Source organism: Galleria mellonella, unplaced genomic scaffold (assembly GCF_026898425.1).
Source record: "Galleria mellonella isolate WM207_F2 unplaced genomic scaffold, CSIRO_AGI_GalMel_v1 utg270, whole genome shotgun sequence".
NCBI lineage: Eukaryota > Metazoa > Arthropoda > Insecta > Lepidoptera > Pyralidae > Galleria > Galleria mellonella.
The window spans coordinates 3083620-3155708 of NW_026442062.1; the positions used below are offsets into that span (position 1 = coordinate 3083620).

General features: G+C 33.0%; 7 protein-coding genes across 7 annotated transcripts; 4 read left to right on the forward strand and 3 right to left on the reverse strand.

Annotated features, from left to right (window-relative positions):
• Positions 1 to 485: 485 nt before the first annotated feature.
• Positions 486 to 12309, forward strand: LOC113514485 (uncharacterized). The gene is made up of 12 exons (XM_031908287.2): positions 486 to 928; positions 1562 to 1647; positions 1825 to 1906; positions 3009 to 3090; positions 4970 to 5141; positions 5811 to 6033; positions 6772 to 7024; positions 7485 to 7632; positions 9642 to 9765; positions 10725 to 10786; positions 10993 to 11053; positions 11617 to 12309. Exons 1-12 carry the CDS (start codon positions 785 to 787, stop codon positions 11725 to 11727), a joined length of 1548 nt encoding a protein of 515 aa, XP_031764147.2. The 5' UTR covers positions 486 to 784; the 3' UTR covers positions 11728 to 12309.
• Positions 12310 to 13960: 1651 nt separating this feature from the next.
• LOC113514556 (ornithine carbamoyltransferase, mitochondrial-like) lies at positions 13961 to 19415 on the forward strand. Its single transcript, XM_026898647.3, has 6 exons — positions 13961 to 14075; positions 14627 to 14775; positions 15832 to 15985; positions 17562 to 17687; positions 18264 to 18440; positions 19239 to 19415. Exons 1-6 carry the CDS (start codon positions 14004 to 14006, stop codon positions 19413 to 19415), a joined length of 855 nt encoding a protein of 284 aa, XP_026754448.3. The 5' UTR covers positions 13961 to 14003.
• Positions 19416 to 20454: 1039 nt separating this feature from the next.
• On the reverse strand, positions 20455 to 21124 carry LOC113514387 (probable 28S ribosomal protein S25, mitochondrial). The gene has a single exon (XM_026898465.3). The coding sequence runs from the start codon at positions 21013 to 21015 to the stop codon at positions 20512 to 20514; it is 504 nt and encodes a 167-aa protein (XP_026754266.1). The 5' UTR covers positions 21016 to 21124; the 3' UTR covers positions 20455 to 20511.
• Positions 21125 to 23322: 2198 nt separating this feature from the next.
• Positions 23323 to 33230, forward strand: LOC113514486 (facilitated trehalose transporter Tret1-like). Its single transcript, XM_031908189.2, has 7 exons — positions 23323 to 23898; positions 24832 to 24996; positions 29061 to 29260; positions 29566 to 29752; positions 30043 to 30428; positions 30831 to 30939; positions 31329 to 33230. Exons 1-7 carry the CDS (start codon positions 23844 to 23846, stop codon positions 31637 to 31639), a joined length of 1413 nt encoding a protein of 470 aa, XP_031764049.2. The 5' UTR covers positions 23323 to 23843; the 3' UTR covers positions 31640 to 33230.
• Positions 33231 to 35449: 2219 nt separating this feature from the next.
• On the reverse strand, positions 35450 to 51353 carry LOC113514323 (facilitated trehalose transporter Tret1-like). Its single transcript, XM_026898380.3, has 7 exons — positions 50966 to 51353; positions 40692 to 40847; positions 39505 to 39707; positions 38810 to 38996; positions 37942 to 38321; positions 37633 to 37744; positions 35450 to 36020 (listed from the first exon to the last, which is right to left on the reverse strand). Exons 1-7 carry the CDS (start codon positions 51018 to 51020, stop codon positions 35728 to 35730), a joined length of 1386 nt encoding a protein of 461 aa, XP_026754181.2. The 5' UTR covers positions 51021 to 51353; the 3' UTR covers positions 35450 to 35727.
• A 1149-nt stretch (positions 51354 to 52502) lies between these two features.
• On the forward strand, positions 52503 to 60113 carry LOC113514346 (spermatogenesis-defective protein 39 homolog). The gene is made up of 11 exons (XM_026898413.3): positions 52503 to 52766; positions 53343 to 53481; positions 53643 to 53833; positions 54653 to 54789; positions 55662 to 55689; positions 56018 to 56168; positions 56910 to 57046; positions 57565 to 57654; positions 58089 to 58244; positions 59227 to 59352; positions 59652 to 60113. The coding sequence occupies exons 1-11, from the start codon at positions 52698 to 52700 to the stop codon at positions 59670 to 59672; spliced, it is 1245 nt and encodes a 414-aa protein (XP_026754214.2). The 5' UTR covers positions 52503 to 52697; the 3' UTR covers positions 59673 to 60113.
• Positions 60114 to 62261: 2148 nt separating this feature from the next.
• LOC116412821 (uncharacterized) lies at positions 62262 to 64275 on the reverse strand. Its single transcript, XM_052895280.1, has 3 exons — positions 63639 to 64275; positions 63219 to 63256; positions 62262 to 62511 (listed from the first exon to the last, which is right to left on the reverse strand). Exons 1-3 carry the CDS (start codon positions 64259 to 64261, stop codon positions 62342 to 62344), a joined length of 831 nt encoding a protein of 276 aa, XP_052751240.1. The 5' UTR covers positions 64262 to 64275; the 3' UTR covers positions 62262 to 62341.
• Positions 64276 to 72089: the final 7814 nt, after the last annotated feature.

The following is a 72089-nucleotide window of genomic DNA, read 5'->3' on the forward strand; positions in this document are numbered from 1 at the left end:
ATGGAATTTTTATTATATATTAATGATTCTTTTCTTTTATTTACTTGTTATATTTCAAAAATATTATACATATAAATGGTAAGTAGAGTCTATCACAATATATTCATAATTACGCATTATATGTATGATGATGTGGTATATATTATCTTAGCTATATTCTGAGGCGTTATGTCTTGCTGTTTCTTGTATTTGAGTTTTCCCACGAAAATGTGATAACCGAGGTTTGTTTGTTTGTAACATTTTACTATATAGTAAAATTTTAAATTATAGGATACAGAGTTCTTAAGAATGAGTACAATGGCGCACTTTTTTTACCCAACTTAGAATGGCAAACTGACGGCCCACCTGATGGAAAGTGGTAACTGTCGCCTATAGTCATGAGCAGTACCATGGACATAGTAGAGTATACTGTTTCACCTATTATACCTCCCATGTGTTGCTATTCCTGAGAAGTCGGATGTTATTCCTGTGTACTCTGTAATTTAAATAAAAAAAATAAAAAAAAACCCTATCCCATAAAAGGGGTTTCTTCTAGTCAACCTTTCAGTGCCTGATAGAAATTGTAAATTGGTAGAGACAAAAAATAATAATAGCTAATAAAAAAATATATAGAAATATGTATACTGAACAACATATTTAAATGATACCTGATATATCTCAAAGGATTATATCTTTATGCATAACAATTTATATTTTATCTCTATGTAATGGAATCATATTAATCAAATTATTTACTTGTATCAATTCATAGGTGCAATAATGTAATTCAGGTACATATACAGAAATGTTAGCTAATTCACGTATTACACTGTACCTGGTATTCATGCCGATGATGATGGCCTTAACAGATGATCAACCATATTGCGCCGTTCGATATCAGAGACTGTGCCAAGGTAAAGGCCCTCATGTCGCGTGCCAATTCCCTGAGGTAAGTCTACATTGGAGTGTTCGAGATTTGCAGAGTAAGTAGATACATAACTTCAGGTAACATTTTGTTAGAAAATTACATACGACTAGGATAGTAGTTGATGATGTCCTTAGATAGTCTGCTGATGTCCAAATAATAATGAATGTTTCAATTTATTAGTAATTTCATATATAATGTTTCTGTGATAATTTAAAAAAAAAAAACCTTTTCAATAAGTTCTATTGGCACAGACTAGTAACGGGAATTAGCGAGGACTAGTGCAAATAAGTGAAAAGCTTCATTAATAATGACTGCGGTAGGTCGAAAAGCTTGATTATTAATGACTACGACAATAAATAATTCATGAAAATTAAATGAAAATATGACTAATGAAAAGAAATATAATATAGAATATATATAAATTTCTCATATTGTTCATTTGCACGCCGACATAGAGGCAAAATGTATACGGGAAATGTAAACCTTTTTCATCTAAAACTACCTACATTCAAGCAAAATCATTTCATTTCAAAATATAGTGTATACAAACACAAAATACTGTTAAATTTAGAAACCTTTTCCTTTTCGATATGACATTAATATTTTGAAAATAATAGAAGTTACACCTTTATACATTATTTTCATGTTTTACAGGTTGGTCCCGGGGAATTATGTCAAAATTACACTGAAATAAAATTTACTAAGGAATTGAAGAATTTTATAATACACTATATAAATAGGTAAGATAAAAAGAGAACATAAATGTTTACATCTTTATTAAACATAAAGGACTAAAGTTTTGATCTTTATTCGTATTTTGAATATTATTCTTCGGTAGTGAAGTGAGTGGGTTTATCCAGGGTGAAATTGTACTAGGTACACTTACTTATACGGGTAATAATTTGCTTTGCATGAAGACGGCGTCAGCGCATTGCAGCCGGCAATGAGAGAGTCCGCGGAGGCATACAACTACCCCAGCCTGAAGTCATGATGTACGTTGTAAGTAAGAAAAATAAAGGAGTCCCAAAATGCCCAATATTTACCTATAATGCACATTTTAAAATTTATCGTCATGAATATTTGTTGTCATTTTTTACCGCTATTTTATAGTGTTACTGTGTTCCTAGTATAGAATGCACATTTATGATGTAGCAAACGAAACCTATTTTTTTTTATATTAAAATTTATGAACCGTATTGCATCAAAGATCCGCTCTTGTGTAGGTACGAGTATCTGTCTAATTAATAAGTATAATAAATTTATAATTAGACAATGACTACGTTTTTTTATGCAACTTAGAATGGCAAACAAGCTGTACATGAGAGATATTTAAGAAAAATTTATATCGGGGGTCATAATAAAAGCAATAGAAGCCAAATCAATACTTTTTAAATTTTGGTCTGTTTATTTATCTATCTATGTGTTTGTTCCGGTATTACTCAAAAACTCTCCACTAAAATAAATGCGGTTTTTATAGCTGTGTTTTTTAAGGTATATCTTAAAATATGATGTATGTTTTATCTTGATACGATAATAATGTGGAATTGGTTATCTACTTCTAAAATTCACGCGTACAAAGTTGCGGGCAGAACTTAGTATAATATAATAATAACATACTTAGATATACTTGAAAAACATTACGATCCTATGCCTATCTGAACTAACCAACACATAAGCCGCACAAGTTTTATTCATTTCATTCAAATCTCATACAATTATTTTCTGACAGGTATATGAAATAGCTTCCTGAATCAAAACACCCAGGGTAGGTTTCTCTAAAAAAATTAGACACGAATTCAATTATTCTATCATTATGTTATTATAAAATTTTTATGTTATGTGTATTTAGTATACATATATATATATATATATATATATATATATATATATATATATATATATATATATATATATATATATTTAGTATACATATATATATCATTACTTATTCACTATTCATCCTAAAGGTTGACTGGTAGAAAATGTTACTAACATTAAATCTAACTTTTGTACCATAATTTGACAATAAAAAAACATGACCAAAGTCAAAAAAGTTATTTAAATAAATTTAGAACTTCTACTTTTGATATTTTCTTTCCAGGAATGGGATCGTGAGTTAGCTCTATTAGCGCAAAGATTAGCTGACCAGTGTGTCTTTGTGCACGATAAATGTAGAGCCACAGGTTATAATTCTATCTATACTACTATCCTATATCTTAGTCTTCAGAAATAGCAACGCATGAAGGGTATCGTGGGCGACACAGTATACTCTGTTATGTCCACGATACAGTTAACGTCTATAGACGCCAGGTATCACTTTCCTATTAAAATATTATCAGTTTGTTTGTCATTCTAAATTTTATAAAAAAATCTACAAAACAAAATTCCTTATATTATAGTTTACTATATCAGCTGTTAAATGGCCACTGCTGAACATAGGCTTCTCTCTATTGAGGGGTTTTGACAGTAGTTGCCACGCTTGGCAGGCAGGTTGACAACTAGAGTTAGACCTTGGAGATGTTTTAAGAGAAACACTGCTGTCCATACTTCGACAATTAAGTTCCTTTAGTTGCTTCTTACGACACCCACGGGAAAGGTAGGGGTAGCCTTTACTATGCCGGGACAACATGGCAAAGTTCATGGTCCTATTTATGTCTATAGGCGACAGCTACCACTTACCATCAGGTAGGCCATCAGTCTGTATGCCATTCTAAGTTGCACAAAAAATACAAAACCAAACCCTTAAATTTTAAAGATTACTAAGAGCACAGATAATATAATACTACCTATACTAGCTAAAAGTAAAAAAAAAATAAAAGGTTTTTAACTGAAAAAACTGACGATACATATGGTTCAATGATGCAAAACGGAGCCCATACACTCAACTAATTTAGAATTCTTAAGTTTTTTTTATACAACTTAGAATGGTAAACAAGCTGACGGCCTACCTGATGGGAAGTGCTAACCGTCGCCTAAAGACATGAGCAGTACCATGGACATAACAGAGTATACTGTTTCGCCCATGATACCCCCATGCGTTGCCATTCCTGAGGACTCAGGTGTTATTCCTCTGTACCCTGTAAATTCACGCCATATCCCACCTTTCAAACCGAAACACATCCATGCAAACACAACTGCTTCACGGTAAAACACGAATGGGACAGAGATACCCAAGCAATCGACTTTTGTACAAAGTTAAGTATTAAAATAATAAAAGATCTCTCTACATAAACTGTGAATTTAAAGATATTTAGATAATAAAAAATTTATTTACGAAAAATGACGCACTTTACGCACAATGAAAATGATTAATCTAACATTACAAATTCAGCAAGAGATAAAAGTAATTAATAAAAACCAGAAATACAACCAGTATGATTATATTATATTATTATATATATACCATATGCAAGTAACCAGTTGAATATGTCTTATATCGGATAAGCGATCATGTATTGATATATAAATACTATCTTTTGCCCTTGACTTTATAAGCGTGAATTTTGAAAGTAACGTAATTATATTTTTTGGCGTCCCAAGATATTTTATAAATCTGATTTTAAGTTTGACCTTCAGGAATACAATTGTAAAAATCGCATAAAATTTCATTCATTATGTGTTGCTGGAACAAAAATACAGATTAACAGACAAAAATTCTCAATAATATTATTTGGCTTGTATTGCTTTCTTAAATAATATACAAACATCTAGTAATATTTTTTTTTATTTGTATAATAATAATAATATCTTTAATCCATGATTGTAACAAACTCAGCACTGGAAATTACAGTAAAAGTAGATACGAATTCATTTGTACATTTGGATCAGTTTAAACATCTGTGTCTGAACTAGGTTATAAAACCTGTATCTCAGACAACAGCGCTCAACCCTCATTACATAGTATAATATTAGTTCAGCAAAATTTTTATTGGTACATATAGAATGTTGATTTTATATAAAGTTAATTTATCTAATTATAACAATTGGCAATAATGAAAATTGTGAAATAATGTATACTCATATAGACGACACTATCTAAAGTGCACTTACATTTTATTTAAGTCCGGTATCCCTACGCTGGACAGACAGTGGGAGAGGTCCGCTGGCGACGCTCCAGTGAATCGGATGAACTAACAGCTCAGAGGGCCATTCACAGGGTATTCGATGCGTGGTGGGGCGAACGGCGACGTGTCCAGCCGAAACAGCTTATTGCGCCATTTAGACTCACTGCCAAGTATCTAATAATTTATGTATCTATCTATAAGTCAATTTCCCTAGACAACCCTAAATAGTCGGGAGGAAGGAGGGGTGGGAGGAAGGACTACATGAAGTCGACCTTCACATAGTGTCTCCTGGAAAACAGTGGTTAATTGCCAGCGAATTCATCAGAATGGACATCATCAGTCACTAGTCGGTACATCGTTAGCGTATACTGATAATGCAGATGGGTTTACCATTCAATTTTCATTTCTAGAAAAACACTATTTAGTCAATAAGAGAGACTTTATCGACTTTATTTATTTATGAAATTACATGTCTTGTTCTTTCTTATATATGCAATAACGAGAACGTCTCTAACAATCTCTAACAATTCATTAATTTGTTATATGTCTACGGAAATAAGTCTTTAAGTTATATATTAGCCAGAGAGAATCGCCAGTTAAGTTTTTTATCTAACATAAGTCTCTAGTTATTACTCATTCATCCTCATGAACATACGGAGGTTCCGAAAGGTTTAAGACTACTTCAGTGAATAAGTATACTTACGATATATCTTATTATAGTGAGCCAGTATCTCATTCCTCAGTATTGCATCCTTCTAGTATAAACATGTCACGTTTCTGTATTTTTTTTTCTCCTAATACATGGAACTATTGGAAGCCTGGAATTGGACAATTTGCAGAGGTGCCGTGTGGGGCCATTTTAGCCAACTAGCAGTATGGACGCTTTGTGCCGTCGGCTGCGGGGCTGTACGGCATGGCGCAAACTATCCTCGTCTTCTTCTCGTTTGCGATTTCTCACACACTAACATGCTCGGGCAGAGGACTATATCGCCTGGTCCGTTGGCTTCCTGCCCAGTTCACACCGCTAGAAAATCTAAAGCCTATCCCTTGTTGTGTATAACGGTGAGTATTAATTACAAGAAAAAAACAAGATTTTTAGTAATTAAATTTCAAAAATATTATCACAATAATTAAGCCTCTGAGCATTCTATTTGAAAATAATTTATATATCTACGCATACTATCCCTGTGTGGTGATAGAGTAATAATTTTTTTTTTTTTCTAACAATGTCATAATCAAATGATGATGATGTTAAGGTAAATAGGAACTATAATACAATAATAATATGATGACATTATACCTGTAAAGTATTGCCATGTGGTCTAAGACTAAGTGAACTTAATTATCAAGGGATGGGCAGCAGTGTCTCTCTTTAAATATCACCAAAATCTAACTACGGTTGCCATCCCTTCTGACAAGCGTGGCAACTACTGGCAAAACCCCACTTATTGTACAAGGCCTATGTTCAGCAATGGACAGTTAACGGCTGATATAATAATAATAAATCATTCCAATCGTTTTATCGGAGAACGGTCTTATCTCAACTAGTCTGGAACAACATCTCAGACGGTTGGGATTCCGAGGCAGCTCACTTCCGGGAAAGATGCAAAAAGCTCTTAGACTCTGCCCGCATTGTACGCCGGTTTCTCTCCCTGGGACCCTGAACCCCGGCCGACTGTGCTTCTACCGGGGATTAGTTTGCCATCTCCTCTCCTTAAGAGGGGAGATGTGATCTTTTGGAAATAATAATAATATAAATAAAAACGTATAAATTAATAAATATACAGCGCCATTTGACAGGTCAGAAAGAAAACTCTTCAAGAATTAGAATCTATCGAAGACTCTGAATCTGATGAAGAGGTCGAGGATATAGATGAAGAAGACGATGATGATATTTCTAACGATAATATGACAAAATATTATGGAGTATTTTTGAGAAAATTTACTAGGAAACGACTAACAAATAAATATGTAAAGCCAAAGGAAATACAGTCTACAAGGGCTGTACAAACACGTACAACTAGAATTGAAGATGATCCGATGTCGGAAGGAGGTATGACAAAATCATAAAATACCCCTAAAGTCACTATTGAGTACAGTAGAAGTATTTGGAGCAGTTAGATGTAGACACTGTTGATTCTTTTATTATGAATTTAAATTTCGTTTGCGGAATATAAGTACATATTTATACTGATTCATGCACTCAAGAGGTTACCTATTCTAAGTGAGTAAATGTACTTTATGACTAAAATGTGGTACAATAAGATAAAGGAATTGTCTATGAAAATAATAAGAAATGGTAAAAAAACAAATACAGAATTATTACACTCTCGACTAAAATACCAGAGGGGATTATCAGTGGTTACTGTCGACTGTTGCATACACATACCCACATTTGTAATAGGCGGTAAAACTATCACTATCTTTCAAATTAACTTAGTTTATTAACAATGTTTCTCATCTCAATAAGTGTAACGAATTTTTAATTAGAAGTGAAATAAAAAGTATTTCAGGTATAGAAAAGGAAATGCCAACTGAAAGACGTTTAATAAACAAACTGGATAGGGTGTTGGAAATGCGAAAGAAAGCCGACACGAAGAGTCGTGTGAATGGAAAATATAATGATTGGTATACAAGACGATCCAATATTGGAAAATGGCGGTATTTTTATCCTTATTAATAATAACTATATTAAAGTATATTTAGGTAAATAGATATATCTGTGGATACAATAAACTACTATTTATTGTTTACATACATATCTGTCACGCCTGTCTCCCATTAGGGTAGGCAGAAACAATGGAACGCCAAATGCTTCGATTCAAACAAACCTCTTTCGCTTCTTCCACATTCATCAATCTTGTCATACACGCTCGTCGGTTACGGGTACTTTTAATTTGGCCCTTCTTCAGCACGTCGCCTATTTGGTCGACATACGTCCGTCTAGGGCGGCCCCTACCGACATCTCCATTCATTCTTGCTCGATAAATCTCTTTCGTAATTCTTCTTTCATCCATCCTCTCCAAATGACCAAACCAACGCAACATTCCTTTTTCGATTTTGGTCACTACATCGACTTTCAGTCCACACTTCTCTCTAATCACACTGTTTCTTACTCTATCTTTTAAAGTAATACCACACATACTTCTCAAAGCTCTCATCTGTACAGCATTTATCTTACTTTCATGCTTCTTCTGCCATACCCACGATTCGCTTCCATACATGAGTGTTGGTGTCAGTACTCCTTGAATTATAGCAAGGCGAGCTTTGCTCGATACATTTTTACTTGACATAATCGAGAGCAATGCACCGTTAACACTGTTTCCCGCTTTTACTCTCCTCTCAATATCTCTTTCACACTTCCCATCCCTCGTAAACAAAGAACCTAAATATAGAAACTCACTCACTTGCTCCACTTTTTCATCTCCTATCATAATCTGGCATGCCGTTAAACTTTCATTCCTCTCAAAAACCATTACCTTCGTCTTCTTCGCATTTATTTTCATACCTTTTCTTGCATACGCTTCATTCATTATAGTCACCATTTGTTGTAATTCATACTCCGACGATGCAAAAAGTACTTGGTCGTCGGCGTATAAAAGAGTCTTAAACAGAGACTCATTCATCCTGAATCCACAATTAGATCCTTTCAAATCGGTCAAGCAACTGTCCATAAATAGGTTGAACAGCCAAGGAGACGCTACACAGCCCTGTCTAACACCGCGTTCAATGCCAAACCAGTCTGTATAGACTCCATTTATTCTGACACAGGCATTTGAATCCTTATATAAAGATTTGAATGCCCGTATCAAATGGCTGCTCACCCCATACATTGCCAGTGTTGACCACAGTTCATTCCTCTCCACTCTATCATAAGCCTTTTCAAGGTCAATGAAGGCGCAGAAAACCTTCTGATGTTGAGCTAAGGTTTTCTCTGTTATGCACCTTAAGGAAAAGACTTGATCCGTACATCCCATACCCTTTCGAAACCCTGCTTGCACATCCCAAATTTTACTTTCCGTCTCATTCATCACTCTTTTAATCAAAATCCTAGCATACAATTTGCCTACAACACTAAGAAGGCTTATTCCGCGGAAATTTTTGCACTCCTGCTGTGACCCGCTGCCTTTATATAGTGGCACAATAACAGCTTTGCTCCAGTCACCTGGAACACAACCGGACCGCCAACATTTATTGAACAGCAGACACAGCAGGTTTACAATGATTTCTCCACCTTCTTTAAGCATTTCGGCAGATATTCTATCAAATCCCGCTGCTTTACCAAATTTCATAATCTTCATTGCATTCATTACTTCATCCATACTTATATCACTTTCACTGTCAACTTCTTCGTCCATTATTTCATTTTCAACATTCTTTCTTTCACATTATTTATTGTTTGATATTGCTAAATTGTTAAAAGATGCAAATTTAATATCAATAATTTTGTAAGCGGCACAAAATACAATATAAAAAAAATTAAAAATGCAGAAATACGTATTTTAGCCATGGTGTATTTCTGCTAATGTTTTGCTGTCAAACTGTCTAACTTTTAAAATTTCTAAGTCTTAATTCTCTTTCTGTTTTACAAAAATATATCTGTTACTATATGAGATTCTGTTTATATTTCCTTTATATAAATATTTGACTATATAGTTATATTTTTCCAGCGAAAATATCAAGATCTTTTCACAAATGGAAATAACGACACCATCAATTAATCCTAAATTACATCTACCTGATATTAATGATTCTGATATAGCGCAGTTTAAAGGAATGTTCGAGACTACGACAGTAAGTCAAAATAAAAACATATTAACCTAAGCAGAGGAAAACTTTGTATGTACAAAAGTTTTTTACATGAGTAATTGGTTCCATTTATTATATATATATTCATGCCGGTAAACAGCTATGCTTGTATGCTCCGGTTTCAGTTTTAAAGGTAAGATATGACATTGATATTACAATGTACAAAGCATAGAGGCTTAAAATCTTGGACTTCTGGGAATGAGCCAAATAGATGCAGCCGGTTTGAAATGCGGCGACGAAGCATAATATATTTTGTAATCTCCGTGGTGTAGTCTATAGGTGCCATCACCAGTTCAGGGTCATCAGGTCAGCTGTTTGTATTTTTGTATCCTCTAGGTATTGGTGAGTACCTAAGCATAGTGACTACAAAAATATTTGTAGGTCGTTAGGGGAGAAGACTGGCTTACTAGATGGACTTGTCTCCCGAACTTAGAGTAACCGAAATATAAAGTTAGTAATAATATTTTAACTGATGTTATAATAATGAATTCAGATAATACAAAGAAAAGAAACTTTAGACTGGGGTTTGATCTTAAAGCACCGATTTCAGTCAAGCGTTCGACCGACATATCTGTAACCAAGAATGCACAGCTAGTGAGTAAATTTATTAGGCGTTTGTTTGGGTATACTTCATCTAAATATGTAAACATCTTGCCAATTTTTTTCCTAGAAGCAACAATTCATGCGTTCAAGAAAGACTACTATATCAGATTTTATGACAGTATATCTATTATTACTGTATCTTTCGGTTATACTGTAAGCTTCTGTTGTCACTTTCCATTAAGAATACTTTTTTTGTTACTTATCAGCTTGTTTCCTATTTTATGTAAAGTGAGCTAGAGGGCATCACCATAACATGATTAGTACTGATAGATTTTAATTTAAACAATCCAGATACTTTAGGGTAAATTGTAATAATAAGTAAACCTGTTCTTTCTATATAGGGTCCTACAGAGTCACTTGTAATAAGACATCGATGGAAGCAGACCAGAGATCGACCACGTAGGTAAGTTTTTGAAATTATATTTTATTTAAGAGCCCACTAAATCTGATATTGAAGATAACATCGGAATCCAAAACGATAAAAGGGACTAGTTTACTAAGATTATACGAATAGATAGATAAGAAGTAGAGTATCTAATTACTTTGTGTATTTTACACAAAGTACCTATCTATTTTATATTTACAATTTTAATGCCTGCTTTTTTACAGGCCTGGAGCTAATGCCCTTTTGAATGTGCCAACTGTAATACAGTCTCGGCGACCTCCAATTGTAAGTTAGAAAGTTAATCATGTGTAGATAAAACAAATTCTATTCTCTATATAATATCCTGCGAAAAAGTGTTGAGGTAACATGAAAAAGTGTAGGTAGAATAATCTCAAATTAAAATTTTAATTAATAAAGCATAGTATAAGTTCATATTAACCCCAGGGGCGCAAGAGCTTTATAAAGTATTTTAGTTTGAATTCCTTCTCTTACTCTGATGTAGGTAATATGCTTCAATAGTCGCGATATAGAGGCCCTTTATAGTCGATAGAATATTTAATTTCCAAAGATTAATAGATACCAGCAATTACCAGATGTAATTACTAAATGTAATCTCTTATTCCTTTCCCATGCTTACTAATATTTATTCGTATTTGATTCTTTGTTTGTTACTTCTTGGTGCTCCACCAATTGTCATGAAATTTGTTATACACGTGCTTTGTGGGATGGAGAAGGGCATAAACTTCCTATTTATTTCGATCAATCACTATATTCTAGTCACACGAACAAAGTTGCGGATAAAAGCTAGTTACAAAAACATCTAGATTGAGTTAATTTTTATTTTGTAGGCACCTCTGACTCTGGATAAAGACGATATAGAACAATTATTTCGGGACACCGGATTCAATCTTAACTGGAGAAGGAAAGATGTAGAAGTCCCAAAATCTAATATGAATTAAAAAGATTTTAACAACAGTATCACAAACTGAAATGAATATTTAAAAAAATAGATACATAATCATCTTTTTTTCAAATGGTTACGTAAACTTGTTTCATGGTTTGTGGAACTGGTACCTATATTTATTAACTAATTTCATTATATCTACAAGGAATTATACAACAGGGTAAATACAATGTACTACATGAAGACCAAAGACAAAAAGAGTTACAGAAGAATACTATTTAATATCAACTCGCCTCTTTGCGTAATTTCCAATAAAAAGTTGACATTCATTTGACTTGCTGTCAACATTATTCTACAAGCAATGAAATTAATCGTCGAAACAATTTGATTTTAATTTGAAATCTATTACATGTAAATGTCGATATGAAAAATAAAACTTTGAGTACAGGACATCTGACGTACAATACCTACAAAACTTGGTAATATCGTAATGTGCTGTTGCTGTCCATGTTGCCGCTGTGGGGAGTGTCTCAGATGCATTTGTTGTATATCATTATGTGCAATGTTATGCCATTTATGCGGCTGTGATGAAATTTGCGAGGATTGTGAAGCTGATTAAATAATAAATACCTTTATAAAATGCATCATTTGTTGTTTTTTTTACTAGGAGGCAGGTGATACCTAAACATCATTCGCAGACTCATTGTACCTATCTAGTAAATTAGTAAAAAATATAGTAATATAGGCAACACTCGTACGAGACCATGGAAGTCAGAATGTATTCTTGTAATGTCCATGTTCATATCTTCAGTGTACAGTCAATTTGTTTGTCATTTTTAGTTGCTCGAGACCTGATCACAAAATCTCACTACTAGTTGACCCACGCGCGAATCTATAGAATGGTTTTTGATTCGCAAGGATACCTAGATAGCGAGAAGCTCTTTAATTACCGATTACTGGTTATCTTTTTGCTCTCAATTTTTTTTTAACAAAATTTGCATAAAAATTTATAACAAGTAGGTATATTTACTTAACACCTTTTTTAATTTCTTATATACCTCTATTAGTAGAACAAGACACAAGCTAATAATAGTTGAGACCAGGACTCCGATTCGTAAATAATTTATACCTATACTTATAACAAAATGAGGGTCTCATTTTTAAAGTTGTTTAAAAAAGTTTTTTATTCAACTAAAAAGGTAAAAATGCTAACGGCCCACCTAATGGAAAGTGCGTCAATGTAAGTGCGAAATAAGCGTCGTCTATAGACAAAAATGGAAAAAGCTGTACTCAGAAACAGCTGACGATTTGTAAAGTAGACATAATTTCAAGAATATATATCTATCCGAGTATCTCTGCACATCCTTAAGATTGACTGATAGAGAATGCCCATAGCATTAAGTCCGTCTTTTGTACCACATTTTATTCGTCAATAAAGATGAAATTAATAAGTCAGGCTTAAATAATTACGAACTTAATGGTAGTGTAATTAGCATTAACTACAGAATGGTTATTGATCCTCGCTTGACAAACTGCTTGTCAAGTTTGGACGTAACGGTGAAATTTTTATGGGATATATTAATTAGCCATGTAATTAAATTTAAAAGTAAAAATAATGAAATTGTTCCAATACGCGGCGAAATTTTCGCCATTAATTGTGAATATTAAACAATACAGTCAACAATGTCACAAGTTTGTATTAAATTTTATTTCAGTTTGCAGGGTTGGATATGCCTAATAGTGAAATTATAAAAATAACATTTTAATAGATACTTTGAATGTGTAACAAATAATGTGTACAATTCTTTAATGGATCAAGAAAATGGAATGGTAATACCGCCCGCGCTAATGGTATACGCCAGCGGAGCACCAGTGAGTGATAATAGATGATGATAGGTCATGAAAAGACAGGTCAGTTAGCCCATCGTGATGAACAGGCCTGAAATTCAGTACGATGGTTTCCACATGACATGAACCTGGTTGTGTATTTGCTAGCAATTGGACCTATAGTTTCCATGATTAACAATTTCTTCCCCCTATTAGATACAGCATTCATTAGGTGTCAAAGCGTATTCTCTGAATAATATTCATGATATTTGTTATATTTGAAAATGATGATTACCACTTTATTACATGGACCGTCAAATTGTTTGTCATTCTAAGAGAAATATCTAATTGAGAAATTTCATATCAGAATCTGATCCTCATTGTTGTATTATATTTATTATAGGCAGATGTTTATTCAAAAATTTTTCATTTTAAAGTTATAGTACTCCTTACAGCATCAGAAAACCCCGGCATTTGATCTGCTTCAAACAATGGACAGAGGAAATGGTGATGGGCATCATAAACAGTGCGATAAACCTTAAATGCTGCTTCCGAGACACGCATAATCAAAGACTGGTATAGTTTTACTTTTTTAACAAACTTTAGACAGAGGAAATACACAATTCGACCGTATTTTTGTGTATATACTTATTAAGTAATATCTTCATTAATCGTGGAATAATTTTAATGATTCCTTTTCATAGAGAGCTTTTACTTCGTTAAAAATGTAATATTTTATAACTATATACTTAATCATTATCTGACCCGGCACTTTATCATTATTTAGTATTGAGATTTTTTTTTAATTTTATTTTGGTACAGTTATTAAAAAATTATAATAAATTTTTTTATGTTAGATAAAAATAGACAACGAATGCTTAAATATATACAATAGCAGAAGTTTACTTATTTATTATACTTGCACACATTAAAATATGTCTACAGGGCGGACTTAATGCCTGATGGCATTTTCATGTTTATGTAGTTAATTGACAAAATTGTACCATACGCGTATAAACTATAAAAGTACAGGGATGAGACAAAAGAAGAAAATCTACAATAAAGTTTAATAGTTAAAACGGATACATAGAGAGATTATACTATAAAAATATAAATATTATTTCTAGAATGTGCTATCAGATTCAAAAGTGATGATATTACAAGAAATCAACGAGCCTGTACTAAATATGGCTGTGTCCAAGGCTGCCACGCTTTTGGGAGCTTACGATGTTCATATCATAGACAATTTGGTGTGGGACCAAGATTATCTTGGCAGGTGAGAATTTCTTAAAATATAAAAATGGAACTAATTCATATACTTACGTACGCACCTATTTGGTTTAGATTGTAATTTGATCGCCAAAATGTGGGCATATCAAATATCGCTGAGCCTCTAACTCTATTAGGACTTATGATGATATCAGCCGTTAACTGTCCACTGCTGAACATAGGCCTCCCCCTATTGGGGAGTTTTTCCAGTAGTTGCCATGCTTGGCAGGCGGGTTAACAACCGCAGCTAGACTTTAGTGATGTTTTAAGACAGACGCTGCTGCCCATCCCTCGACTATTAAATTCCCTTAGTCGCCTCTTACGACACATACAGAAAAGAAAGGGATGGCCTATTCTATGCCGGGCCACACGGCTTATTAAAACTTATGGTTTAGACTAAAGACAGACATTATCGATTATAAAAATAATTATTCGCGCATTATAAGCACACTCGAAAAAAATAAAGGCAAGCAAAACACTCGACGTCAGGTTTGAATGCGCAAACAATAATTTTTGAAACGCGCTGAGATAGAATTTTCCACATGCTCGCATTTAAGCAATTATATTAATTATCATTTATCTAATCTCTTGAATCTGGTAGTCACGTTTAGATCTTTATTATTATATAACTATCTGTTCTGGTAAACGTTGTATTGCTCCCTTCAGGTCTATTTTATTCCTATCAGGACAAAAACTGTCCTCATTCGATAAGTTGGAGCAAACTATATACATTTACAAAATTTCATTAAAATTTGAATAAAATTAATTAGTTTCGGAGATTAGTGTAAAAGAACATCAGGATGTTTTTTATTCAACTTGAATGGCAAATAAACAGACGGCATATCTGGTAGAAAGGGGTAACCGTCGCCTATAGACAGTATCATGGACATAATAGAGTACACTGTGTCGCCTATAATAACCCCCACGCGTTGCCATTCTAGAAGACTAAGGTGTTATACCTCTGTAGTCTGTACCCTGTAAATTCATTGCCATATCCCACCCTTCAAACCGAAACAGCCAGGATACGGGATTATTATATAATTGTAAACGTTTTCATCTACAGAGTGTTCTCGTTCATGTCAGACGCCATATTTGTAGCGACCTCTACGCACATGTGCGTCCAGCGGTTCGCCGACCAGTCATCGGTGCCTGTGACTTGTATGAAGTCAAGAACGCATGCCAGCATACAATCACTCTCCACTGTTATGTCTATTATAGTTAGTATTTCTATTATTTGGCACACTATGTACCTAGCGAAATAATAGTTCATCATTCCTCATCATATCTGTCCACTGCTGGTATATGAGGTCGCCATTCAAGACTCTTTCTTTCCCATCAGTTGTCGGTTTTTGATCTATGTGACCAGCCTATATATATATATATATATATATATATATATATATATATATATATATATATATATATATATATATATATAAATAAATAAATAAATATATACGAGGTTTGTCCGGAAAGTACGTATAAAAGTTTTTTAAAAATTTTATTTTACAATTATTCAGGTAAATCAATTTTATCCCCTTCAAAGTACTCCCCCTGTGACATAATGCACTTGTGCCAACGCCGTTTCCACTGTGAGAAGGCTCCTTGAAAGTCCTCTGGTTGTAGGTTTCTCAGCTGCCCCGTCGTAGCTTTTTTTATCTCATTTATGTCCCCCAAATGCCGCCCCCGAAGTACCAATTTGGTTTTTGGGAACAAGAAGAAGTCACACGGGGCCAAATCCGGCGAATAGGGGGGGTGTTCGGTCACCGTAATGGAATTTTTACTCAAAAACTCACGGACAACAAGAGAGGTGTGGGCAGGGGCATTGTCGTGGTGAAGAATCCAACGCCCCTCTCGCGCCAATTCTGGACGAACTCGTGCCACACGAGCTTTGAGGCGTCTGAGCACATCGACGTAGAATTTTCCATCAACTGTCTGGCCTGGAGGGACGAATTCTTGATGGACAATCCCCCGAACATCGAAAAAAACAATCAACATTGTCTTGACATTTGAGCGGGATTTTCTTGATTTTTTTGTTCGTGGTTCCCCGGATGTCTTCCACTCTTTGCTTTCACGGCCATTCTTGCCGAGTTTCGAGAGAAACTTGATTACGACGCGCTGCTCTTCAACGGAAGCGGGCTCCATGCCGACGGGGTTTCGTTAAGAGGTAACTTCACAGATGGCGTGACAAGCCAGTTCGCACCGCACGGCGGTCAGACCAGAACTGAAGCATTGTTAGGGACATAAGGAAGGGGTCCTGCGCTTACCTGGCCTCCCCACTCCTCTTTCTCGCATTCCAGAACACTTTTATACGAACTTTCCGGACAGACCTCGTATATATAATAAATTATTATTAATAATAATACGCGCGCATAATATAATATATATATCACGCAAAGGAATCCCGAGCATAGCCCTCTCTATAGCTCGCTGAGTAACTTGAAACTTTGGCGAAAGAGCAACCAGGTAGAACCAAAGAAATTGTAATAAGAAAGTAATAAAGGAGATAGTAATAAGATTAATAAGTAAATACTCTGTGACACCCATTACTCAGGCATTGTCATTTATGAAGACTATACTTTTATGCTCTTATACCCTATAATATCCTTACCATGTCCTACCCTATAAACAAATGCACTACTTCTTCACAATAGAAATACGACTAGGACAGGGATACCCAAACAGGCAGTGTCAGCACCTGCATCTGATTTGAAAATACCTACTCTTCAGATGGACGATGAAATTGCAATGGTAATTTTTAAGTAATAAATGTGGAATGTTGAATTGTTACAGGAAGAGTTTGGTACATTGAAAGGTGTAAATATAAGTTACTTGGGAGCTCCACATCCAGTACTGAATTCTTACTTACTTCTGTGCCCAATGTTGGGCGCTAACATTAGATTTAAATGTTGCTGCAAGGTTACCAGTGTTACTTACCTACTTAGTAATATTTAAAATAAGTTTGTTTGTTATTTATTGGTGCTTTAACCTGTTGAACAAAAATTTTGTATATCTAAATACGTATGAATGTATATCTACCTAGTATTTGGGATGGAGGACACGGTCTGTTTTTTATTCCGGTAAATAAACATATCGGTTACGCGGAAGAAGTCACGAATTAAAACTAGTATATTATGTGGATGTGAGTTTCCATGTCCAGCTGTCAATTTAGTATCATTATCATCAGCTGTTAATTGTTCACTGTTGAAGACAGGACTCCTCCTATTTAGGGTTATTGCCAGTAGTTGCCATGCATAGCAGGCAGTTTGACAACCGCAGTTACGCTTGGCGATATTTTAAGAGGGACGTTGCTACCTATCCCTCGGCCATTAAGCTCCTTTAATCACCTCTCACGGGAAAGGAAGGGGTGGCCCGTTCTAACTCGACACTACATGGTGAATTAAATTTAATATGAGAGTATAAAAGTTCAGTTTTATTAAAAGAAAACCTCCAAAGATATTTAATCTTGTATGGTAACAACCACCTTGTCTGCAGAAATGTCCTGTCAGTCCCCTTTTATTCAAAGCGAGTGAAGAAATATCAAGCAAGTCCTACACAGAAATGAAAGAGTGCTTGAACAAAGACGACGTGCTTAAAAATGCGTGTGTGGTTATAGCTGGGCCTACTACCAATAAACAAGACAAAATTGATGAATTTCGAATAGGCATAGAGGTTTGTTGTTAATTTTTTTTCTGGGATGATATTAAAACGGTAATTCTACATTGATGAGGTACCAGTAGCAGATGTTAGATGAGGATGAAATCAAGTCAGTCGAACCATCGTGAATCGTGATCAAGAATTAACGGAAATGGTTTTCAGGGGAAATTGCATAGAGTTCGCTACTTGCAATAAGGCCATTAATCCCCATTACTAGTAATCCTTCCTCTCTCTCTTCTTTATGTCATTATTAATGATGTTTATTGGTCTATGTAAGACATAAAAGTGACTTACAGCATAACAGACTCATATAAATTGGCTACAAGGGACTGAGTCTCTGGTGATAGGAAATACCAATAACAAACGAAATTGGCTATTCGTCAGGTAATCTATCAGCTGATTTGATTTCCTAAATGCTTGATGAACTGTGTTTTAGTATTATGTTCACCACAAAAACACAGTCGACAAATGTCTCTCTGTGCCCCATGAGGAATTATAGTTGTGAGCATGATTTTTATATTGCAACAATAATTTCCACTTGATATATTTTTATGATTCTACTGCTGGATTAGGAATATTGTAAACTGTTGAGAACTTATAAAATACTATATGTTTTTTACAACTGTAAATTTAAAATAATTTCACAGCTAGATCAGTAGCCTCTTAAAAACTTTTTATAATTAGATTTTATTTATTTATAAACAAGAAATTTTTAAGAGATTTCAAAAAGTAGTTTGCATATAAGCTTAACTACCTAGGAAATATTTAATTCCCACATTTTACCATATATACACAGTATAAATTTGTTTCTAGGATATAGAAAAACAGTCTTGTTGCCATTGGATTTTCTTCCACACATGTCCCCGTGGGAAAGAAGTAGATGATGTTCTTTTTAATCATTGGAATGCTCGGACCTTCAATGTATTTGAAAATATGCACTTCATTGCAGCAGCCCTGATGGCATATGGAATCAAGAATTACACATTTTGAATGAAAACCACTAAAAAACCATCCTTTTGTTAATAAATTCATATGTCAAACTTGTAAAACTATAAGCCAAATCTTTTAATAATATGAATAAAACTATATTACGCCGACCCCAAATAATAATTGGGATAAGGGTAGGATGATGATGATGATGTCATATGATTGTCTGTATATACACTAAATATAAATCTTCTAAATATATATATACTTTCAAATTACATAGCTTTATACCTGTTTATACTTATTATAGTTTTCTGGTATTATAATATATATAGGGTGAAATCAAAATGGTTAGCTACCTTAATTGAGAAAAGCATTTTCATAAAAAAAATTTAATTTATCATCTGTAAATAATTTTGAGCCTCTTATATTAACATGGCACATTCAGCCAAGTTAATATAGAAAAATCAAAATGTTCATACTTGGTTTTAAAGGCCATGTAAATCTTTGCCATAAATATATCTACTTTTAATATGTTTTTGGAACAGTATGTCTATCACTCATCATTAAGAATATTTTATATTACTAAGCCTGCTTTTAGAGTTGAGATTTTCAAAACATCATTATCATATCAACCTTTAACTGTCCACTGTTGAACATAAGCCTCCCCCTTGGTGGGTTTTGTCCATATTTGCCACGCTTGGCAGGCATATTGGCAACCGCAGTTAGGCTTCAGAGACGTTCTAAGAAGGGTGCTGCTGCCCACCCCTTGTACTTCCTTAATCAACTCTTATGATACTCACAGGAAAGGAAGGGGTGTTCTATGTCATGACCACACAGCAAAAACATAGTAAATTAAAATATTTTGCTTAACAGGAACACTTTGGTCCAGACAGCTAGGAAATGGGTATTTGACCTATTCCTGACCAATCATATTATTCTAAATTTTGTCAATCTATTATTATTATGTACTATATAATTTATAAATGATAATTTTTAGCTACTGCTTTAAATTGTTTCTTGGTTTGTTTAGACCATAACACTAGTAAAGATATTAAAGAAATAATAACTCTTAGATTTCAAGAAAATAAAACAAATTAGATTAACTATAAACAACAAACTTTACTATGTTAAACATATATATGACTAAATATACTAATTACGCATTTTGGTTTTTATATTTCCCTCTCATAAATTTGGGCAAAGGAACAACACCCGGGCAAGGTACTTGCCCATACACTTCACATATACAAGGTCTTTCACAACCAACACCAAAATTAGCAGGATTGTCCTTTTTCTCAGCAGCTACAGCTTCTGCTTTCAAAACGTCTCTAGATTTACCAACAGTATTTAATAAGTGTTGTAGAATTTCTTCTTTGGACTTATTGTCTATATCAATCAATATTTTTTTTCCGTCATCCAAATAACACTTTATAAATGGTGAAGGTGTAAGATTTTTTAAAGTAGCTACTTGAACATCAGGATTTTTATACTGGATTTGTGGAAGATACCAGAAGACGAAATCTTTTGCACCACTGTTGTTTTCTCCAAAAATATTGTAAGCTACCGAAAATATTTTAATTCTGTCTTTCAACACTAATTTACCGGCGTTTAAATAATTTAAAGTGCGACGAATGGGTGCTCTACCTTTCATAAAAGGCATCTTGAGATTCTTTTCTAAATTATCGTAATACAATTATAAAGTGTAAATTAGGATTTAACATAACCTAACAAAATTTATCGATGCGTGACAAAACAATGACGTTGACATACATGATCGGGGTTGCCAGAAATGGAGGCATATATAAATAGTGGTATAACACTATGGATAATCATTTCTTTAATTATTATAATTTTCATTTTGTTGTTACAATATTTTGAAATCTTAACATGTATTTCATTTTCCAGGTTTTGTGTATGCTGCTGCCAATTTTTATAACAAAGTGCTTACTTACTCTGTGGACATCGTATCTCAATCTGTACTAACGCTCCGATAGCTGGGAGGAAAGGGTAATGGAGATTAAGAATCCCATAGCTAGCAATATACCCAACCAGTTTGACCTCCTTGTGGTTCCCTCTGGAAACTATCATGATTAATTCTTAATGAATTTATCATGATGGGCTAACTGGCCTGTTTTCATCCTCATCGATCACCCTTCACTGGTGCCCCGCCAGCGTATCCCATCAGTGCGGACGGGCTTATCATTCCTTTTTCATCCAATGAAAAAAAACGGTCCGATAGTACATATTTTATAGGTTTCTTGTCGCATTGTGATTTAAAAGTACTAACTGTAGAAAAAGTTTATAGTTGCTTATTTTAGCTATTTATCTTGTCTAGAATAGAGGACTAATCTCCATATTCACAAAACTAAAATATATTACATACCTCTATTCACCCTCACATATTATCTGTTAGTGGTTCCCTGTCAACATATATGAATAGCGCAGACGGGGTTACCATTCCATTATAAAAAAAAAAAAAAGTTTATCATCCATTAAATAAAAAAAAACTTTAGGCTTTAATTTAGAAACAAGGAAATGATATATGACCGCATAACCCTACCAAATTCAGATACAAACTGCTTGCATACTTTCTACATACTGTGCCGACTATATAATCTAGTACTTAATGTAAAATTTGTCATTGACAAATAATTGACATACCAAACATTTTCTTTACACTAGCCTGCCATGAATTGACAAGAATAGCAAATGTTGGTATATGTTTCGTTGTTTGAGGCAATCATTTATAGAAATGATTTACAGTTTTTATTTTATCAATCCTTCTATCTAATTCCTTATTCTTAGGTTTTAACGCTACTGTGTTTTATCATAAAAAATATTATAATAAAAAATACAAATTATCTTAAAAGTAAAAATAGATTTATTAAAAGACTTTATATATAAAACTTACACTACCATTAATAAATGTTATTATATCTATGTATTTATAAATTTATTATTTTATTAAGATTTTTGTTTAGTAAAATTATTGTAAACATTGAGTTATTAAAAATTTTTTACATAATTATTGAATTATTATTAGTATTCAATTTTTGGTTTGCATATTCATTTATTTTAACTGCATAGTTTACAATTTTGTAACTATAATATAATAATATTTCGTTTTACATTAAAAGTCACAATGATTATAGTTCATGAAAAACAACGAACGTTCATACAAAAGCCACATATTATATATTACTTCAGATAATATAATACTATCGTGCTGTTGATTAAGAATGCAACTTGTCGAAGGTTGAGTCATTGTATTTGATTAAGTTCGATGTTTAATCGCTGTATGCACTTGGCGCGTTAGACGGTCGAAATTTTGTAAATATTTTTACTCACACATTTTTAATTCTTTGGATTATGAGGGCCGTGACAATCTATAGCTGCATTTTATTTACGTTATTTAAGACTGGAGCAACTTCATGTATATTTTTAAATAGAATGATTACCCTGTGCTGGGGGAGAAGGGATTATTAATGATGGGGATTCAACCTCCTTGCGATTCTTCTGAAAATTATTGTGCTCAGCTTCTAGCGAATTCATCATGATGAGTTTGACCTGCCTTTTCATCCTCACCTATCCTATCTCACTGGTGCCCCCCAGCCAGCAGATACCATTAGCGCAGGTGGGATGCACATTCTATTATCATCTTTTTTAAAAAGAAACCATATCTGCGTTATTGACCTTGAAGATTATATAGCTATAGATTATATTCCTCATTCCCATTATCTATCCCATTTCCAAGTAAAAGACCTATTTGCAACGACCAACTTTGAATCATTTGGAACCTTACCTTGGTGAATTCGTCTAATACCTACTCAATTATAAAATTTCATTGAAATCCATCCAGTTGTTTCTACGTTTCTAAAATAGGTATTGGGGGGGGGGGGGGATAGTAATAGGCAGTTATATAACTGGTCTTATTATTCCATCCTCTACTTATTGTTATACCGTTTGTATAGTCGGGTCCATCTATCTGTATTTAATAAAAAAAATATTCTTTACTAGCCTGGTTTTGGCAAATTTCCCTCTCCAATGACAAAAAAAGAAAGGGTTAAAATTTGAGCTGTTCAACTATAACAACGTTAAGTTTGGTGCGATCCTTTACTCCCTATCCTATGGTGCCTCTCTCAGTCCTCACCCTATCTACTTTATTTGAACCTCGGACTTTTTTTATTTTATTAAAAACCCATGATAAAGACTCGTTAGGAGCAATAGAAACTGATGCAAGAATTACTCATTGTTAGTAGGTATGTTTTGTCTAATTGGCCTTCAGTTTTATTTTACTCACTATCATAACGACAAAAGTTAATTGTTTGCAGTATGTAAGCAAGTGTGTTGTCACAGTAACTGTTTAATTGTTATTCATTACAATATTAACTATCGATAGGTGTTAACATATTCATTACTACATAAAAATATAAGTATACGTACATATCTATGAATTGAAATAATAAGAAATAGGTATATCAGAAAAATATGCTGTCTCCAAAACTAAGTCCCATCTTGCGGCAATATATAATAGTAATTGGTGGTAAGATACTTTTAATTTGTATTTTTTTTTTAATTCATTGCCTTCGGAAGACTTGTTGCCGTTTTCAAATTCAAAATACTACAATGTTGGAAAACCAAGACTTTTATTTGTTTAAAAGTGTTTATTATTTATTCTAAGATATGCAGCCGAAATATGTTCGCATATAGAAGAGCATATGCTCCAAATCAAATTAACGCAACGGGCAATGGCAATCCACTATACTATTCATAAGACTGACCGTGTTCCAAATATTAAAATTCAATATTCAAAACTATAAACTCGAAGATGTGGAAACACGAAATGAGTAACTAAAAAGAATAAGGATCGAACGCTTACCTAGAAAAGCTAATAGAAGGTGGATACAGACGGTATTAGAACGCTGGTCCAGGGATGAAATACGAGCTAGTCCACCAGTTAGCTGGTCGGATAATATTACCAAAATGGCCAGCAAAAAAGATGAATGATGTTGACATGAAATCGTATGTTATAGCACAGTGGAGAAGAAACATGTATTCAACAGTGGGTAGTTGTGGGCTGATATGATGACAATAATGATATTTTTATAATCAGCTACATTTAGTGTCATAGAAAATTTGGAGAAAATATCTACTCAGATGGGATCGTAGATAGGTATTTTCTTTTATGCCGTGATATTGACTATGACTTGACTGTATAATATTTAATATCTTATTGTTACCTAACTATTTATTTCTTTAACATATTTTCCATGTCTGGAACTTCTTGGTGTCTTACAGTCGTCGTGAAATTTGGTATATACGTAAGATCACCAATATCTAAAATGAAGAAAAACGTAAAAGTTGCAAGTAAACACTAATAAAGAATACATTATGAAATTTTATATGATTTCCATTTAACAATGTCAGCTCTAGCAATCCGCAGCCGATATTATAATGTGATTATTTTATTTTCTAGCCACATTAAGTATACTCAGCCCTGGATTCAGTTTAGGATGGGGTTCACCAGTCCTGGTGAAATTGATGAAAGTGGAAAATAGTACGGAAATGATACTATCAAAGCCTATCACCACTGAAGAGGGCTCCTGGTTGGTATCTATTGTATCATTGATTAGCATGTTTGGTAAGTTCCTGCGACTTTTATTTTTTTCTTATTTTTTTACATTATTAATAGCCTATACCTGCAACTTGGTTGCGAAAAAATAGACTATGTTAGTAGGTACTTTATCCCAAATACGTGTATGCCAAACTTCGTAATGGTTGGTTCAGCTATTAAACATCAATACTTTAACAAAATCAGTTTCACATTTATAATATACCTACTAGCCTATTAGTGATTACGTGGGTGGATTAACCAGGATAAAAAAGTATGTATTTTTTATCTTTCATCGTCATAGTAAATACAATGTGTACGGCAAATTTCATGATGATTAGTTGAGTAGTTAATGTAGCAATGAGGCAAGGAACAAATTTACATTTATTGATTTAATATTTTTGTATCTAATTATCTTATATATAAAATTATATATAAAAATCTCGTGTGCTTGTGGTCGAACTTTTCTAAATCGGCTCAACCGATGTTTACAATTTTTTTATGTGTATTTGGCAGGTATAAGAAGAATTAAAAAAATGTTTTAATGAAAGGTCTTAAAGTACATATATTTATTTTTATGCAACTTAGAATGGCGAACAAGCAGACGGCCCACCTGATGGAAAGTAGTAACCGTCGCCTATAGACATGAGCAATACTCTGAACACAATAGAGAATACTGTTTCGCCCATGATACCTCCCATGTGTTTCCATTACTGAGGACTCAGGTGTTATTCTTCTGCACCCTGTAAATTCACTGCAATATCTCACCCTACAAACCGAAACATAGCCTTAAAGTCTTAAAGTAGGTATATTTCATCCTTCTACGTGATAAGGGTGTTCCTATCCAAAAACATTTATCTGTATGGAAGAACAACGTTTGCCGGGTCAGTTAGTAATAATATAAATTTAGTGTCTTCTATATTAATGTTAATACCTATATAAACAGCAAAGTCAAAAACATCTGTTTCTATTTTTACCTATGTTAATTTGATCGGATATTACTAATGTAAGTCATTCTTGTTCGGTTTTTCTAATATTTTTTTCAAGACCTAGTTCTATAATTATACTCGTATATATGTTATTAACAAAACTTCTCTAAGAATATTTATAAATAAATATCCCTAATATAAGCGAATAGTTTGGGAATGGATGATGTAGTATAATAATATTAATCATATAATAAAATTATACTGTGCCGTCTATTCCGAAACTAAGTAGAGCTTATATCAGGAATATTTTTTTTTTATACAACAGAATGGCAAACAAGCTGACGGCCCACCTGGTGGAAAGTGGTGACCGTCGCCTATTGACATAAGCAGTATTATGGACATAACAGAGTACTGTTTCGCCCATGATAACCCCCATACATTGCCATGTCTGACGACTCAGATGTTATTTCTCTGTACCCTGTAAATTCACGCCATATCCTACCCTTCAAACCGAAACACAGCCATGTAAACACAACTGCTTTACGGTTGAAACATGAATGAAACAGATGTACCCAAGCAAACGACTTATGTACAAAGTCTCCCTCTGGTAAGTATTTCTCTTTAGGCAACTGAGAGAAATATTTACTTTTTTAATACCTACAATACGAGGTCTGTCCGGAAAGTTCGTATAAAAGTGTTCTGGAATGCGAGAAAGAGGAGTGGGGAGGCCAGGTAAGCGCAGGACCCCTTCCTTATGTCCCTAACAATGCTTCAGTTCTGGTCTGACCGCCGTGCGGTGCGAACTGGCTTGTCACGCCATCTGTGAAGTTACCTCTTAACGAAACCCCGTCGGCATGGAGCCCGCTTCCGTTGAAGAGTAGCGCGTCGTAATCAAGTTTCTCTCGAAACTCGGCAAAAATGGCCGTGAAATTTTTGCCGATCTAATTCGATAAGACATCCGGGGAACCACGAACAAAAAAATCAAGAAAATCCCGCTCAAATGTCAAGACAATGTTGATTGTTTTTTTCGATGTTCGGGGGATTGTCCATCAAGAATTCGTCCCTCCAGGCCAGACAGTTGATGGAAAAATGTGCTCAGACGCCTCAAAGCTCGTGTGGCACGAGTTCGTCCAGAATTGGCGCGAGAGGGGCGTTGGATTCTTCACCACGACAATGCCCCTGCCCACACCTCTCTTGTTGTCCGTGAGTTTTTGAGTAAAAATTCCATTACGGTGACCGAACACCCCCCTATTCGCCGGATTTGGCCCCGTGTGACTTCTTCTTGTTCCCAAAAACCAAATTGGTACTTCGGGGGCGGCATTTGGGGGACATAAATGAGATAAAAAAAGCTACGACGGGGCAGCTGAGAAACCTACAACCAGAGGACTTTCAAGGAGCCTTCTCACAGTGGAAACGGAGTTGGCACAAGTGCATTATGTCACAGGGGGAGTACTTTGAAGGGGATAAAATTGATTTACCTGAATAATTGTAAAATAAAATTTTTAAAAAACTTTTATACGTACTTTCCGGACAAACCTCGTATATACGAATACATAGGAAATACACAGATCAATATAAATTAGATATGTCTACTCACAAATAAAAATATTTATATTGGACGGAAATTCAATTAATAACCACGCAAATTGGAGCAGTGCATTTAAGGTCGTTTAAGTTTGTTTTCGTATAAGGGCCTTATAATAATTTACACTAGTTTAAACCTGCGATCTCATCTGCGTAACCAGAATATTTTGATTGACCAGGATAAAAATTGGCTTATATCCTTTTCCATTCCAAATACTACGAAATATTTACTATACGAGTATGCCAAATTTCATGACGGTAAGATATAGAACTCCTTTATAATATTAGTAAGGATTATACACATGTTGCCGTGTGATATCGGCATAGAATGAGTCAACCCTTCCTTTCTAGTGGGTGTCGTAACAGGTGACTAAGAGAACTTAATGGTTAAGGGATGAGCAGCATACCTCTTAAAACATCACTAAAAGCCTAACTGCAGTTGCCAACCTGCCAAGCGTGGCAACCCTATGTTCTGCAGTGGACAGTACAACTGATATGATGACAATGATACATATGTTATGCTAATTGAGTTATGCTAATGTATAAAAATACAATTGGAAATACGTAATTGTGCCATCTGTTTTTCTTTTTAATTATGATATTTACACTGATCAAATATTTATTTATCAAACATGTTTGGAAATGTGAGCATTATTTTGACAATCTTCTTCAAGATAAATCAAAATTTGCCGTACTGACCAAATACATGCGAGCAGCGGCCGGCAAAAGTTGTATGAAAATCCATATCTATCGTGTTTTGCGGCCAGATAAATTACTATGTAAACTCATATCTGTCCTGTAATTTAAAAATAGAATGACCTTTTCCTTTGAAACATGGCCACCAAGGAGTTAATTAATAAAAGGTTTTATATAAATTTCGAACTGGCTTGCAAATAGAAAGCTGTTTATTGAAAAAAAAATCAAAGGAACATTATGGCGCGTGAAAAATTATTATTGTTCGTTATTCGTCATTGAACTTAAAAAGTAAAATCATGTTTTTGATTTCCGCGCATTGTTTGAGAAAAGTACTATACAAGCCTTGGCCACAACTAGGCATTGATGGACTCACGTATGTGTGCCTCGGCTGCGCCTCGGCCCACTTTTGCACGTTCGTCCATCAATGCCTCAGTTGCTGGCCGCTGCAGTAATGTACTATAGAAATGAATTGTGAGGTTTTTCTAGTAATCTAACGGGGATAATACCTATCTATGTGCATACCATGACTTATGGGATAAGAAGAGTGAATTGTGAGCCAAATGTCATGGGAATGGAATGGAAAGGTATTAGGAATTTAGGTATTATGTCTCTTCCTTCATGCACTTTCATAATTCATGTCATGCAATCACAGATTGCTAAATTCGGAGACTCTTATCTCAAATGAAATACGGTTTGACTTTGGAAACAAGAAATCTTTTTTAAGATCTTTGAAGAATGATCAGTTTCACGTATTACCTATTATTATCGGGTTTGTAGTTTGGTATATCCGTTTCATATCCATTCTAAATTTTATCAGTCAAAATGATGACAAACATATTTTGACTATACATACTTTAAATTGTAGATTAAAAAAATCTGTTTCAGCTATCGTTCTTATTCCGTTAGCCAACGTAATAGGGCGGAAATATTGCATAGTATTGTCCTGTTTACCAAACATAATAGCTGGCCTCATTTTTGTCTTTTCTGACAAGTTTTGGCTTGTCTTATTTGGCCGCGGATTGTGTGGAGTATCTATAGGCCTGCTGTTCCCGATTATTTCTGTTTATTCTGCTGAAATCTCTGATGTAAGTATTTTTGAAACCCATATCTACAACAACCTCATTGGTAGTAATTTTTTACTTTGAAGGTAAATATTTAAATCACAAATCAGTAAACCTTTTCAATTACAAAAATAATTATGATCAAAGTTTATTGTTTTTTAGATTCTTATATGTTTGACGAAATGTTAGTAATATCAAGTACTACGTTTACCACATCTGCAGTACAAGACAAATATCTCTGAGTACCGTATTAAGATTTAGAGTCATGAGCATTTTTGTTTTAGCATTTTGTTTGAGGATTATACTATATGTTTTTTATTTCATTTCAGAAAGAGATACGTGGAACTTTATGCTCCTTCATACAAATAATCTGTGCTTTGGGCTGCGTGACTATGTTCATCGTTGGACCATTTATTTCCTATATTAGTTTAAACGTCTTATATACTTGTATCACTATAGTCAGCTCCATTCCGTCGCTGTTTATACCTCGAAGTCCATATTTTTTGTATTCAAAAGGTAAGGTCGCCTTTAATTTCTTCCTCTTATAAGAATCAAGTTGCTCGATACCTACCTATTCAATGACAAAAACCCTATATAGCGGATTATTATGCATATCTATGAATGAGAAATTTTTTGCGCTACATAATGGCTCTTGAAAGAGACTCTTCAACTTCTACTCTTAAAAAAAGGAGTTACAAATTTTAAAAGGTTGGCATTGCGTTTGTCTTATTACAACATTCATGGACAATATTAACTACTGTACATCAGGTGCACCAATCTATATTCTAAACTACTTACATTTCTAGGTCGAATACAAGAATCACTTCAAGTTCTAACAATGTTACGAGGTTCAGAAGAACGAGCAAAAGAAGAAATTGAACAATATTCATTGTACAAAAGAGAAAATGAAATCGAAATATCTAAAAAGATTTATAAAGAGAAAACATTTTGGAAAGCCATTTTCATATCACTAACACTAGCCATTCTATCGCAATGTTCAGGATATAATTCGGTATCTTTCTATTTACTAACTGTATTAGAATCTACGGAAACTAGTATTAGTCCAGGGATTGCTTCAGCTGTGGTAGGTGGGATACAATTGTTTGGCGCCTGCATAACAGCCTGTATCGTTGATAAGTTTGGAAGAAAGATGATATTGTTTAGTTCATTCATTGGAATTGCACTTGGAATGGTAAGAAATTTAGATTGATTTTTTTTAATTTATACATTGTAATATGCTTTTGGTATACATCAGTATACGTATTTCGGTAAGGAATTCTGCTAATGGCACCTCGGATTGTTCAAATCTGGTATATGTTGGTATAGACTATATTGGGGCGGCAAGTGAGTAATAATGAGTGAGGATGAAAGCAGGACAATTGGCCCATCTTGAATTAATTATTAGAAAAGAGCGGTTTCTCCTAATACACTCGCTGTTTGTAATAGCAGGCTAATATCCTCGTGTGGAAAGATCCATACTCAGTAGGACTACTCAGTGTTTCCTGTCTCTCTTAGACCCACCATCTAGATTGATGTATTTAGTGCATTTTTTAACATAAATTTCTGCTTACCATATTTTTATAATCTGTTTCAGTGTGGTTTGGGAACATTTTTCAAAATAAAGGAGACCCAGGAAATTCATGGAATACTAAACTTTTTGCCAATCATATCAATAATATTCGTTATATTCAGCTTTATAGCAGGTAAATTAAAAATATAAGTATTTTTTATTTTAATGTAAACAAGTGTAACGATCTATTTTATTTCTAGTTAATTCCCTTGTGATCGATGATGTTTGTTTCTGTTCAATTGTTCTGTTTCTATATATAGTTTATTATTGTAATATAGTATAATGTTGTAGATAAATTATAAATGACTTATAATTATATATACTGACTTATAGATTAGTTTATATAGCCGAAAATGTAATGGCAACCTATTGCAATAGATCCCTATTATTGTATATACCTATTATCTGACAGTCCCTTCCCTCCCGCCGCGTGAAGATCAATCTGATATTTACATTATTAATAATCGCTGCTCCACTTATAAACTTGTCCAATGCTAATGGGTCCATGAAATTCTCTTCCAGGTCCAGCTTCAATTCTGTTCACATTAGCGGCGGAGTTGTTCGACAGGCCAGCGAAAACTGTGGGAACCTCGATAGCAATTTTAGTAAATATGCTATTTATGTTTCTAGCCATCAAGTACAGCGGTATTATTACCAGTTACGTGGGCGTAGTTTGGAGTTATTGGATGTATAGTTGTATTTCTATGTTGAGTTGTTTGTTTGTTATAATTTTTATACCAGAGACGAAGGGGAAGAGTTTTGCCGAAATACAGGACAAGTTAAAAACGGGGAAGTCAAAGATGTCATTTCACGTGGTTACAATACGATCGTAGAGTACAATCTGTTTTATTAAAACTTAAGGAAAATGTTAACAAATAAATAATTGATTCGATTGATCCATTGATGACATAGTTTATTGATGTCCAACAGCATCTAGTATACATAGAATGTCGACTAATTGATCTGATATTTCGAATTGTTACTGATTTTATATAGAAAGTGTTTCTCTGATATTTTTCTACAAAACGTATTTATTTACTTTAATTTGCACCACTTAAAGTATTTTATATATAATTCTAATATTGCTGTGTGGTCCCGGTATAGAATGAATGAATGGAAGGGGTGGCCTATCCCTCCCTTTCCCGTAAGTGTTGTAAGAGGCAACTAAAGGAGGGGGAGAGATGGGCAGCAGCGTCCCTCTTAAAACTTCTATAAAGTCTAATTGCGATTGCCAATCCGCCTGGCAAGCATAGGAAGTACTAGCAAAACCCCCCAAGGGGGAGGTTTATGTTCAGCAGTGGGCACTTAAAGGCTGATATGATGAAGATATATTTCACTTATGAAGTTTGCTTGGGTACCTCTGTCCCATTCGTGTTTCAACCGTGAAGCAGTTTTATTTGCATGGCTGTGTTACGGTTTGAGATATGGCAGTGAATTTACAGGGTACAAAAAAATAACACCTGAGTCCTCAGGAATGGTAACGCATGGGGAGTATCATGGGCGAAAGAGTATACTCTGTTATGTCGATGGTACTGCTCATATCTATAGGCCACTTTCCATCAGGTGGGCCGTCAGCTTGTTTGCCATTCTATGTTGAAAAAAACAAAAGGTGCAAAGCTCGCTAAAGTAATCTCTTCCAGACAACCTTTCGGCAGAGGAGAAAGAAAAAAGACGGTAGCTATTTGACGCGAGAAATGTAACTAATAAAAAAATAGAGACGCTTATTATTAATAACACACGCAAATAATTATATTTACATTATTATTTATGGTTACATTTTCATTCAATTGTATTGAAATAGACAATATTATTTTTCGTCTCGTTGTATTGTGGTGCGGGTGACACCTAAAATTATTGCTATGAAGAGAACTGATTGATATTTAGTCACGGTATAAACTTTGTTTTGAATCTCTAAGTTACGTTTTATTTTTTTTATATTTTATGTTCTTAAGGGCCTATTACACATTAGAAAGCCCAGTGCAGGTATAGGTAGCTTGAATATTTTCGTAATTGTAGATAAATCGTTTATTACATTTTATGTGTTCAATCAAGAAAAATAAATATGTTTATAACTGTAATAATTGATGGAGCAGTAAATTGACGCGAATATTGATTGTTATCAATAAGAGCTCCAATCTATTGGTGATAAGAGTTATAATTAAGAGATTGTCACCCTTAAATTATACTGTTACCGTAGTAGTGGACGTAACAGTTCATTTGTCCATATTATAAAATTCAATGGGATTTTAGTTTAGATTGGTATTAGACCTCTAAAATTTTAGACAGTTGTGTCCAGAATTCGTTAAATAAATATAATATTCATTGACTGTATGTACTTTGTTACTGTATATCGTAATTTCTCCCCGTTGTTTCTTACTAACAGATTTATATTATTACTTATAGAATTTTTTAGTCCTACTTACATGGTTTAATAGTGGAACAGAACAGATTTTTCAATTCGCTTTGTTCTACTAGTAAAATTTGTCGTAGAACTATACGGATACAATGTAGGTAATAAGGTTATATATTTTCAATCGATTTCAAAAAGAAGAATTTTTAATTTTGTTGTGTTTATGTTTGTTACCTCATAAATTCGTCAGTTATATACCGATTTGGAAATTCATTTTCTCATTTGACCCTCTAAACAAGTGATAAGTAAATTCGTCGATGGAGTGGACATCGCTAGCGAGTCTGTCAGATAGAATGAGATAGTAACGCCGGATGTCCCATTCCAACTCACGGACTTGGTAGCGATGTCGATTTCATCGACGAATTTGCAAGCCACTTGTCTAGAGGGCCTGGAAGGATATACCTACTGACATATTTTTTTAATGGATTATTTTTCTAATGGTATACATTGGCGGGGCACCAGAGAGGGATGATAGGAGAGAATGAAAAGGCTGATCAATTAGTTCATCGTGATTAATACACCTGGAGTTCAGGACGATGATTTCCGGAAGGGACCACGTGGAGTTCTACCTGATAGGGTATATTGGTCTGGTAGTCCGCATTATTAACAATTTCTTAACCTCCCTCCTACTTACATTTTGGTTCCATAGAAATTTTATCAAAATCGGTCCAGTTGAAGTTGCTTATTGATGGATACAATCTTAACAGTTATAATCAAGCCACCTTAATACAATAATTACATTATAGACATATGTTAATACAAACTTATTTATATAGTATGTGCAAAAACAAATTGGGCAATGAATACGACATTTGCTTAAGAGTTACGATTAAATTATGACAACATAATTATCTGTATAAAAAAATATTTTTATTACTATTAAGATTATATTATAGGCTATTATAGATTACTATCTACCATAGTTCTAGTAATATAAGGCTTAAAAATTTATAGTCAGTCATACAGAAATAATATAAATATCTCTAAATAATTCCATAGCGTCATCTTATCTTAAATTAAGCTGTTTTTGTTTTTGTAATTTTTTTTTTATAATAAGTGCTAGACGAGACTAAAATAAATAGTTGACTTTATTCTGTGATTTTGACAAAACGGGTAGGTATGAGTATATGTATAAGAACAACACAGATAAAACATATAGGTTTAGTATAGTGTTTTTGATGAAAAGAAAACATCAAAATTGGTTCATAAAATGTAGGAGAATTCATATACAACTTTCTTATCTAAATTTATGTTTGAGATTTAACGTGACGCGAAATAGCTTAAATATATATATATGTAAATATGTATATATATAATTTACGAACTTACTATGTTTATTGTTTCGACTTCATCCGGTGGCCTTCTTCAGAAGGAGTACTGCGCTGAAATATGTATAAACAATGAAGGTATTATCGTCAACCAATGATTTGTCGAAAATGTCGATCCCCTAGTAGGCATTGCATTTCTTTGCGTCTTTTATTGCATATATAATGGGAAGGGTTCTGAAAAATTATTTGTATTAATGCCAGCTGCAGATTTTCATCACCGTACAATCCGCCACAAGCTAAAGTTCCATTCCAACCATTTTGATGAGTTATGATCCTCCACCGAGCATTTCTGTAAATATTTTGCTCCATGCACAACCAAGGTATGTTACCAATTCCACTCAGCAGTATTTCCGAATAAATATGACATTGAAACCTTCGAGAAAAGAGCATATTCCTGTCTAAAAGGCCGGGAATATACCTACAATTTCTCTGATGTCGCGGATGCCTTATCATCAGATAAGCATGTGGAGCGCAATCACAGACCATGTCTCACCAGCTGTCCTGTCCTTTGTTCTTCATCTTATATGAAAGAGGACCTGACTAAGACAACCAACTGTCCTGTGGAAGTTGCTAAGTTTTGGTACAAATATATTTAGGTTGCCTATTGATACGAAAGAAGAAGATCAGGTGAGCTGCATGCTCATTTACCTCCTATGTTATAAAAAATGTTTGTAATTAACATTTTTAACTTTTCTGCATAGTTTGACAATCATAGCGTGAAAAATTGTCTTGTTATATGTATCCTTATAATAAATGTGAAAGTGAGTACATTTTATCTCGATCAGTGATTATATCCTAGTCACGGAGACGAAGTTAAAGCTACACTATATAAAAAAAAAATCAATTTAGTTAAATAATTTTATTATCTCTTAATTTATCAATATTATTATTCTACTATTATAATATGTAATTTAGATATACCTATCAAAAATTATGCTTAATTTATCATATAATCCACTTTTATTAACGAGAAGTTTTGTTTCTCGTACTAGCCATCATAAAACATATTAAATTATCTACAGATATATAAATAATTGCCCTTATTGTTATAGTTATCAAACACATCATATCATATCGCAGATCCTAAATCTGGATATTGAAACCAAATAAACGGTAAAATTTCCATTACTCATTTCTGAAAATCTATTTCATAAATACAACTATAAGTTTAATTTTAATATTTTCAAGCGTCTTCTGGGCGGTCCTTTTTTTGTCCCAATAAATCTTGTATTTCAGCGAAAGATCGTCCTTTAGTTTCGGGGATACAGAACAGTACGAACATACAGAATAATATACAGTTGACACTAAACATCCAGTAAGTCACAGATGGGCCTAACGCTGTTGTCAATAAGGCGAAGTATTTTAGGGTTAAGAAAAGAGTTAGAGACCCTATTATCCCAGCTAAAGTTAGTCCCATGGCTCTGGAAGGACCATCGAAGAGTTCGGAGCACAATGGCCAATTTACTGATCCTGGCCCTGCAAAACATAAAAAAAACATTTTATTATGGTTTTTTGTAGAACAGTACAGGTGTTTTTTTTTTAATAATTATGAATATGGGTACAAAGTTCAATCAAATGCTAACATCATGACTATTATGAGTAACATGAACAAGATAAATCTTACTCAACATAAAAAAATCCCTTGTCACGATATTTGTTAACGCTAATCTCCGAAACCGCTCTACCGACTTTAATAATATTGTGTAAATATGTATTGTTTGCTCCAATTTAAGAGATGGAATAATTTATATCCCGTTAAGAAATAAAACGCTTATGTGCGAGTTACCCTTTGTAAACCGAGGATTTCGTAGATATATAATGACTTAAAATTCCATTTATTATACGAAATAGACACATAATAATAATTTATAGTGTTACTCCAATTCGCATTTTTGTACTTTAAATCACAGTTGTGGTTAAAACTGGACCGTAAAAATAAGTTTGTATTAGGAGCTTATAAATTATTGGACAATTTATTAAAAACTGTGCTAGTTACAAACTTCCTTTTATTTTTTCTGTAATATTCACATATAACTTCATAATTTGTACTTATTTCAAACTAGCGGCCCGTCCCGGCGTCGCACGGGTAAACATTTTTAACATTTCTCATTACTATTCTGCTCCTATTAATCGTAGCGTGATAAAAAGATACTATAACCTGTCCAGGAGTATGGAGAATAATTGTACCAAGTTTCGTTAAAATCCGTCGAGTAGTTTTTGTTTCTATAACGAACATACAGACAGACAGACAAAAATTTTACTGATTGCGTTTTTGGCATCAGTATCGATCACTAATCACCCCTTGATAGTTATTATGGAAATATATTTCATGTACAGAATTGACCTTTCTACAGATTTATTATAAGTATAGATTTTCGTTTTACAAACTTCGGAAATAAAGGAGGGATAGCTTATTATCATATTTTCGATCATAAGCCAAAATTTTAATGGCAATAAGGGACAAAACAACGTTCGCCGAGTCTGCTCGTGCTTTAGTAATTTACCATAATAAATTGTTGTTTCTGAGAAATGTAGTTGTGTCGGTATTGTTATATTTTATCCTTTAGATTGAAATAAAAGATCTACGCAAATAGTTCATAAATGAATCCTAATGAAACTTTAGAATGGTGAATAACTTGACGATCCACCTTATGGACATTAGTATCTAATCCCCGCCAAATAAAACATAAACAACATGATAGTCATCACAGAATGCACTGTGATGCTCACACTATCTCTTGTGCATTGTCCTTATTGAGGATTTTGGTGTTGTGCGTCTGTACCCTGTAATTTCACTGCCATGTCTCTTCTTTCAAACCGAAACAACCATACAAGAGCTACCCAAGCAGACAACTATTGTACAGTCATCGTTTGGTAATAATACTAGATTAATTGGTAAATTGCTATAAAGCTACTCAAAAATATTTCTGGTTTCACATCTAATTTGTGATTATCGCTTTTCTAATTTGAACCATTTAATATATAGTCTTAGTGATCGATTCTCCAGAATTATTATGGTAATCGGCTTATTGTTTTACTTATATATCTAATTAATTTATTCAATATAGATACACAAAGATATATTTACCGGCGCTGTAACAAAATACAACTAGTATTAAAGATATTAATGGCAAATAGTTCATGAAGCCGCTGATTTGTCCTTCACTTTCCTTTATTCTAAAGAATATCCCGAGGCCAATCTGCAAGCAAGAGAAGAACATACTTTTTAATTTAATGAGCGTTATGGTTTTGTAGGTACATAATTTAGTGTATACACCTTCCGTACATACAAGTGTTTAAATAACAGTGAAATGAGGAAAAAATCTGTTGCGTAAAAAAGTAATCGGAGTAAAACGACTTTATAATAATCAGAGATAGTAAAGCAAGTGCAACTTACCATTCCTACAGCTGTTCCAGCCAGTGTAGTCCCCAAAATAGGTTTCCTACCAAATTTGTCTGTTACCAAAGTAGTGCAAAAACTGGCTAACAGCTGTATGCATCCTATAATAACTGAAGCTATTTCTGGTCTTACGCTGGTTTCAGTCGATTCCAATACAGTCTGAAGGTAAAAAGTCACCGCATTGAAACCAATAAGTTGACTTCCTATGTTCAAAACTAGGACTATACCGAACGCCTTTAGAAATTGTCTATTTTTTATTATATCAATCTTCTTTGGCTTAATATCGTTTGTGAACGAGTATTCCTTTATTTCCTCCTGTGCTAATGCTTCAGATCCTCGAAGAAATGTCAATACATTTAAAGCTTCTTCTGTACGTCCTAAAATATATATATTTGTAGTAGGTATATGAAGATATTCATAGAATTCACGGTAAAATTTAAAAGCAGAGGTACAGATATGGACATAAATAAAAGTATAGAAAATTTTTATGCCACATGCATACACAATGCGTAACAAATTTCTACAAATACCTATTTATAGAATTATAATAATTATGTAAAAATGGGTAGGTAATTCATATTTTCATCATTATTTTGACAGTAAGCTACCTAAGGAGCCTTAAGCTGTCTTAACCTGTTATCTGAATTATTTATTATATTTTTTATTTAAATTCATCTGGAAAAGGTCTTAAGAATTGAATTTTTAAAACGTGTTATGAATGATCACGGATTTAACCACTGCTTTTAGATATCAAAAAAGTAGACTTAGGTTGCAATTATTTCCTCACTTGATTGATTGAAATGTGAAGATGCTATCTAGTCTAGACTAAGTCAGTAAATAAGTTTTCAAAATATTGAATACATACCTTTTGAGTGCAGAAAATAAGGACTATCTGGCAAAAATAGAAGTGGTATTGACAGAATAACAACTATCCCAGTAAATATCGCATTAAGAGTCACATATGGCGTGAATGGACCTATACTCAGCATCATCAGGATACCTAGAGAACACAGTATTTGCAGTATAGTACCAAGAGCACCGCGAATTTCTTTCTGTAAGAAAATATATACTATATTAACAATCTTTATGGAGCAATGACGCAACAATTTAAAATAACAAACAAACTGATGGAAAGAATCGCTTACTCTTACGCCTATAGTTACGAACAATATATATGGACACTATTGTGATGGTCATGGTACGATTCATGTACATTATTACGTTAATTCCGAATTACCTTTTGACATTGTTTGTACACCTCAAAATATAATATTATTTTATGGGTCGAAGTGCACTAGTGCAACAGCATGGTCTAATAGCTACTGAAAGTTTCATCTAAGAAAGGTCTTCGGTCTTGGAGTTTCAATTTATTGTGACGAAATTTCAAACCAATTGCTACATTTTACCTGCTACTTCATCCAGATGATTAAAAATAGTCTGAGTTCCTGTCTACTACGTGTATGTCAAATTTCATAACGACTAATAAAGAATCAAGGTGGTAGGTATGGTAATATTAATAAGGGTATGTAGGGTAGGCAGTAATACTCTGATAATACTCACGCTAGCAACTTCAGAAGCGTATGTGGGTACCACAGTAAACGAGAAGATATCTGCTACCGCTCCAAGCGCTCGGCCCAACATAAGCATCCAGATTTCGGTCGCAAATGTAAATATTAGACACATGACCACCTTTGGGACACTTGATAAGATGATGCATTGTTTCCTACCAATTCTATCAAGTAGGACAGCGGGCAGGAAACTGACTGTAAAATTAACAAAAACGACATTAATTAAAAAAAAGAAGATAAAAGTTATGCGTAGTGATATTAAATTTGACGACATGGATAAATATTATTAATATTAATTAAAGAAAATGTTCTCTAAAAATGTTTGTTTTTGATAAAATTAGTATTCAATTAATATGGGAGTAAACTCTTGTGATTAAAAAAAAAAACAATAAAACCGGTTCCATTGCATAACAAAATTACCTATACAAAAATTGAATAATCTTCCATATAATTATATACATAAGCAGGTGTATCATAGTTAAAAATCATTGGCATAGAATAATGCGGAAGAGATGTGGTGGCCTCGAGTGGTGACCCAGTATATGTAAAAGTAGTGTAGGAGGCCACATTCCAGATGGTATAACGAGATGAACTAAAATACGTTATAGGAAATTGATGATTCCAATAGCTTGTTTCAATACAAATAATGGAGTCGTCACATAAATACCCTCTATATGAAATAAGTAACAAATCGAAACATTAAATCAGTTTGTTAATATTGAATTCATACATTTTGTCCACTATTGGACATTGGCACATTGACTATGATCGGTTAGATCATTGATGCATTCTTTGTAACAGTCTATGGGAGAGACTATGTTCAATACTTAATTAATAATTACTACTGGACATAATGGTTATAAACTAAGCTGAGTTTGTATTGCGGGTACTAGGTAACCGACAGACGTACTTAAATAGATTTATTTTTAAATAGGTAGATACAATTTTTGCTTTAGAGAATGTCATTTCCCTAATTGCTAAAAACAAATTTCATTTCACTAACAGAATACTACGTATTTAGAAATTATTTAGACGAATACAAACAAATATGAGGTACTTATGAAAACAAATGTACATATTGTAAGGGGATCGAATCCACAAAGATCAGAAGGTTATAGAAATGGATTGTTAAAATGGTAATATAGTAAATAATATTATTTAACCAGTATAAGCACTTACAAAATATTGCAACTAGGAATCCAATGGAAACAATCCAGGAGCCTTCTTCTTCAGTTATGGGCCTGGAGAATATAGTCTCATTGGTGTTGCTCAGCTTCACCAGGACTGGTGACGGCCATGCCAAGTTCAGACCAGTGCAGAGCACACTGAAATTTGCTGGGAACAATATTTATTCATATGTAAATAATAATGATGGGTGTAAGGTATGGGATTGTTAGTAATGAGGTCTAATAGACCCATTTTGAGGGAAGGAATTGTTAGTAATGGGGAGGTTAGTCCTCATCGCTATCAATATACCTTATCAGGTCGACCTCCACGCGGTTCCCTTGGAAACTATCGTGACTAATTTATCGTTGAATTCTTCACGATGACCTGCCTTTTCATCCTCACCAATCATCTCTCACTGGTGCCCGGCTAGTATATATCGATAGCGCAGGCGGAGTTACCATTCTATTATCATCCATAAAAAAAATAGACCCATTGTTCGCAATATATCAGGTCGTCCTCCATGCGGTTCTCTTGGAAACTATCTATATTAATTGTAGTCGAATTTGTCATAATGGGCCAACTAACTTGTATTCATGCTCACTTAGCATGTTTCACTGGTGTCCCGCCAGTGTATATCGACGGAGCAGATCGATTCGGTTGTATTTATTTTTTATATTTGTTACCTAATAACTCCCTTATTTGTAAACCTATTTGCGGCGGGGGGGGGGGGGGGGGAGGGATTATTAGTAATGGGGTCTAACTGATCCATTGCTAGCAATACACCCTATCAAGTCGACCTCCACGCGGTTCCCCCTGGAAACCGTCGTGGTTAATTCTAGTGGAATTTGTCATAATGGGGTAACTGATCTGCTTTTATCGTCACCTATTATCCCTCACTGTTGCCCCGCCAGCGTATATCAATAGTGCAGGCGCGGTTGTCATTCCATTATCAACCATTAAAAAACTCCTTTTTGCGAAATTACATTTTTATATGAAAGTATATACTAGGCGAATTGGCAACCGCAGTTAGGTTTTGAAGATGTTTAAAGAGGGCGCTGCTGCCCCTCCCTCGCTCTTCGTTAGTCGCCTCTTACGACACTCACAAGAAAGGAAGGGGTGGCCTATTCTATGCCGGAACCGACACGGTGAATATAATTATATACATATAAACACTATGTTATGTTGTATTCGTATGAGAGTGTTGCTATATGGTGTCCAATGTTCCTAGATCTCTTCGTAATGTGACTATAATATTTATAAATATTACAAAAAAAAAAAAAACAATTACTTTATATTATTTACTAGTATTTTTTATTCTAGAAACAAAACTAAATAAATAATGTACTAGTACGAAACTTGAGCTCTTTATATATACATCGTTCGTATACAGACGTCATAGTTATGGTACCAGTGACATGATTACGCCGTTTATGTATGAAGTGTCCGGTATATAATCGAGGTAAACAGTACCATCAGATCAGATTATATTTCTTATAAACAATGTACATCCTAAATGGTTTATAAAATTATTATACGTCTAACACCTACCTACTGGGGGAAAGGGATTGTTAGTAATGGAGACTGAGAATCCTACTGCTAGCAATATACCCAACCAGGTCGACCTCCTCGCGGTTCTCTCTGGGAACTATCATGGTTAATTCCTGATGAATTCATCATGATGGGCTAACTGGCCTGTTTTCATTCTCATTTATCACCCTTCACTGGTGCTCCGCCAGCGTATCCCGTTAGCGCAGGCGAGGTTACCATACCATTTTCACCCATAAATAATGAGGTCTAATAGTCCCACTGCTAGTAATTTTTTTTTATACAACTTCAAACCGAAACACAGCCATGCAAACACAGCTGCTTCACGGTTGAAACACGAATGGGACAGAGGTACCCAAGCAATCGACTTTTGTACAAAGTCTCCCTCTGGTAAATGTACTCTGGTAAATGTAATATACTCTATTAGGTCAACCTCCACGCGGTTCCCCCTGGAAACCATCGTGTTTAATTCCTGTTGAATTCGTCAGAATGGGCTAACTGACCTGATTTTATCCTCACCTATCGTTACTTACTGATACCCTGCCAGCGTATATCGAAAAAGCACCTACCGATCTGTGTATAAAGAAACATATTTAGTGATAACTTGATTCTGTCCATGTATAGATGACACGTATCAAATAAATAAAATCATTTTATGGTAAATAAGTTGGAAGTCACGTGTCGTGACATTAGACCGCATATACCATGCAATAATGACCGCGTGATATTTATAATACGATACGCACGTTTAATTTTAAATCATGTACTTATTTAATATTACTAGACAAAGAAGTATATTATTAATCTTATGTTTTAACCTTGATTCGTAATAGGTTAGATATAAAAAGCCATCTTTTTAAGCTGTTCAGTATTTATTTTTTACAAAGTCAAAAACGATCTAAATGAAAACGCGCTTTTTTAAAAGTCGTTTGATAAAAAAGGGTTATCATTATCTAAACTAGAATAATAAAGAATTGATCTTTTTATTTGTAATAGTAAACCTAAAATCGTTTTTAAAAGTTTTTTCACATATATATTTTCATGGATGTAAGTATATATATATATATATATATATATATATATATATATAGTAAGTATGTTTGCAAATATTTACGATTTCACAAAGAAAAATGCCAACTTTAATTGTCACGTAATTTTATTAATGAATAAGTAGCACATCAAAATAGATGCAACATTAATGACGTAATATAGTCATAAACAGTATACGTGTATTAAGTACTTTGGATAAAAGAATTGAAACAGACCAACTATGCTCGCAACTTTGTTCGCGTAAACAGGATAAAAAGTAGCCTATGATATTTTCTGTACCAAATACTTGCGAAGATTGTTTGTGTCATTAAGGCGTCAAGTAGTAAGAAATAAATATAGGCAAAAAAATTACAACATTAACAAGGATATTCCAGTATAAATAGGTACCGGGGAAGACCAAACTAATAATACAATCAGATACGTGTGCACTAACTCGGAGGAATGAGTCAAAAGTCACCAAAACCGGTTTGTATTAGCTATACCTGAGTCGAGTTATTGTGAATTCTAAATTTTGATAGATACTTAATACCAATGAATGTCTGGGTATTTTCAGTGATTTTTTAATATTTTATTCTTTGCCCAAAATAATATTACTATAGTAGTAAGAGCAATTGAACCAGTGCATGGCTGTAGGTAGGGGGAGCTTAAACTTGGATCTAGCTACGGCCCTGAACGAGTGATATTGATGTACTTTGTCAATGGTGTATAAAAACAGTCACAGCTCAGAGTTAATGTCATCATTGACAATATGGAAGGTCACACGCCATAAATTCAGAATAGGTACCTACTCAGACCAAAGCTATGTACAATTAGTAAAATTTGATAATGTAGATACCCACCTATCTATCTACTTGAATACAATGGGGTAATTATGGTGTCATAAATTGCAATAATTTAGATTGTCTTATTTGGAATACATCATCATTATTGTTGTATAATTGACAACCTTCTATGTGACGTAATAGAGTTCACGTTCAGAATTTGATTTTAAAACGATGCTACCTGCGTAGTGATAAAATAATAATCTGACCTTTGTCAAGGATCGTCATACATATTATGTTGACAGCATAGTAATGAATACACTAACATTGAAATTATCTAGTATGAGACTTTGTATACTTTTTTCAATAAATGAAATTGAAATGGCAATTTTGCTAGCACTACACTGGTAGGGTTTCAATGAGGGATAACAGGTGAATTTAAAGTCAGGTCTACTGTTCCACCATGATTAATTACAAATTTGATGAATTTGTAGAAATTTGATTATACTTTCTATAGGAGGCTCTTACAAGGAATATTGTCAGCAACGATGTTGCTAGTCCCTTATTACTGATAATCCCTTTCTCTGCTCTGTTTGATTTGGAACTAGATTTTGTTGTTTTATAATAAAGGTTTTTTTATTTTTTTTTTAAGTAAATATTTATTGAAATTTATTTACATAGAAAAGAAATCGTATGTTAAATTTAAAATTTTATTTACTCGTACTTATGTTTACATCAATATTTATTAGATAGTTAAAAATAGTTTCATCCATCTTTACATTAAATTCCTTGTGGGGTAGGCAGGAAAGTCTATAAATAGTTTTCAAAGCTGTAAAATCTATTAAATACCCTACAATCTATTTTGAAAAGGAAATAAATATAAAAAGGTATTAAAGACATACGTCTACCTCTATTATAGATTTTTTTTAATATCATCGAAACTGTTAACTATTTTATCTCATTGCTTGTATTAGGTAGATTTTAACTCGTCAACATAAATAGTGTTTTAAAGGTGCTGTCTGTAGAGCTCTGTGGCATCTTGACCTATAAGGTTAAAGAAGCGTTTCTTCATGGTTATATGTTTTTTGTTATAATAAAGTATTATTTTATTTCATAAAAAATCATCGTAAAAAGCTACTAGGAACAAATATCAATACACCAGTCAAAGGTAGAAGTACTACTTAACTTGTTTGATATTATCATAATTCTCACGAAACGCCTGCAATTTCCTTATAGGTTGTTTCACCACTTACTACATCCTGGTCATATTTGTATTGTCAATGTATTCTTGGTCAATAAAAAGAGTACAATAGTGTTTGATAGATGTCGACTGAAATGCAAAATTGCCAACTTCCCGTTATATTAAGATATAATTGGCGCTACTTATATCATCTGTGCTAATGCGACGTGTAGTCTAAAGCAATTTGTTCTCAAGTGTCACGATTATACATTTAGGATTGAAAAGAAGATATTTATAAAATTGCAAGTTATAAGGTCAATGACCTCTGATGATACCGGTTTTGCAGCGTTGTAATTTATAAGATTGATTTTAGAGTGGATGAATAAACAGAAGTTTGACTACTGGTAATAATATTTATTTATTTATTTACGCACGTGACATCCCTGATGTTGCATTCGTCCATAGAATACAGTGACCGTTTACCATCAGATGAGCTGTATGTTTTTGGCTACTTTCATGGTATAAAAAAAACATAAAAATGTATTAGGAAAGAGTTGAGTATAATAAAGTATATTAAATATATAATATACTATGTGAGCCGTACGGTTCCGCCATAGAACATAGAACATGCAACACCACGGAAGGTGTTATATGTGAAATTTATTGTCCGAGGGATAGGTAGCAGCATCCTTTTTAAAACGTCACCAAAGGCCTAACTGTGATTGCTAACTCATCTGCGAAGCGTGGCAACTACTGGTAAAACCCTCCTTATGGGGAGGTCTACGTTCAGCAGCAGACAGTTAAAGGCTAATATAACAATAATATATAATAATAAAGTATACTTTAATGATTCAGTTGCTCTTCCAAATAGTTCCAAAGGGGTGAGGGGGTTGTTAGTAATGTGGACTACCAGTCCCATTGCTAGCAATGTGCCCTGTCAGGTCGGCCCCCACACGGTTCCTCCTGGAAACTATCGTAATTAATTTATTGTTAAATTCGTCACAATTCGCTGACTGACCTGCCTTTCCATTCTCACTTATCATCATTCACTAGTTCTCCGTCAGCGTATACTATTAGCGCAGGCGGGGCTACCATTCCATTAAAATCTATTAAAAAAAAATAGATCCAAAAGTTGAAGATTCACAGTTAGTTTGTATTTTTTGTGGCTAAGTTCGATGATTACATTGCTAATTATCAAGCGATTTTCTTATCGATAGTTTTTACTTCCATATTAGAAAAAAGTTATTCTTTATTACTTACATTATTTTGTGACAATGAACCTTTTTTTATTTGTGAAGAAACATGTGTGTACATCGCCTTTTGTAGTAACGTATACATTATTCAAATTGGTGCCTTCTGTTCTTTTACTCTAAAGACATTTATAGATGACTATAAGAACTACCTACCATGGACGTCACAACATATTTTCAACGGATTTCAAAAAGAAGCATGCTGTCAATTCGGTAGTAATTTTATGTTTGTTGCCTCACAAATTCGTCAGTTCTAAACCAATTTTGATTTTTTTTAATGACAGAATATACTTACAGATTGGTCCCGTAGAGATTTTGTACTAATCGGTTCAGTAGTTCAGTTTTTAGATCAAAATAACTGGCTTTGTCTTAATTGAAGTCGGTTTTTTTTGGTGATATCTATTGTCTTTGTTGAAGATGACATTCATAAATGGCAATAGTTTTTCCGTCAGTTTATAATAAATAATATATACCTATGTAGATCTAATCTATTAGTGGATACATTGGAAAAGTCAATATAAAAACACGTATTGCTACTTAATAGATCGATTCAATGTAAATCAATAAATACTCGTATTGCAATGTTAATTGTAGTAATTTAATTATACTTTTTTCCCGCTGTACATTTATTGTTTATTATATTTCAAAGAATCTTGTTTTTAGTAACTTAGAATAGCAAACATGCTGACGACCCACCTGATGGAAAGTGGTAACCGTCACCTATAGATATGAGCAGTACCATGGACATAACAGAATGTACTGTTTCGCCCATGAAACCCCCATGCGTTGCCATTCCTGAGGACTCAGGTGTTATTCCTCTATACCCTGTAAGTTTCCTGCCATACTACCATTTACTGCCCACCATTTAGAACAAAACAGAGCCATGCAAAGACAACTGCTTATGCACGAATGGGACAGAGGTGCTCAAGCAAACGACTTTTGTACAAAGTCTCCCTCTATTAATTGATTAAAGAGATAAATTACTCGATCAATAATTGCTGTTTTTTTTTTAATATTTTTTGTTTTGTTTTTAAACTGTAATTTATGTCTCTATTGTTCATGCTACAATCTTCTAAACTGTTATATAATTACCGTGTTTATATCATCATCATCATCATATCAGCCCTTAAGTATTCACTGCTGAAGCCTCCCCCGTAGGAGGGTTTTGCCAGTAGTTGTCACGCTGGGCAGTCGGACTAACAACCGTATATTTTAAATATGTTTTAGAGGGATGGTGTTGACCATCCCTCGCCTTCTATTAGTCGTCTCTTACGACACTCACGGGAAAGGAAGGGATGGCCTATTCTATGGCGACATCACAGCGCGTAAACAAGGATCAGGCTGGCTCTGTATGTGATGTGTGATGTGTTTATATGCTGTTTTATTTTCCATTTCGCAAGTAAATAAACGTATAAATAATAATATAAGTGTAGGTAAAGCGTGTGTTTATAAGTGTATGGTTCGTGTCCATGTATAAATTCTAGTGTGATTTTTAAATTTAGTGTATTACACTATGTACTTTTGTTGAGCCGATTTTTAATAGGCTTTTTTTTATGGGTGAAAATGATATGGTGACCCCGCCTGTGCTAACGGGATACGCTGGCGGAGCACCAGTGAAGGGTGATAGATGAGAATGAAAACAGGCCAGTTAGCCCATCATGATGAATCCATCATGAATTAACCATGATAGTTTCCAGGGGGAACCGCGAGGAGGTCGACCTGGTTGGGTATATTATTATCAGTCTCTATTACTAACAATCCCTTTTCCCCTATTTTTAATAGGTTAAAATTGAAAAGTGACCCCATCTACGTTATTTGTATGCACTAGTAAGGCACCAGTGAGAGATGATAGGTGAGAATGAAGCGGGTGAGTTGGTCTATTTTGATAAATTCCTCAATAATTAACAACAATGGTTTCCAGGGAAATGTTACTAGCAATAGGGTAGTTAGACCCCATTCTTGTCAATGGATGATAATGAAATGGCGAGGATGGAAGAGCAGGTCAGTTAGCCCACCGTGATGAATACATCTGGAATTCAGCACGATGGTTTCCAGGGGGAACTATCTAGATTTCAACCTGATACGATATATTACTAGCAATGGGACTAATAGTCCGCATTACTAACAATCCTTTTCCTTAATAACAGTCTCTTTCCCCCCACTTCATGTATGTACCTAAGTAAAAGCTTCAAATTAGGTATTCTTCGCGGAATATACTGGTAGTTATGATTTATGTTGATACAGAACTAAATAGGATTAAAAATTTACACACATTGTTGTGAAAAAATCTTATTTACATCAATAATAAATAAATAAATGCCACTATATATACACAGTATCATCTAGTCTCAAACTGAGAGGAGTACTATAGATATTAGAGAATTGGTAAACATACAGAAATAGATATATTTTTATATAAATATATCTATAAACATTGAAAATACCCAGATCAATACAAACGGCCTTACTTATAAATATAAGTGTTTATATAATACACTATTTGTGTTATGACTTATTATAAGTATAAATAAATAAATGTTTTTATTGTACGGTGATCGAACTCGCGACCATGTGAAGGTGAGGTAGTATTTTTTATGGGCGAAAATGGAATTGTAACCTCGCCTGCGCTATCGGTATACGCTAGTATGGCACCAGTGAGAAATGATAGATGCGGATGAAGATTAGTTATCTTAGTTGGCCTATAGTGACAATTTAATCAATAATTAACCACGATGGTTTTCAGGGGACCCACGTGGAGGTTGACCTGTTAGGGTATATTGCAACGAGGCTATTGGATTCCATTATTAACAATGCTTTTTCCCCCAGGTCTGTTATACCGCTAGACCATTGAGGTCTATTTTATAGGTGAAAATAAAAAGGTGCACCCATCTATGGCAACGGTACACATAGAAGAATCGCGTTAAAGTTATAAGTAATAAGAATAATAACTAATAAGATATATTGTTAGCAATTGGATTACAAGTCCACGTTACTAACTATCCCTTCCCCTAACTATCAAGGTCGTCTAATGAGATGCCGATTATCATTTATTATCAGTTTAATAAATATTTACTATATCAAATAAGTACCTACGTAAAGTCTGTTCGTTTTGTCTGCCTGAAAATTTGATCGTGCGATAACATCACAAATTATAAAATTAGTCATATTTATTTAGGTGTGTTGATTAAGATCAGCTATTTGTTTGCGTACATAATATGTTTACTATATTACAAAAAAAAAAAATTATCCGATTAAAAGTTTATCTAAAATAGAAATATGTACACATTAGATTTACTTCTAATAGTAGATACCTAAGCAGTAATCGTGTACTTTTTGCTATCAAAAATTATTTACTAAAATAATAAAAATAATCAACCAGTTTGTAAGTCAAAGTAGTTTCAATTAATTGATCTATTAACGACAAGATTAATGTTCTGTACATATCTACCTAGCGTACCTAACCTACTAACTGGGGGAAAGGAATTATTAGTAATGGGATCTAACTGCACTATTGTTAGCTATACACCCTATCAGGTCGACTTCCATGCTGTTCCCCTTGGAAACCATCGTGGTTAATTCTGTGATGGGCTGACGTACTTATTTTCATCACCACCTGTCATCCCTCACTAGTACCCTGCCAGCATATACCAATAGTGCAGGCGGGGTTACCATTTCATTGTCACCCATTAAAAAATCTACTAACAATGAAAATATGATGAAACATACCGTAAGTATTACACCTACTATAATTAAGTATTTATTGCATTTAATTATTGAATATTATAAATACATTAATAAATATGTTTTATAAGCTTTACTATTTGAAGTATTATTTTTTTCAACTAAACAAAACTGACCAGTTCAAATTCGGTAAGTCTAAACAATATTTAATTAATCATTTACTGACTTAATTAATCGTTAGATAATTAAATTTTGTTACTATTGGTAAAATGTCAAAATTACTGGTATGAAGTGAATAAATACGTACTTACCCGTTTATGCATTAATTGATTACTATGTATTCGATATTGCATATTATTATGTATGTACTTATTTGTTCAGTTTTTAAATGAATAAATTTGATAAAAACCTGGTCACAAACTAAATACTATGCAATAGGTATGTCATTGTTACCTAATGGTTAATCGCATGACTAAAATTGTTTATGAAATACCTGTCAAAAAAAAAAAAACAAAGGACCTAGAAGTTACTTCCGTAAATAGTTATAAATAATATATTTTTTTTAAATTAGGTAAATTAAGAATCTCATAACTCAATTGTGATTTTCCCAAAAAAAAAAAATCGTTATCTACCTAATATGAAGGTGTTTTTAAGGGAGAGCTGGAGGAACGTGTCCACCTACAATTATCTGGTGCGAAATACATGACTGAGGGGGAAAGAGATTATTAGTAATAGGGCAAGGTTTTTGTGTTGAATTTTAATTAGGCAAAAGATGTAAGTTTTTTTTTTTTAATATTAATAATAGTTGTCTTTGCTTACCTATTATAACCACAGCATACTGCCGCAATAAAGGACTTTGTAACACTTTCAACATTTTGTTAAAAGTTTATGTAACACTATTAACACAAAAAACTTGTATCATAAAAATCAAGTCATATTTCGAATATGAAAAAAAACTAACTAGCTAACTAGTTAACCCTATTGAACTGGTTTTAGACATCCAATGATTGTTATTGTAGTTAATAATAAATAACTTATTATATTTTTAAATCATGAATTTATATTGATATCATTATATCATTATGGCCACTTCAATTATATTTTACTCAAATTTAAATATAAAAAAAATTAAGTTCTCTTTTAAAATCACGAAATTTCGCATCAAGCAATATTCGAGTATCAAACATCACATCTCGATGGCAACACAACTCACCACTAACTGATCCGATCGTGCTTTAGAGGTAAGTCCATCACAGTGTAGTAATTTTATATTTACTATGTTGTTTAACGTGTATGCAACATTGATAAAATAAACAAACTTTCACAATTATATGTCATCTAATATTTTTCATCGTCTGCTATACTTATTGAAGTGCAAATACACCTACCAATTAAAATACGCAATGTATGAATTGAAAGCGATTTTCTCACTTCCTTGCGATTTTATAGTAGGGAAGGTTCATTTATATTGACATCAAGAAGGTAGATAGGTAAGTTACGAAATCTGTTTTTATTGGCGTTTGCTATACTGCGAAAGCTTACTTACTGATTTAATCTACATCGTCGTTTGTGAATTTTAATTCTCCTAATTTCATGTATTTTTTAATAAGTAATAAATAAAATGGTATTTTAGTAACGCATAGAAAGACTACATGCTAGTAAAGAACCACTAGTCCCATTGCTAGTAATGTACTATTACAAGTCCCTTACCGAACTCATATACATATGTACCTACACACTGGCGTATAAGTTTTCTTTCTAGAGGGAAAACGGGTGGTAATTTTTTTGCGCAGAAGCTCAGCTCGCATCTTGGGATGGGCACAGCTCATTCAGCCTTACTTTAAATACGTCTATGAATACATTTACTGTAAAATACTTCAAAAGGAAAAGGCAAATGTTCTCGAGTAGACCGTATTTTTTTTGTTTTTTTTTAGCAAAAGTATTTGTATTCATATCGGTCCAATATTAATACCTATTAATTCACACTTCTTGGGGAAAATAAAATGTAATATTAATTGTATATGTTTTAATAAAAAAAAAAAAAAATAAAAAGTATAATACTTAATTTATCAGAAACCGTTTTTAATTTCTGGTGCCAAATCGCAACATTTTTAAATTCTTTATAGGGTTCATTGAATACTGTTCACTGAATTCTATAAATACTATAATTTGTAGAATATAGACTGAGTTGCTCAATTTTCCTTTTTTTCTTAAAAAAATAAATAAATAAAAAACGGATACAGTTTTGATTCATTCGTTAATTTTTTTAATATTGTTTTTAACGGGCTCCAAGATAAGGCATATGATAATTTATTTCTAATAAAATGTCAATGTCAAATTAACTGTCAGTGCCATTATAATATTGTCGTTTTATACAGGAGCCTCTGTTGTGTCATTTAGAATTTTACCAAACAAAACAATAACAACCTCTTGAATTAAGAAACAAAATAAATTCTATATAAGTTATAAATACAATGAAGATTTATTAATTTCAACGTACTGTTATTTTTCTTCCATAAGTCTGGTTACGTGTGTTTATATTCACATAAAAATGGACGATGACGATTACTGGAATACTAGTGAAACAAAAGCACAAGCATTAAGTTTCGACGATGATGTTGTACGTTATTTATTTTTTACTTATTGTATCATTAATTATAATCTTTCCAATTATAACTATTTAACAATCTGTAGTAGAAAACAAAATCAAAAATTTTTAAAGATGTTTTTGATAGTAGTTTGCAATTTATTTAGTCCTGTATACTTGCATATATATTATGTATTTTAGAGTATACTACATTATTTGCTTTTGACGCACTTTAACGAGCTCAATCTTTATCTCGTTTCTTAGTAATTTTGATTAATCTTTAATGCATACACTCTTTATAATAGTAGGAAGAATAAGTTGAAACAACCATTAAAGTACATCTCTTATTGAGCTTTAGTTATCAACAGTTTTTTACTATTAAAAATAGAGTGTAAAATATCCATTTAACACAAACTGTACAGAACGGATATAATTCTATTTTTGACTATAATTTAATGTCGCCATTTGAATATGTTTAAGGGATGTATCTGGGGTTTACATTTTAGTTTTAAAATAATGAAGTAAAACAATTTTTTTAAAGAGACCAAATGATTATTTAAATATACATTAATTTTAATGATTAAATATAGATGTATCACTTTATTTTAGCTGTCAGCTCAAGAGATCATAGCAATTGGTCAGACACCATCCATAGGTAAAGATGAAGACAGCATTTTCAGTACCAGTAATGTGAAGACTGCACTGTTACCGCTATCCAGTCTTGTGTCACCTAAAGTATTGGATTTAAGTATGTGTACTTTATTGGGGTATTTAGTGTTCTTTTTTTTTATTTTTCCTTAAATTTTGTTGAAGCTTACATTGAATTAAAAAAAATCTTTTTCAAAAGGCATGTTTATTTGTTTAATATCACTTTTGAATGTTGAATGAATTTCCAATTTATAATTTCAGTCCTCATAGCACAATCTGGGAAAGAACCATACAAGGAATCAAAGTCAGAACCAGAAGAAACTGTTGCAGTGACACTCAAGAGATTGGTTCTTGGTCGGAATTGTACCCTCCATGTGCACAGAAGTATTAAGAGCAAGAAAGAATTACTTGATGGTGCTATAGCCATCGGGGATGGAAATGCCATACTGAGTGTATGTGTACATATATTTTATTACAAATTTTCATTTAACTTTTAAGCTCTTTTCTTTTTTTTGTCACACATTTTATAAGTTGTTTCTAGCATCAGCATAATATAATTGATCAGATGAGCTGGTCATAGATACTTTGTAATAAAATAATACAATCCCTTTGAATTTTGATCTCATTCTGCTTGTTTTTACAAATATTAAAGAATAAGATTTATTTTCAATTACTTTTTTTGTATGTAAGGTATACATAATAATGTAAGTTCTACATATTTTTTAGTGCTACAAATTGATTGAAACATTTGAATTTCCATAATAATTTATGTAAATTAATTAAAGTCTACATTTACCACTAAATAAAATTAATGAAATGTATAAATATTAGTGTCCGACCGAACTTTCGGTTTCGGCCAAAAACAAGTCGAAACTTTCGGCCGCGCCGAAACCTTGTGTGTATGTTTGTGTTGTGTGTGTGTTTAACTGAAAAATTTTTTTTTTAAGTTTACTTCCAAAAGTTAGTCATAATTTTAACATGTTTTTACATATAAATATATATGACATATTTGTTACATACTTTAATTAGTGTTTATTATTACGCTTTAACTATTTGTGTGTTTGTGTCAATAATTGTGTAAAAAAATACACTAGATTTCAGTATAGAAGAGAAATTTGAAATATGTTACAGTATGTTTCGGTTTTGGCCGAGACAGACCAAGGCCGAAAGTTCGGTTTCAGCTGTAAAACCTGTTTAGGTCTGTCTCTAGTGTCTAGTAAATATATTTGTAAGGAAGCATATGTTTTGAGTAATTGAATTATTCTTTTCAGGTGGTACTGTTTTTGATTCAAACCTTAAACAAGAAATTAGTTTATGAACTACTGTCATCTCGCCCATTAGCTTTAAATCATTATATAAGTTTCTTGCAAAATGAGGGAAAGATAACTGAACTGACAGATTTACTTACGTAAGTATTTTTTACTATCAATTTTCAATACTATCTCAAGGGTTATATGTCAGTAGTCAGAAAAAATAGAATGCTATCCGAAAACTTCTTTTGTATATTCCAGAATTGTTTAGCCATAAAATTATAAAAATTAGATATGAGGAAGATACAAATCAGCGATGTGACTTTGTATTCAATTACTTCCATATTTTCATATCAAGTACTTAGTTAGTATTTAGAATGACTTGACAAAGTTTCACTAAGTGCCAACAACTTTTAAATTTAAATGCATGTTATTTTGTTTTATACACTGGCAAAATGTGAGCATGCTGGTACTGGAGACTTGAACTTCTGTCTCAAATTGCATATTTGTATTATTTCATATACATTGTTACATTTCACAGTTGTCTCTCTAATTAACTAGTAATGTATTATCTATTACCTAATTGAATAGTGACCCCACCTATGTTATTGTTATACACTGGCAAGGCACCAGTGAGGGTGATAGGTGAAAATGAAGGAAGTCAGTTGGCTTATTGTGACAAATTTAATAATAATTAACAACAGTAGAATGTTGCTTACAATGGGGCTGTTAAATCCCTTTAGTAACAGTCTGTTTCCCCCTTATCCGTGTATGTAACTCAGTCATTCGCTGTGGCTTACTAGCAGTTATGGTTTATGTTGATACCGAACAGCACAGGGTTAAAAAATTACGCACATTATGGTAAATTGTTTTCAGGGCAACCATATAGAGGTCAACCTGTTAAGTAATAGTAAGCAATATACCCTATATTGCATACTATTACTCCAATATTTTTATGTGTATAGGTATTTTCCCTTGTACTTATACATTGTTAATTGTATCATAATTTTCGTACTTTTTTTTATTACAGTATGCTCGGAAGGAGTTCAGAGGCTGCAGTAAGTATTTTTCAATTCTTATAAAATAACATTCTTTGACATGCTGTATAAAAATTGTGGTAGATTTTCGTATGAATGTCTCACTAAGGTGAATATGCATGCAAGGCAAGTGTCAATCATTTTTAATTGATCTAAACATGAATTTGATTTGAAATGTTATTCAAAAGTTCAGACTGGAATTCAAACACTATACCTCTTCTGGTGGCCTGACGCCTTATTTGCCATTTGCAGTAATATAAATAATGTATTGTTTTTTTTGTTTAGTTATATCTTTTTATAGATTATATAAGTCGAAGACAACTGCTTATTGTGTTATTAAAATTTACAGATTTACCAGTACCAACATCATGTGAAAACTCAAGGCAACAATGTTGATGGTTTGATCAAGAAACTAGCGAACTTGTTGGCGAACCACTTTAGTCAGCCTGCAGTGGATGCCCAACAGTCGAAATTAGTCGCAGATTATGTTAAGTTATTAGGTAATTGCATTTTTCCATAAAATCACTTTTTTATAAAAATGTTCATCATTATTAGAGTTCTGTGTACTATTGGCTATGACTCCAAATCTATAACATTACCTTATTTCTTTACATTTGATATTATATCTATCCTCTAGCCAGATTTCTTATGGATTATGCAGAGGTAATTAATTCTAAACCTATCTCCTTACACACATTTCTTGTTTTATCTACTTTCATAAATTCTTTACATGGTGTGTGCGTGTGCGTGTGTGTATGTAATAATTTTGTTTACGCATGTTTTACGACACGTGTTTCACTTCTAAATGAGAGAGTGAAGTCGTTTGTTTGAGTACTTCTGTCCCATCCGTGATTTTGTTTATGAAGCAGTTGTGTTTGCATGGCTCTGTTTCGGTTTGAAAGATAGAATATGACTGTGAAATTACAGGGTACAGAGACATAACACCTTAGTCCTCAGGAATGGCAATGCATGAAAGGTATTATGGGTAATATAGTATACTCCATTATATCTAAGGCACTATTTATGTTTATAAGCGACGGTTACCATGTTCCATCAGCTTGTGTTATTCTAAGTTGCATAAAAAAATAAGTCAGATTAGTTACAATGATTTTCAGAGTCTTCTCTGTGATGATGGACTTGAGACGGGCCTCTAGATCCCGTTACTAAAAATCCCTTTCCTCCATGTTAATGTGTCATTATGGTAATGTTAGATTATTGATTTTATCTTTCCTGAATTCCAGAATGGCAGAAATACGTCAACAAGCAAGAACTGAACAATACCTCGCCATTACACTGTCTGGCGTATTGTTGTACTAACCACTGGCACGAGACAGCTGGCAACATGATGTCCCCAATGACAGTTTGTCAGCGACAGCAGGTATGTTAATATATAAAAATACTGTGTCACAGTGAGGCTGATTCTATGACGCTTTTCTCTAAACCTGTCTCAAGCTAATATTTTATTTTGATTATTTCGCAAACATATTTTTTATCCATCCCCACACCTTACAACCAGTGCGGTCGCCCACAGTGAGGTTTCAGAGGAGCTTGCTTCCGCAAACACTCAGGTTGTGGAATGATCTTGCTACCGAAGTTTACCCTAAAGATTACAGCATGTGGTTTTTATAAAAGATATATTAAGGTTTCTCAAAGGTCGGCAACGCGCACGTCACATCCCTGGCGTTATAGGTGTCCATAAGCTAAGGTAATCCCGTTTACCATCAGACTGGCGGTATGCTTGTTTGCCACCATAGTAATATGGACCAACTTATAAAAAAACATATAAGAATTTTAACTTAAAAATTTAGTTTTTATTTTTCTTTAGAATAAAGATTTAATTATAAAATATTCGCTGCGATATCAAATTTTTACTGAATATTGTTTAAATTTTTCTAGATCAGTCCCCTACAGTATGACTGGGTTGTGTTGAATGTCCACGCGAAATTAAACAAATGGGATATAGTGGAAACTTTATTCACGAAAAAGGTAATATTTTATACATTTTCAAAATTAAACTTTAAATAGCTTTAAAATTGCGGGGACTTTGTCCGCGTGACCGTGATATATTTACTAACCGGGATAAAAAGTGGCCTATATCCTTCTCCATCCCATATAGTAATTGTGCATCGAATTTCATAGTGATTGGTTAAGTCGTAAGATGCTATAAGGTAACAAACAAGCAAACTCACTTTCACATTTATAATATTTATTTAATTTGTTATTGAAATATGTGGCTGACGTAAATAACGCAAATACCTTAATTCTTACTAATTGTACCCCGCGGTTTTTATGTGAAAATAAAAAGTATAAAAAATGTTGTAGTTTATCTTTGTACCAAATTTAAATCTATCCAGATTTTTTAAAGTGTTCACAGTTTTTGTGTAATTGTAGCAGTAACGATCAAACGTTTGATATTGCAGGATTGGCTGGGCCGCACAACAGTGTCGTCACACATTCCAATCGAAACCTTACTAGGCCGCCTGAGCGAGTTACAAGCAAGCATGAGGCTTATGGCCACATGTGTCAATAAAGTGGCCAGTGCAGACGATAGATTGAGATTGGCACAGATGTATAAGGTGTGTGTGTTTGTAATATACATTTCATCATCGTCGTGTCAGCCGTTATGTGTCCATTGCTGGACATAGGCTTCCCCCATATACTGCCATAGGGAATAATCCTGACCTACCTGCATCCACTGACTCCCTGCAATGTATTTGAGGTCATTCCATTTAGTGGGGGGTCGTCCTACACTATGTTTGTCCGTACGGAGTCGCCGCTCAAGAACCTTTCTTCTCCATCGGTTGTCGATTCTTTGCAATATACACTTATTAAAATTATAATTCAAATGTAGTAACTAGATTGTGTAGCTTTTTAATTAAAAAAGTTGATGTCTATCTGTCGAAAATGCAATCCTTTTTTTTTAATTGATGATAATCTAGTGGTTACTCCGTCTGCGTCATTCATGATGGTTTTCAGGGGAAATCGCGTGGAGAGGGATTGCTAATTTCCATTAATAACAATTTTTTCTTCCTCCGATGCAAACAATCGGTTATAAAACCTGCCGATGTAAATATACTAGTACTTTAATATTATTCTCTTAGCGCTAGTGGCCTATTAAACTCGGCGGGATTTGTAGACTGAATCCTATTATGATTTGTGTAAGGTGGTTTTCTTAATCTCTGCTCAAAACATCGGGATTACATGCTTACATACATAGTTTCTAATTACGCATACCTTTTAGTGTGTAGTACTAACTTTTCTGTCATTTAACAATTACAATAATAGTGATTTCGTCGTGTGTCTCCCGGTGTAGAATGGGCCACCCCTTCCTTTCCTGTGGGTGTCGTAAAGCGACTAAGCGAGGGCGAGGGATGAGCAGTAACGTCTCTTTTAAAATATCTCTAAAAGCCTAACTGCGGTTGTCCTCCTGCCAAGCGTGGCAACTACTGGCAAAACGTCCCTTAAGGAGAAGGCTTGTGTCCAACAGTGGGCAGTTAACGGCTGAAATAATAATTATTGAAATATGATTTTTATATTTTAATAATATTTCGATTACAGATACATTCTGTCGTGATAGAAACATTTGCTAAACAAAAGGACAGAATAGCATTAACAAGTTATAAGATGACACTGAGTCCGCAATCTGAGGAATATATATTAGCCGAAAATACTCTGAGGGATATGGTATGTATAATAATAATATTTATTATTATTATATGTGTTTTGATATTTTATTTGGTTTGTTTGTTTTTTTTTTCTTTTATAACATTCGGAACCAGCGCAAAGTAATACATTAGTTATTACTGTTAAAGTAAATGCAGACAAAACTTTGGACATATCATACTAGATGTCGCTGGAATCTAGATTTCTAGTTTTTTATTATTAAAAGTCTATCTAATGCGTGTGTTTGCGCAATTTTTATTATTTTATCCTTTAATTATCAGAAGTGCCAACACTTATGAAATGTTGTTTTTTGTTTTCAGTCCATCAAATGGAAAAACTAATATCAATAAATCGGACACGAAACTGGCTTCTTCATCAGTGTTTTGTACTTTTATTGCAAGTGTGACATACGGTTAACAAGTGAGTGTCGAATTCTTTTGCATAGTATTCCGTGACAATACTACATAAGAAATAGTAACGTGTAAAAATATAATAGTTGTTCCACCAAAACCAATCACTGACTTTTGTTTTTTTTATGTTATATCTTCTATGATGTTTGTATTCTTACATCTATGAGCGTTAATAAGAAGACAAAATAGATCATAGAACAATTAATATATTTAATATTTACTATTTTTTTAAAGATATGAAGGCAGTAATATTACTAATATTACTGTCTTCATATCTTAAAAAAAAGACAAAATGTTCAATAAGTGTTTAATTTTAAGCATAAAATGCTAAAAAAGAAAAGAATATTATAATAAAAGGTAATAGAAATATAAAACCACTTATATTAATAAAATACTTTGCTTAATATATTGTTATTGAAATAAATAATTATAATGTTATGTAAACTTCTATGATTAATATTTCTATAAACGTTATTAAATATTACTGTTATTTTTGTAAATAAATTACATTATTTTATACATAATATAGTTTCTATTTATCCTGTGTGGTCCTAAGCATGGAATATTCCACCCCTTCCTTTCCCGTAGATGCCGTAAGAGGCGACTAAGGGAGATCGAAGGGTAGCAGTAGCATCCCTCTTAAAACATCTCCAACGCTTAACTGCAGTTGCCAATCCGCCTGCCAAGCGTAGCAACTACTGGTAAAACCCCCCTAAAGTTTACTTTCAGCAGTGGACAGTTAAAAGCTGATATGATAATATATCAGTTTTTAACTATAACCTAATACATATGTTGGTATAACAATACCAACATATGTACAACAATGGTTGTACATATTATACTAAACTTATATATTTATATACCAAATAATTATATACTAAACTTCTAGTGATACTTTTTTTTAATGGATGATAATGGGGGACTGATGATAGATAGCGATAAAGCAGGTCAGTTAGCAAATTACACAAAAATTAACCACGATGGTTTCCAGGGGGAAACCAAGAGGAAGTTAACTTGACAAAGTATATTAGTCAGTCGCCTGTCACGCGGTTCCGGCTAGAATTGAGTTATTAAACTTCATTTTTAATAATCCATATCTCTGAATACCTCACTTTGGGTGTACTCGAAGATCACATAGATGCCATAAAAGAGCGTAACTGCAGAGTATCGTTCGCCTCGGGTTACAGATAGATATACTTTTCGAGTGATAGCCCCACTAAAAATCAGTGCTACAGCTTAAGCTGAGAGAGCGGTCCACTTCAGCTGCTATCACAGTATGCGAACATTATCATTTTAATGTATTACGTATAGTTGTCATTGGTACGTTCTGTTCAAATGTTGTTGTATTTATAACTGAATTATTATTTTCTTTCAAACTTCTCAGTTTTTAGAGCTGGTAAATACATTTTTCAGCCTACACCACACCTACAAGTTCATGACCAAGTTAGTGTAGTCTGTACGTTATGTATGGAAGGTTATGTGTGTATGGCGGACGGTTATATTATATATTATTAATAATTTCCTAAAAAAAGCGAATGCTTTTTCCTACGTAACACTAAAAAATAGGTATCGACTTATTAGTCAATGCTATATTTAGCATCGAAAATTATAGAAAAAACAACGTTGAGAGAGGCCAAAAGTTATAATGCATAGTATTCATCCATCTCGATTTAGTTTTAGCTTTTTGGAGTATGGCCAAAGACCAAAACTTGATTGATTAAAACTACTGCACCTAAATTTGTCTGGCGGAAATTTCATGGAGTTAACAATTTTCTGTTATTGCGAAACAATATGCTTTGTTGGGCATATTATCATTGACATGAATGTAGAAACTTCTTTAATTATATATCTGTCAATAACTTATGGCAAGAACGTATAATGTTGACAGGATTTCTTAGTGTTTACTTTATGAATTACTGACTATAAGCTAATTGCTTTTCGCAATAAAAACTGTGAATGATCTCCAATCGTAGATTAATACGTAAAATAATTATAAACCTTTGTCGTTTGACAAATTAACATATACCTACGAGTATCTATATTCTTATTAATTCAGAACCTGCTAAGAAGTGATACAGTTTTGAGTTTATTATGTTTTTGTTAATGGCGAAAGTTGACAACTAATATTAATCGCTGTGTAGAAACATAAATAACACCACGAGTATCACATAAGTCTTACCATAGAATAAGCTTTTCCTCTTCTATTATTAAAATATTTGTTTCAAATCTTAATTTATTATTATTAATTATTTCTAATAATATCAATAGTTCTGTATCCAATGACGTGCCTGGAAGGTTATTTAACGCCACTGGTGTATCATAAATCTAAAAGCTCTATTCACGAGGCTCGATTATTAGTTTATAAAATTTTAGATAAAAAACACAGCAAGAAATAGGAAAAAAAAATATACTTCCAAACAGGAGTAAATTTTAGACATGTATACCTTTTAAGGAACAGTAAAATGTTCTCAATTACAATAAGTATTTTTCAATAATAAGACAACATTGTCTTCAGAATAATTTAATAAAACTAAACTTCACATTATTTTGGTAAAAATTGTGTCCTTCTACGAGTAGTAGGCATAAACACAGGTTATATTTTAATTCAGGTTGGCCAATATCTTGCATATCAAGTCTTTGATCTGATTAGACAGCTGCCCTACGGTCCCACAAAGTTGCTCAATGGCATGAAGCAGTACTCTCTGATAATCTTTTGAGGACATATTAGAATCCGAGGATGACGGTCGCAAATTAGTTTTTCTTGTGTTATCTATAAATAAGGATTATTCTTTCATTTCTAAACTATGTTTTTATGGAACTGTGTAGGTATGTTATGGAAGTAAAAAGTTTCAATTACTAATTATGAAAAACAAAATTAACATGAATTATAGTGGGTCTAAAACATCTTAAAATAGGAAAAAGTGCGAAATGAATTTAAATAAGATTTTTTTTTTATAACTTAGAATGGCAAACAAGTTGACGATCCATCTAATGGAATTTAGTAACTGTCGCCTATAGACGTGACCAGTACCATGGACATAACAGAGTATACTGTTTCGTCCATGATACCCTCATGCGTTGCCATTTCTGGGGATTTAGGTGTTATTCCTCTGTACCCTGTAAGTTCACTGTCATATATTCGGTTTGAAGGGTGGGCCCTTCAAACCTAAACACAGCCATGCAAACATAACTGTTTGACGGTAGAAACACGATTGGGACAGAGGTACCCAAGCAAACGAGTTTTGTACAAAGTCTCCTTCTAATAACTATAACTATGGCATACTGCCGTTTTGCTATATTATTTGGACTTGTTCACTGTAATCTAAATTAAGAAAATTATGGTAAATCGAACATATTTGTGTACCAAATTTCATTCAAATCCGTTCAGCCATTTAAGTGCAATTTAATAAGAAAATATAATTAAAGCTAGGTTTTCATTTTCAGATATAACAAATTATTAACAATAGTTTCACGCACGACTGTAAACCCGGAAATTATAGTCATTTTCTAAATTGCTGCCATAGTATAGGTAAGTTGATTCATAATATCCATCTTGCCATACCATATTTCGTCGAAGATAATTACTTGAATCCAACCTGACAAGGGATGGGTCCACTGCCATTTCCTGGATTAATTTGATTTGCTAGCTTTGTTTATCGTCACACGATATTTTAGTAGACTCTTTCTATTTAATACAAAGTAAATATAATTTTTTCATGTCGTACTTACGACTACTGAGGTTTTTGTAAACCAGGCACGCACGCGCATTCTACCATTAATAATGTGCTAATGTAAACTACATATGTAAATAAAAATAAATAAACACAAACCGCCGTTACAACTGGTTAAACAGGAACATGATGAGGCTTTAGAGGGTTGTGAGGTGAAAGATTTTACAGGAATTTCTTGCAGCCTGAAGGAACTTTGGAATTTGCTGGTTTTGGAATTATTTTAAAGGATTTTATAGGCGAGCTCTGCTTTGGGGTGCAAGAAGGAGAGGATTTACTTAAAGAAGAAGGACTTGGGGATGTGGCAGAAGGAGAGGGAGAAGGCTTACAGGGCAGTGAGGTTGGGCAGGGTTCAAAAGGTGGGACTGGATGAGCAGGAGATTCTAATGGGGATGAGGAGCTTGGAGAAGGGGAGGAACTGGGAGGCGGCTTGCAAAGAATTACTTTAGTGGGATCTGATGGTTCTTTTCCTTTTACTGATAGAATCTTGATTTTATTGGGGCAATTATCAACGGTACACTTAGGCACTTGGTTTGCTGGGCATTTCTGGTTGGAACACGTGTATGAGGTGTTAGTCAACTCATCTTTCGGTTCTAAAGTATTGCAATTGGGACAAGGGCATGTAACTTTGATGAGGCCAGCTTTAATATCTTGAATTTTGCCAGGAGTATAATTTAAACAAGTGTAATGTGCCCACTTTTTGCAAGCGCCCTTGCATTGTAGTCCGGTTTTATTGGTAACGCTTCGAAGGCAGATTTTGCACGGATTTTTCACTTTTGCGCACTTACTCATCCCTACAACAATTATTTATGATATAATTTCATTATGATCACGTAAAATAATTTGAACTATATTATGTTAAATTTCGAAATTATACATTTTTGCTGAAGATAAATCAAACTATAGATCACAATGACTATATCAATACTACACATAGAAACATCGGCATTATTTTTAGTCTATGGCGGTACATAATAAACATCTACCATTCTAAATCTACGATAATATAGTATAGTTATCTGTCTGAAGTATCTATGGTCTCGGCTCTATCTGAGGTATATTAGGTAGTATTTAGACACCTACATAAATCCAAAAAAATTTGTCATTTTGACTAATATTATATTGAAATTGTAAAAGTTAGTTTATTTGTTTGTTACTTCTTGGCACCTTAATAGTTGAACAATATAATAATAACTACTTTTAGTAAATCGTCGCAGTCGCTCAAGACTAAGGGTTTCGAATGCTTCTGGAAAAAGTCGAGCTTTATCGACAAAATTACACGTAAATTCAACTGGTACTTATTACAATAAAAGTAATATGTACTTAGAAACTTTATCAATGGAATAGCTAACCTATAACCATAGGATGAAGAAGACTGTTATTTACTACAATATTCGGGTCACGCAGTGAAGTAGCGGGCCAAAGGTAGTACCTATTTTAATAAGAAATAAATTGTAATGATTCCGCAGATACCCAATATTCTCATTTATATCAAAATTACTTGATGTCCCTAATATGTCTGGACATTATGAGAAACAATAAAAGCATCTTATTTTTTTAGGGGTAAATAGAAAAACGGATTAATCAGTATTTTGTTAATAGCCAACGATGAAATTGCGCAGTTGTAATTTCTATTATTCGCATATCTTTTTATCGAAATACATAACAGTATATTCAACCTAGGAAAATTAAAAAGCTTTTTTTTGTATTGATTGGGTATATAATTATCGCATACCAGTTATTGCCCGTAGTTTTGCTTGTGTAATGTCGTGTTTACTGTTTAAGTTAAAATTTTATAAAATAAAACTTATATTTAAAATTTCAGTTCTCCAAATTTAGTAGTTTTGGCTGTTTGTTGATATTCAATAAGAATAAAATAGTTTATAAGTATTGATTATTATTACGTAATAATTTTTGATTAAATTTTAATTAAAAAAAAAAAACAGATTATACCGCAGATACTGTTCTTAATCTATGAATTATTTATAATTATTTACTATGTCAGTTAGAAATGTCACTCTTATTTCCAGATCAAATCTTTCCTGTTTATAAAATTAGCATATACTAGTTTTTTGCCTACCATTTCTTACGCATGGATTTTAGAAGTAAGAAAACCAATAAAATCGACCGCTTCTAGATGACGTATGAAGATAAAATATAGGAATACAACTGTGACCATTTGGATATTAAATTTACAGAGTCCCTTACCGCTTGCTACCTTGCCAGCAATATCATTTCATTTAGATTATTATTATATTAATTTTTTTTTATACAACTTAGAATGGCAAACAAGCTGACGGCCCACCTGATGGAAAGTGGTAACCGTCGCTTATAAACATGAGCAGTACCATGGACATAACAGAGTATACTGTTTCGCCCATAATACCCCCCATGCGTTACCTTTCCTGAGGACTCAAATGTTATTCCTCTGTACCCTGTAAATTCACGCCATATCCCTCAAACCGAAACACAGCTATGCAAACACATCTGCTTCACGATAGAAACACGAATGGGACAGAGGTACTCAAACAATCGACTTTTGTACAAAGACTCCCTCTGGTATAATAAGAAGACAGTTAATGAAATAAAAGATTATAAACATTATAGGTCATATGGTTGAATTTACAGAGATATTATTTATGCAACTAGAAAAAATAAATAAGCTGTTCGCTATATGATAAAAAGTGGCGAGCATCGATTATGGACATCGACAGCATCACGAAGTCACTGAATGTTACTGTGATGCCCATAGAATCCTCATGTGTCGTTGTTATGTTCAATATATATACTTACAATATAGGCACTAGTTTCTTATATTTGACAACATTTATATATTAATACACACTTTGTATTTACTCAACTTTGAATGTAATTCTTTATTTTGTCTTAAATAATAACAATAATATCATATTCACTTAAATTCAAGTAACATAAAAATATCACCTTGTTGAGTTAATAATAAATGTATCAAATTTTAAGGTAAAACGTAACTCGTAGCGTAATGGTTACATTTTATATAGATGTATCCACCTAATCTCATTTTTGGGAAGGAACGGATCGTACTCTATCAGCAACATCCACGCGATCCTCTTTAGAAACTGTCACGGTTAATTCCTCTCGAACTTGTCACGATGGGCCGACTGACCTGATTAACGTACTTCATCTTTATCATTTTAATTCTTCGCTGGTACCCTATCGTAGTATAATTACTAGTGGGCGCGCAATTTATTTTTATACATTAAAAATTCATTGTTACATTATATAATATATATTGGTAACGTTTTATCTCGTTTTATACTGACATGTCTATGTAAATCCAATCAACGCACCACAATCCAATTCCTAACACGTATATCCCTTTTCCCTCAGAAAGACACTAAGCATGAGGCAATTTAGAAAATCGTCGGTAGGCAGTGAACACGTGTCGATTTTCATTATTGTCAAAAAGCCATGGTAGTACCAAGAGAGCACGTGGCTGTAATATTGCTAATCAAACTTTGCTGTCCATTACCTCTTTTATTATATGTATTTTTTCTTGTATTTGGTATTTATATAGATATAATACATTTAAGAGATTATGTTTTTAAGCGTAATAAGTACCTAATAGGATTTATAAAAGGCTATAACTATGTAATAATCTTACTGGACTTCTTTGTAATTTCCGTGATTATTAACATTGTTGCATGTAATGAAACACATAAGTGAAGATGGCAGTTATATATTGCTTTCTCGCCCCTTTTTCTTGCCTAATATGGCTGACACGCCTTTGTAAATTTTATTGCAATACATAAATTCTTCTTTATATACTCCATTATTTTGCTTCAAATATATGCTCGTATCAAACATTCTATTAATGTTTATTAATTAGTAATAATAAAGATTTTAATAAGAAGCAATGGATTGTAACATTATCTAAAGGACTGTTCCTGCTTCCGGTATGGAAGTAGGTACGTTATATTAGGAGAAAGAAAGATAAATCTTGACCGCACACCGGGCGCTGACTTGTTATCAGCTACGGGCTTTCTTGATTGGGTATCCAAGGAAACTGTTTCTCCACAAAAATCAATGTATTAATTTGAAAAGACAGGTCAACTACTTACTCGTAAAAAGAATCATTAAGACATCTTTGATATATTGTGGTGGGATTGTCATGACCATTAGTCATTTGTACGCCTTGGTTTTTTCTTCTATCTATATCTTACTAATGTAATAAAATTGCAACTAAATGATGTCTGTGCATAGGAGATATTTAAGAAAACATAATATGAGGGATCTTAATAAGACGGTTAGATGGGGTTTCATAGTTGTATTTCTAAAAGTCTAACTTAAAAACTGATGTATATTTTATCTTCATATCTGAAAGTATGTAATCTATTTCATTGGGTTTCTTACTTCTGAAATCCATGCGTACGAAATGACGGCCAAAAAAATACTCTATACAAATTCTATAAAAAGGAAAGATTTGATTTCTTATATGTTTGATTGTTTGTAATGGATAAATAAAAAAACAGTTTAATCGATTTTAAGACTTCCTTACTTATATAAATCTATGTTATATCTTTTATAATATTAAGTATAGACTAATTTATTTTTCCATTCGAAGCCAGGCCGGATCGCTTGTATGAAATACATTAAGATCTTTTTTCTTCATAGTTTTTGCCTCTCGTGAAGCATCTATTACGAAAGGACCAGGTGCAAATACTCTGTAATGTTACAGAGAACTAATATTAATCATTGTAGGTAATGAATTTATTTGTCTTTGGTGTATTACTGGATACGTGATTATTTTTCCAGAGCAGTAATGTATGTATATATTATTATACAAGAGATATATCTATACAATGATTGGGAGCTTGTTAGATGCTTAGATTAATGATCAGCTTATATCTGTCAGAGTAATCAAAAGTTTATATTTCAGTTTTTTTTTTTTTTTTATATATTAAATAGACGGTCTGCGTTTAGATGAACTACGTATCATCTACAACGCTCTCTACTAAAAGAAATCCGAAGTAGCGATTCCCATACAAAATTATCTATTTTTAATTCTTCGATTTAGCTCAGCTGAACTTTTATTTTTGATTTTTTTTTTCTTTTAAACTATCCTTATAGTTTTTTTTTTAATAATTCTATAAATTATTGATAACCATTAATTTCTCTCTTTTTGTTAGTAGAACAAAACAATAGGGCTGTTATTCCTGTAGGAGCCTTTAATATTAAAAAAAATCAACATAAAAAGAATATTCAAATCCTTCAAAGAATGATATAGATTATAAAGATAAATTAGTAAGTATGGGCGCCTGCCAAACGTAGCAACTATTGGTAAAACCCAACCAAGGGACAGTCAAATCAATATTTTTAAAACTACATATCAATAAAAAGATAGTATCACTATCAGAATAATTACTAAATGCCATTATCAATTTTAGTCTGTATTATTGTCAGTTTTTTTTTCATTATAAATATTTCATATCTTATATCTATATAAAATTACTTAACTAATTTATTTATTATTTTTTCTGTTACAACTAAATGTTATTTGCTTTACAGTATATTAAATGATATAAGCAACAGAAAAGTGGAATCAACTGTCCCCAGGCTCCCATAAAAATACATATAAAGAACGTTGGGCAATTTATGTGAAAACCAACGGCCGACGTAAATAGAATGGAGCCAGATTTTTGTTTTATATTGTGCAATTTGCGGCAGTCTATGGGGAGGCCTATGTTTAGCAGTCATTCACGAAGAATGGCTGGAAATGATGTTGATGAATGGTGTTTATGTAATTTGGGTTGCATGGGTCGCAATATTTTAGATTATAAGGTTTATATTGTAAAAAGTAAAAGAAAACGAGCAACTTTTATGAAAAATAAAGTAGGTAATAATAGGCTATAAAGTTTTTAGAAGTTGCGAGAGAATTGGCAATTTGTGTTTAAATAAAGTTTTATGGTGTTGGAACTGAGATGTTGTGATGGATCTAAGGACGGTGAGAAATGTTAAGACAAAAAAAATACTAACATTTTACAAATGGCTTTATTCGCATAACCGGGATATGTTTATTAACCGGGATAAAACTAACTTATATCCTTCTCCATTCCATATAGTGTGTATGTATATATTCTTTATTGCACTTGTAAGTTACATATAAAATAATCTATTTATAAATGTTGTGAGCAAGGGTGGACTTATTTCTGACAGAGATCTCTTCCAGTCAACCCAGTACAGTAAGAAAGCATTTCGTTAGCGGGCAGCTGAAGTGCTACAACTATTAAAACAAACAAATATACACTTAAATAAAATATTAAAATATATAATATAATATTACATAAATACATACACTATAAATACATATAATACCTACCTACTTATATAATAAATGTTAAAATAAATGAATATACTACTTACATTAGAAATTTCGTTTAATGATTTTAAGATTTGACAGTACCAATTTTTATAGTATGAATTAACCCTTAAGGTGCTATACGGTATCAAACAAACTCATTTCATTTTTATAATCTGGTATAAGTAGTATTATATCATCTGTATAGTATAAATTTAATAAGGGTTAAAAAATCTTAAAGTGTTATAATATAACTTTATTACTAAAATCTAAATTATTAGATGAACAACTGTTTTAGTTTAAAATTTTAAAACAGTTGAATGCCAGGATATGTATTCGTATTTCAAAAAATAATTAATTAATCTATATTCCAAATAGCTTCGTGCTGTAATCGTGGAAAATTTAATTTCCCAGCTATTTGGCATGTCGGACCCAGAGAGATCAACGGCGCGTTAAATTACAATCAATCAGTTTTTATTAGTCCCTACCTACTTTTGTCACCAAATTCTCTTTAGAGTCCACAGTTAATCATGACATTACTTCCTGTTTTGACGAGACTGAATCCTTAAGGAGTTATACTAAGCTAAATTGCAAAATTAGCTAATCTTTTTGCATTTTGTCGATCCACTCCGCCATCTGCATATTGACGAAAAATGTATTTATATTTATATTTTTTATAATAAATTATTGATTAGATCAGATCATAATTTGTAAAAACAAATTGTAAATTATAATCATAACCAATATATTTACCATTTTTTGCACATCATTTCATTTAAAAACATTTTGTTATTCAAAAATAAAATCTATGTTATTGTATTTTATATAATGACAATTTAAAAAAGAAAAAATACAAACCGAAAAATGTTCACTTCCAGATTTTTCATTCCCAGATATGATGCATCAAGGTCTTCGGCATATCTATCTCCAAAACTTAAGATTTTACTTGTTTTAGCTGCCTGATTCGCAAATAAAAGACTAGAAATTAATACAGTCATTCGAAGTAACAGCATGCGTCAGGTAAGAGTTTGGAGTGCCCGTTTTTTTGACTCGAAATGGAGGAATTAAACGACTTTTAGGTAAAATTTTAGTGGCAATATCGGAGCCTATTAGATGCAAGGTTATTTTATTGGAAAATTACAATGGAATATTTTCTCGAAACTGACTATTCATTTCTTTGTAATCTCTGTCGTTGGAAGGTAATTGGAATATTCTGGCTTACTAATTATACTCGTAATACTATAAGTGGGTAAATTTGTAAATATATTTGGATCTTAATTACTCAATTATACTTAAACGGCTAAAACGGATTTAAATAGAATTTAGTACAGAGATAGACTAAAGGTACTTAACATAGTATTTTATTATTAAAAAGTAGATGCACAGCCAAATATATTGTAATAATATATTATTTCTAACTCAATCAATATGATGTTACCGACGTGAAACAAGATCTGTTCAATAAAAAACAGATGACAGGCTTCTTAATATAAACGTAGTTGCCTGTGATGGCCAGCATAAGACGTTTTATATACCTATTACTGCACGCGAGTAAAGCCGCAGTGTACAACTAATTTTTTTATACTACTTTGATGACAAACAAGCATACGGATCCTGTGATAGTAAATGGGTTTACCGTAGTCTATGAACGCCTGTAACACCGGGAATGTCACGGGCGCGTTGCCAGCCCTTAAAAAAACCTTTATACGGCCTTTTTGAAGAACCCCATGCTGTAGTCAATAGTAATTGTCGATCACTTAATATATTTATAAACATACATATGAGTGCTTATTGTAATTTTTATAATTTGTATGTATACTTGCATACGAGTATAATATATTTTTTTAATGGAGTCTTATTATTCCTTACTGGAATTTCCCAAAACAATTCAACTCAAACGTTCTATCTGTATTACAATTTGCGATATAATTAATATAATTAAGGGCCGTAATTTCTTCAATGTTTGAGAGATAAAATCATTTTGTAATCAAGTCTGCTTTCTGTTTTGTATTTAATTTTAAAGATTTGAAACCCCGACTTTAGCATATATTATGTAGTCTTTTATGTTATTTACATAAAAGACACATAGTATTTGCATTTTTAAAATAAATGTTCTCTCTAAGTCTTTGTTTAAGTGTATAATATATCCATTCATATATCTACGCCAATTCTTATTACTCGTAATATAAATGTAAAAAGTAAGTTTGTTATCTTTTGGCGCTTAACGGCTTAACCAATCGCTATGAAATTTAGTATACAAGCATATATGTGGTGTAGAAAGAT

Bases quoted from the DNA above. Each gene is read 5' to 3' on its own strand.
- LOC113514485 (XM_031908287.2), top strand. From the start codon at position 785: ATGTTAGCTAATTCACGTATTACACTGTACCTGGTATTCATGCCGATG. The intron at 1,648-1,824 runs GTAAGATAAAAA...CTTTGCATGAAG, and splicing joins ATAATACACTATATAAATAG to ACGGCGTCAGCGCATTGCAG. The intron at 3,091-4,969 runs GTTATAATTCTA...ATTTTATTTAAG, and splicing joins CGATAAATGTAGAGCCACAG to TCCGGTATCCCTACGCTGGA.
- LOC113514556 (XM_026898647.3), top strand. From the start codon at position 14,004: ATGGTGATGGGCATCATAAACAGTGCGATAAACCTTAAATGCTGCTTC. The intron at 14,076-14,626 runs GTATAGTTTTAC...TATTATTTCTAG, and splicing joins ACACGCATAATCAAAGACTG to AATGTGCTATCAGATTCAAA. The intron at 14,776-15,831 runs GTGAGAATTTCT...TTTCATCTACAG, and splicing joins GACCAAGATTATCTTGGCAG to AGTGTTCTCGTTCATGTCAG.
- LOC113514387 (XM_026898465.3), bottom strand. From the start codon at position 21,015: ATGCCTTTTATGAAAGGTAGAGCACCCATTCGTCGCACTTTAAATTAT.
- LOC113514486 (XM_031908189.2), top strand. From the start codon at position 23,844: ATGCTGTCTCCAAAACTAAGTCCCATCTTGCGGCAATATATAATAGTA. The intron at 23,899-24,831 runs GTAAGATACTTT...TTTATTTTCTAG, and splicing joins ATATATAATAGTAATTGGTG to CCACATTAAGTATACTCAGC. The intron at 30,940-31,328 runs GTAAATTAAAAA...ATTCTCTTCCAG, and splicing joins TATATTCAGCTTTATAGCAG to GTCCAGCTTCAATTCTGTTC.
- LOC113514323 (XM_026898380.3), bottom strand. From the start codon at position 51,020: ATGTTGAAAGTGTTACAAAGTCCTTTATTGCGGCAGTATGCTGTGGTT. The intron at 38,322-38,809 runs GTATGTATTCAA...TATATATTTTAG, and splicing joins TTATTTTCTGCACTCAAAAG to GACGTACAGAAGAAGCTTTA. The intron at 37,745-37,941 runs GTAAGTTGCACT...TCTTGCTTGCAG, and splicing joins CTGGAACAGCTGTAGGAATG to ATTGGCCTCGGGATATTCTT.
- LOC113514346 (XM_026898413.3), top strand. From the start codon at position 52,698: ATGGACGATGACGATTACTGGAATACTAGTGAAACAAAAGCACAAGCA. The intron at 53,834-54,652 runs GTATGTGTACAT...TATTCTTTTCAG, and splicing joins ATGGAAATGCCATACTGAGT to GTGGTACTGTTTTTGATTCA. The intron at 56,169-56,909 runs GTAATTGCATTT...CCTGAATTCCAG, and splicing joins AGATTATGTTAAGTTATTAG to AATGGCAGAAATACGTCAAC.
- LOC116412821 (XM_052895280.1), bottom strand. From the start codon at position 64,261: ATGAGTAAGTGCGCAAAAGTGAAAAATCCGTGCAAAATCTGCCTTCGA. The intron at 63,257-63,638 runs GTAAAATCTTTC...ATACTATGGCAG, and splicing joins TCAGGCTGCAAGAAATTCCT to CAATTTAGAAAATGACTATA. The intron at 62,512-63,218 runs GTGCGTGAAACT...CCTTATTTATAG, and splicing joins TAATTTCCGGGTTTACAGTC to ATAACACAAGAAAAACTAAT.